Source organism: Dermacentor variabilis, chromosome 7 (assembly GCF_050947875.1).
Source record: "Dermacentor variabilis isolate Ectoservices chromosome 7, ASM5094787v1, whole genome shotgun sequence".
Taxonomy (NCBI): domain Eukaryota; kingdom Metazoa; phylum Arthropoda; class Arachnida; order Ixodida; family Ixodidae; genus Dermacentor; species Dermacentor variabilis.
Window position 1 is genome coordinate 106414208 of NC_134574.1, and position 52170 is coordinate 106466377.

At 46.1% G+C, this 52170-nt stretch overlaps 1 protein-coding gene and 1 long non-coding RNA gene across 3 annotated transcripts; one reads left to right on the forward strand and one right to left on the reverse strand.

The window, feature by feature from the left end:
* Nucleotides 1-6369: 6369 nt before the first annotated feature.
* Nucleotides 6370-19207, forward strand: LOC142587004 (uncharacterized). The gene is made up of 3 exons (XR_012829330.1): nucleotides 6370-6458; nucleotides 6968-7006; nucleotides 18774-19207. It is a non-coding gene; the product is annotated as an uncharacterized LOC142587004 (long non-coding RNA).
* Nucleotides 19208-31408: 12201 nt separating this feature from the next.
* On the reverse strand, nucleotides 31409-45035 carry LOC142587006 (uncharacterized). 2 transcript variants are annotated; one of them, XM_075697874.1, is made up of 6 exons: nucleotides 44885-45035; nucleotides 44653-44747; nucleotides 41276-41320; nucleotides 37679-37765; nucleotides 33310-33414; nucleotides 31409-31609 (listed from the first exon to the last, which is right to left on the reverse strand). In XM_075697874.1, the coding sequence occupies exons 2-6, from the start codon at nucleotides 44711-44713 to the stop codon at nucleotides 31590-31592; spliced, it is 318 nt and encodes a 105-aa protein (XP_075553989.1). In that variant the 5' UTR covers nucleotides 44714-44747; nucleotides 44885-45035; the 3' UTR covers nucleotides 31409-31589. The 2 variants fall into 2 exon arrangements, with proteins under 2 accessions (XP_075553989.1, XP_075553988.1); XM_075697873.1 differs by having other exon boundaries at nucleotides 44653-44790; nucleotides 44885-44986.
* Nucleotides 45036-52170: the final 7135 nt, after the last annotated feature.

Sequence of the window (52170 nt, forward strand, 5' to 3'; positions counted from 1 at the left end):
GGCGCTTTGCGCTAATTTTATCGCTCCTGGGCGATATACTCAGCCTCACGCCGACGCCGACGTGGAAGGCAGAATGCACCTGGAGGGCAATAAAACTTGTCTGCGCGCCTTCCGCCCATGAGTCGCTTCCTGCCCACGGCGTCTGGTAGTGCGAACGTGCAAGTGATGCTGCCGGGACGATCTGCAAATAAGAAGTGCGATAAGAAAGGCAACGAAAAACAAATTAATCTAAAAGTACGCATGGGAAGTCGTATGCCATAATTTGCTTCTAAGGAATAAAGCAATTTCCATTCAATGCTATGCCTATATAAAAATAGTTTCGCACAACTGCGATCAAGAACACCAAGCTTTAAGTGCAGAGTATCCACTGCAAAAAAATTATGCAGAACCTCTGGTGGAGTTGTCTAGGTATGCGTAAGTCTACTCGCAAATTTCAGTTGCCAATGCGCAAATTTCAAGTTGACCCAGCCCCAAATTGCAAGTTGGTCCACCCCCAAAGGTAAGTTGGCCCACACATAAATTTAGATTGGCACCCCCAAATTTAAGTTCGCCCACACCAAAATTTTAAGTTGACCCACCCTAATATTTACGCTGGCCCGGCCCCAAATTTTAAGTTGGCCCACCTCATAATTTCAGTTAGACCACTCGTAAATTTAAAGTTGGAGAATCTTGGAGGACATCGCTGAATATGCGCCGACTCCAGTCCTCCTCGCTATTGAGATCCGAAGCTCTTTGGCTGGGGCACAGCCATAACATATGATCAAATAGACACGGAGTATGTCCACAACTTTTACATTCCTCGGGAAAATCCTGGTCAATTTTCTTAAGCACAAAAGGTGTGGGATAAGATTTAGTTTGAGTCGTTTCTAATGTGACGGCCTGAGCTCGGTTGAGCTTCTGAAGGGGGGGGGGGGGTGTAACCTCCTGCCACCCCTATAGTGTTAGGTGATCTCGTGAAAAGTAGCAAGTGGGTCTTTGTAGGGGCCGCAGTCATCCTGGAGCAGTTCCTGATCTGATGTCCGGCATGTGAGATCTCGCACAGCAGAGTGAGCTGGCTGGTCATGATTGCAGCCATTGGGGCTGACCGAGTGGCCCTGATGAGCCGCAAACCAGACTAGGTGTGAGCTATCCAATTGCTCGTGATTATGAGTACTAGGACTATGTATAACTTGTGTGCTTTCACTGAGACGAAGCCGGCTGAGTAGTTCCTAATAGCTGTATGGTAATCGGAGGAAATCGTGGAGCTTCTCCTCATTGTAATTGCAAGTGCTATGCTTGCTTCTTCGGCGGCATGAATTGAGCTCATTCTTAGTGACGCCCCCAAGCCACTCGAACTATATCACTCATATTAGTAATGATATTTCCGGCTTTGTCTCTTAACGCGTACATCTGATTCTTGCCAATTCCTAGTTTCTTCTTCACTGCTTTTAGTCTTACCCCGTTCCTGAGAGCATGTTCAATTCTATCCATATTATACTTTCTTATGTCAGCTGTCTTACGCTTGTTGATTAACTTCGAAAGTTCTGCCAGTTCTATTCTAGCTGTAGGGTTAGAGGGTTTCATACATTACCGTTTCTTGATCAGATCTTTCGTCTCCTGCGATAGCTTACTGGTATCCTGTCTAACGGAGTTACCAGCGACTTCTATTGCACACTCCTTAATGATACCCACAAGATTGTCGTTCATTGCTTCACCACTAAGGTCCTCTTCCTGAGTTAAGGCCGAATACCTGTTCTGTAGCTTGATCTGGAATTCCTCTATGTTCCCTCCTACCGCTAACTCATTGATCGGCTTCTTATGTACCAGTTTCTTCCGTTCTCTCCTCAGGTCTAGGCTAACCCATCCTATGGTCACTGCAGCGCACCTTGCTGAGCACGTCCACATCTTATTAGTGACGCCGCGCTTATTAATTTACCGTTGGCACTTAATATGCTTCTTTTGTCCTCCTAACTTCACTGAGCCCTATTATATTCCATTAACTGCTCTCTAATTCCTCCAATAGCATTGCTAGATTCGCCTCACTAAATAACGTTCTAGCGTTAAACGCTGTCAGGTTCAGATTCCAATGGCGGCCTGTCCGGACTCAGCGATTCTTAGCGCCCTCTGCTGCGTCACACGTCTGACCGCCGCCGTACTCAGTTGCTTCACAGCTGCTGGGGACTGAGCGCCGAGGTTTGATTCTTGTATTCATATAGGAGGTTGTGGCCAAGTACTGCACCAAGGTGGCTAATCCTGCTCTGGTGAGGGAGTGCGTTACCTGGTCTGGTCACCATGATCAGGCCGCACTCCAGGCCTGTTTATGCAATTTTATCAACACGCGGCATCGCCGTAAGGTTCCGTAAAATGTCCAAGTGTGTTAAAACCGTCGCCGCGCGCTGTATGCTGTGTGTGCAAGTGAAACCGTGCGAGGTTGAGCCGTCGATAGTGGCTCATTCTCGCACACGAAAGGGAGGAAAGCGCGGAAGAAGCGGCCCATCTTACGTAAGGCGCACGGCTCGAGGGGGAAGGGGGGGGGGGCGTGCTGATCCGTGCGGCCGCACCGCACATACCCACCCGGGGCCTTTGCATCTTCAAAGCCATCTGCACCTTAGTGCTAGACTGCGGGATTGTTCAGACTACCGGGGTTTCCTTAGCGTGCAGCCAATGCACAATACACGAGTGTTTTTGCAATTCGGGATTGGCCCAAGTAGCGGCAGTGCTTAACGCCTGCTTCACATCCGCCGCAGGTCCAGTCGGTATTGAACTGTCTTCGGGATCGGTCCACGTATGGGGAGTACTTAACGCCTGCTTAACCTCCGCCGCGGGTAGGCCCGGCATTGCAATATTTTCAGGATCAGCCCGTGTATGGGGAGTCCTTAACGCCTGCTTCGCCTCCACCGCGGATCGGGCCGGCATTGCACTGTTTTCGGAATCGGCCCAAGTATAGGGAGTGCTTAACGCCTACTTCACATCCACCGCCGGAAGACCCGGCATTGCACTATCTCGGGATCGGCTCAAGTATGGGGCGTGCCTAACGCCTGCTTCACCTCCGCCGCGGGTCCGGCCGGTACTGCATTATCTTCAGGATCAGCCCACCTGTGGGGAGTGGTAACGCCTGCTTCACCTCCACTGCGGTTCAGGCCGGTATTGCGCTATCTTCGGGATCAGCCCACGTATGGGGTGTGCGTAACGCCTACTTCATCTCCGCCGCGGGTAGGCCCGGCATAGCACTATTTTCGGGATCGGCCCACGTATGTGCAGTGCTTAACGCCCGCTTCACGTCCACCGTGGGTCAGGCTGGTATTCCGCTCTCTTCGGGATAGGCCCATGTATCATCATCATCATCATCAGCCTGGTTACGCCCACTGCAGGGCAAAGGCCTCTCCCATACTTCTCCAACTACCCCGGTCATGTACTAAGTGTAGCCATGTTGTCCCTGCAAACTTCTTAATCTCATCCGCCTCACCTAACTTTCTTTCGCGCCCTGGTACGCTTCCCTTCCCTTGGAATCCAGTCCGTAATCCTTAATGACCATCGGTTATCTTCCCTCCTCATTACATGTTGCCCATGACCATTTCTTTTTCATGATTTCAACTAAGATGTCATTAACTCGCGTATGTTCCCTTACCCAATCTGCTCTTTTTTTATCCCTTAGCGTTACCCCTATCATTCTTCTTTCCATAGCTCGTTGCGTCATCCTCAATTTAAGTAGAACCCTTTTCGTAAGGCTCCAGGTTCCTGCCCCGTACTGACCCATGTATGGTGAGTGCTTAACGCCTGCTTCAACTCCGCTGCGGGTCACGTAGGTATTGCACTAACTTCTGGATCGGCCCGCTTATGGGGAGTGCTTAACGCCTGCTTTACATCCAACGTGGGTAGACCCGACATTGCACTATCTTCGGTATCGGCCCGCGTAGGGGGAGTGCTTAACGCCTGCTTCACCTCCGCCGCGGGTCAGCCCGGCATTGCAGCATCTCCGGGATCAGTCCACGCCAACGACACGAAAATTTCCTTGGATGGTAGAGGTATACCGCTTCGCTGTGAAAATACAAGAATGGCGCTGATAGACAGGAAAAGGATGGGGAGGACTGGAGACAAATTGGGGATAACCGATATCGTAGTCGACACGAAGAAAAAAATTGGAGCAGGGCATACCTGTAATGGGTAGGCATGTTTGCGATGCTCCATTAAAGTTGTGGAATCGGTACCAAGGTAAACAAAACATCGCCGAGAACAGCAGAGTGGTGTCAGGTGAGAACAGTGGTTTCAGGAAATTAGGACATTTTTGGGCGCCAAGCATGGCAGCATAAACTACTGTCACGATGAAGAACAGGACATGCAGACAAGAGACGATGACGAAGAAGTGTTGTTGTTGCTTGGGCGCTTAGCCACCATGTTCTAGTGTCAGCTGGTGCCTTCAGCATTCGCCTTGCATAAACAATATTCGTGCTTGGCTGCGCCTCGCAATACTACTTTAATGAGCAAAGGTAACGCGCATTTACCTGCTCATTTTGCTGTTTGAAAGTGCGAGACATTACTTTGTAAGATCAAGATACTCGCACGAAGTATGGACACGTTGGTACCTGAGCTGGTAACTCTTTTCATATTAAAATGACAGGCACAAACTGCATGAATGACAGTAGCGTTAATTTTTTTGGCCGCTACTTAAAGTTTACTGTTTGACCATTCATTAGTTAAAGTTTGACAATGTGTGCACTGTTTCACGTGTTGACGTGATTTTTTTTCACGCTACCGCTGCTCACATGCGTATCTGCCATATTCTTTCGACATCATTCTCCGAATAAACAGCTAAAGTTTAATGTCCGCTCTGCTTCCTTTTATTCCATTTGCGTTAACGTCAATTTCCTTGTCGTTGCACTAATATGCATGTCTGAATAAAGTAAGCCTCAGAGGTAAACAGTTAGCTTCATGTTTCCTGTAACAGTTGACATAGTTTCTTCGTTTGGCGGCTTCGCTATGACTGCTCCTCACTACAATTATCGCTCTTTTCGAATTAGCACGACCAACACAAGCGGTGGCAACGTTACGCGCAGTTACAGAGCAAAGTAACAGGTAGTATTTGCCTGTCATGAGTCTCTGATACTACGTGGGACGTTTAAGACCACCAGTCAATTACTTAAGCCATACATTCTCCTGCAATTGTTAGAGAGAACTACGGTGCTGCAATCGTTCAGCCACCGTGAGAATGATAGGTAGTACATGGATTTTTTATCTTCGTGCTTGGGGCTTCAGACATTCTTATGAATTTTTCTAATAGGTTTTATCTGGAACTAAACTGGCCTAAATTTGAAAGCAATTTGTACTTTTCTTTAATGCAGAAGGTAACGTGACTCTTCAAGCACGCATAATCACTGCTAATTCTTGTTGTACCACTTGTCCATGCACTTTTTGCCTTGTGATTTATTTCTCAGGCCTCTGTGCTTCAGGTCCTGTGTGAGAACCTTGTCGTCGGAGAAGGTTAATAATATTAATGTTTATTTAATTATTTCTTACCAAGTACTTTATTAAAAATGATCACTTTGCTATACCACGAAGTCATTTAAAGCCAGAAGGACTAAGTTTAGGCAAATCATTTTCTACTGATCATTTCCTTGCTGGTTGAACTGCCCTGCTTGCACTTCCGTAGACATAAGAGCCATATTTCCCTCTAGTGGCTCTAAGAAAGTCTATGACTGCAGCAGACATTTTGCGTAGGCTACAGCACCAGCCACATTACTGCCATACCGCGTCCCTTCGTCATCCCATCACACCGCCAACCCAGCGGCCAGGCAACTTAAGAATACCGCTTTAACAGGTATCCGACAAGAGGTTCGCCAACAAACAAATCTGACTTACTTGTGTTACAATGCATAGTAGAGTCTATAATTGCTACGAATAGAAATCCAATCATGCCCCCCCCCCCATAGGGGTATGAAGAAAATCTAAAGTTCAATAGACTAGCAGTAGGATGACAAGGGGGGAGGGGGGGGAGTAGGGTTGGAGGAAGCTCAGCCTGAAGCCAACGTTTCGACAAGAAGGCTTGTCTTCGTGAAGCGAAAAGGGAGCACGGCATTTTGCTGAAGCGATGTGCCCTGATTGGAACGTTGTTCCAGGCTGAGGCTTAACTTGTTAGTCTATTGTTGATATACGTGTACTTTTGAATTGCTGCAATGCGGTAGCCTGGGACAGACGAATATCTCATGACCCTAAAATCTCACCGAAGTCATTACCTATATTAGTTACTTATAGCGTTACACATACTAGTGTTGAATAAGCACCTAATCAAAAATAAAATATTCGATGTGCATAACACTGCATGAAGTTTAGCGAAAAGCACTAGTAAGCTATTTCGTGTGACAGGGATGCTAATGCTTTCTGTGCAACTAACACAGGTCAAGAGCCTACGAGCACAGAAGAATTAATATATCAAGGAAAAGACAACCTATGCGGAATATTCGAGCTCCGGAACATAACCAAGGGTATGTCAAGTATTTTCAAATGCATAGTGTTGTGAAAAGTACGTTTCAAATGCCTGAAATATTTCGTAGTTGTGACTTCTTTTGCTTAAGCGGCAAGCACTCTAAATTGACGATGAAGTATTTACACAATTAAGTAAAAATCGCGTGTTGTTATTGGTAGCAATACAGTGTCCGAAATTTCACTGTACAAACAAGCGAAATGACAAATAGACCTAATAAAAGACACTATTCAAGAAGTAAACATCATACCAGAGTGCGGTATTTTGCAATGAGCACCCTATAACAATTTGTATTTTTAACACAGTTCATGGACGCAACTGCAGGTTAGCCCATCATGCCGTTTTTCATTTGGAAAATAATTGGCAATGCGCATGCATGGTTTAGTTATGTTTGAAGGCCTAATTATCTGACAACAATTTATACCAGTCATGAAAGTTATAAAAAGCTAATGTAGCGTAGTGTTTGCACGCGGAGTAGAGCCTACGCTTATTGTACTTTTTCCCTTTCAGTGATAAACGCACCTTGCTATTATTTCGATGGCAGACCATGTGAGTACATAGCAGACTGCGTGCATGTCTTGTATGTGCCACCGACCCTTATTTGTAGGAGGTGCTACCATAACAAATTTCACAGCGACTACGCGGGTACTAGACAGCGACCGTACCAGTCAATATCACTTAACCTACAGTACGCAGCTATTTTAAACGACAGTCACAGCGAATCTGTTTTCGCAGTGTGCATTCTCCGGCAACGGGGAAGAATCTCGAGCAGAAAACAAAATTGCCGTCGTTTGTTTCAAATAGCAACATTATCAAAAGTAGTATTGCCAGAACATAAAATAGCATGACTAAATCTGTGGAGCATAGTTGCATTTGCTTGTCACTTCTCTGCAGCAGGCAGTGATTTTCTCACGCAACATGAAAGCATCTTCGTTGTTAGGAATTCTAAAATGGACATGTTGTTTGTACAGCGAAGGAAAAATGATTTAAGACGCTTGTTGCTCTTGTTGAACGCCTATTACGTTGGCGACATCGTTGACAGCGCCTTGTCCTGTCGCCTTTTCTTGTGTCCGTTGTTTTGCGCTAAACGAAGTATTTATATATATATATATATATATATATATATATATATATATATATTATGGGGTTTAACGTGCCAAAACCACTTTCTGATTATAAGGCCCGCCGTAGTAGAAGACTCCGGAAATGTTGGCCACCTGGGGTTCTTTAACATGCACCTAAATATAAGTACACGGGTGCTTTCGCATTTCGCCCCATCTAAATGTGGCCGCCATGGCCGGCATTCGATCCCGCGATCTCGTGCCCAGCCACCCAACACCATAGCCACTGAGCAACCATATATATATATATATATATATATATATATATATATATATATATATATATATATATATATACATACATATATATATATATATATATATATATATATATATATATATATATATATATATATATATATATATAGATACGGTCCTCGCATGGGCACGGCTCACCAAGCTGAGCTTCTGTGTTAGCCTGACTTCTTCAGAGAAATTAAATGTCAACCAAGCTCTGCAGCACAATAGCTTCACTGTAGACTTTACTATGTTTAATGATTATCAGGTCTCATGTAAGCGTCGTAATTTCCCCCGTTTCGTCTTGGCTTTGTATAATGTCTTCTTTTGTTCATCGAACCTTCATGTGCGTCTGAGACCTGGGCCCACGTCATAACCATCCCAAAATTTTGGCGAGCCATCGTGACGAGACAAGCGTGCAGGAAGGAAAAATCGAGATTGAGAGGCTGCACACCATAATCAAACATTTAGGTCTTTCTGGAATTGAACTAAAGCGTTGGTAGACGCAGAGATTCCGAGAGAAGGAATCGAGTGCGCCAAGATTGGTGAAGACGCGAAAGCAAAGGCAGGACAAGAAAGCCTTAGATTAGAAGGAGAAGAACGCGTGCAAAAGCTGAAGATTATGCTCGAAGAAAATGGCTGCTAGCGTACAAACAACTTCTACTGGTACAATGACGGATCGTACAGCTGATCATGCAGCTGATGTTAGCGTGCAACGCGGCACTGACGCTGGGAAAGGCCGCACTGCGCGGCATAAACTAGTTTGTTTAGCTTAATGGAGAAGAGCGAAACGATAATGCAAAGAGACACCGCGCCATCTATATGTAAGAACAGAAAGTACTGGCAAGCCAAATCCATATGAAATGTCGAGCTAATCCAATGCCGAATCCGTAAGTGTCTCACTAAGTCAAGCGAATCAGCGAAATACAAGCTTTGGTGTCATCTGGATGCGGCTACAAAAAACATGAGCACATATGAGCAAACTCTTAAATTAAGCCTACTGCGCCTCTAATTGAGAACGAATCTCAAAACCAATGCCCATTTGTCACCAGTAAGCCCATATAGAAGCTTTATATCACACACATCTAAAGCGAATACGGGGATTAGTGGAGGACTGAACGAGCCTAAAAGGGCAGGCCGACGGCTCTATATGTCCGAAGCGGGCGGCTCGAAGGGACGCCATGTTTCCCAACGTAAGATTCCTCTTGCGTGCGTTAGCGTTGGACACAAAATCCTGAAAATAGCGCACTGTCCGTAGGAATTGCAGCACCGTTTATGCACAGCACATGCGCAGTGTGGAGCACTGCGTTTGCTGCTACGTGCTACACTAAATCTGTCTAATATTGGCAGCACTTGACCGTCTACGTTGTCCGTTACGTCGAGATATGCCGCGACACCCAGTGAAGCAAGACATCACCAAGAAAGGCAGCAGTATCGCTGCTGCCAATGAACCCTCCTTGCCATCGGTTCCCGCTGATCGCGATGGGCTTATTGAGTCCCATTCCGACGTCAACACCCGCAAACAAATGAATGGCCGTAGCCACTGACTACATTACCCGATACGCCGAAGCAAAAACCCTTCCAAAAGATAGTGCAGCCGAAGTGGCGCAATTCTTCGTCGAGAACATCGAGCTGCCACACGCTGCCGCAGAAGTTATCATTGCCGACAGAGAATCAGCTTGTAAGGCGGAAATACTCAATCCCTCCTGCAATATAGTCAGACACGTCATCGGAGTACAAGGCCTACCACCCGCACACCAATAGTCTAGCGTAACGGCTGAACAAGATGCCCATCGACGTCTTAGCAATATCAGTCGAAGTCGAACGCGAGAAGTGGGATCTCGTTTTTCCGCACGTAAGTTCTCATACAACACAGCAGGCCACAAGACAACACAGATGATGCCGTTGAAGCTGGATTATGTAAAGAACCACGGCCATCACCCTTGACCCTGTGATGCCGCACGCCACAGACGAAGAGGACCTCGACATTGCCGCTTATCTGCAGCGTGCTGAAGAAGCCCAACCACTAACCCGCCTGCGCATCAAGAACCAGCAGATGACCGGCAGCCGACACAATATTATTCGACAATGCTGCGTGAACTACTTTCTCAGTGACGGTGTTCGGGTTCGGACACCAATACAGCCGACACGGGCTCAGTGAAAGGCTACTGCCACGTGATTTCTGACCGTACAAAATTCTTCGCCGTATTGACGCACTTGGCGGTGAAGTCGGACCAGATGGCATTACGATATCACAGCGGTACCGTGCACGACCCGGTTCCGCCCATGTGGTGTGTCTCAAGCCATTATTTGTGCGCTAGCATACTTTGGGACTTTATTAGTTTATTAGTTTTTGTTTCCTTACGATTTTGTTTTTCGCTTTCGTGCTCTCCTCGTAGCATACAGATGATTTTTTTTTGTGAAAGAGGCGCTGGAATGGTATATAGATTGTTTTCGTAACTATCACGGCCCATCTCAGCTGCAATTTCATCGCTCAGCGCAAAACACGCCGTTGTTTATCGGAAGTTACTCAAATGGTATCGCTAGTTCTATCTGTTGTGCATGCGGTCTACAAACAATGCGCAATAAGATTGTATGCACGCCACGAATAGTGTGTACTTTCTGGAAGGTACGCGAGCACTAGCGTTTAGGCTGGAACTTTCGACGAGTCACGTGTAAATGGCCCACGCGCCTGACCAACACCACCTAGGTAGCACAAGGCCTTTTAACTCCGATCCATGATGTCATGCTACCTGGCCCGACTGCCATAAAATCTAATGGGGACGTTCCCGACAAGGCAACAGTGATTTTGACGTCACCGCTTTCATCACGCCAGCCTTGTCAATGGAAATTTGGGGCCAGGTAGCGTGACGTCATGGAACGGAGTAAACAGGCCTTGTGCTATCTAGGTGGTGGTGGCCGGACCCGTACACCAAATTTCGACTATCGACCCACGTTCCCGTAACTATCGTTCTGCCAGAGTGTAGCTAGGTATTGTGGGCACAGGTTCGCCCAGTAAAGGCTTAATCTCATGACTCGTCGTTGTGCCACAGTATAATTATTGACCGTCTCGACAGCTTCATAGTAAGAGTGAAAGAATGGGAGAGAAAAGTTGGCAGAACTGGCACAAAATTATCATGTCGACACGTAGGAATAAATGACCTGTTAGCACTTATCATGTCTACTGCATTTATGTGTCGTCTTCTTTCGAGACATCTTTTACCAAAATGGGCCTGTACTTTCTGGGCCAAGCGAAAGAGAATGCCCTTCATTTATTGAAATGCTCCGAATTCTGCCACTGCATATGGTTTGAATGTATGTCCTCTTCAATGGCTGGAAGGTTAACTGATTGTGTGTCTGGTATGCTAGCTTGCACTGAATGAAGGGGCAAATGGACGAAAAGAAAAAAAACTGAGAAAAGAGTAAACGAGCATCTACGCACGAACAGAAGCTGTTCACAATGTATTGGAATTTACTCCGTATACATCTTGTTCGTCCGCTGTGCCCAATGATTACTGAATCTTGGACCATAACCACACCCGTCACTGGCACAAAAACTGATTCATGCAATAGCACACTAATTGAAGTGCACCCGTTTAAGAGGCCGCTTAAAGTGTCCGTGTGCATCATCCCGCGTGCAGCGATCAAGTGCTCACTCTTTTCCTCTTTCTATTGACCATTTTCCTTTTCCCCAGCGTAGGGTAGCAAATCGGGCGCTCGTCTAGTTGACCTCCCTGCCTTTCCTCTCCTTGCTCTCTCTCGCTCTCTTTCTTGTGTCCAAGTCAACAGGAGCTGTTCGCATTGCAGGAATGTTATATGGCGCAAGAAAGAGTGGAATCCCTACGTGGTAATCTCCGGCGCATATACGTTATGTTACATTCCCACTACGACTCGCATTGCAACGACGCGAGGCGCGCTCTAGATAGCATCCAGAAAAAATCCGGAAGGTTCGCCGTGCGCCAGAGCTATCGGAGGAGGGAAGGGGAAACACGTCCCCGCTCGTCTCTTGCGAATAATGGCGACAGACAAAGAAGGCGCGCCGCCGCCAGAGCACCAACCCACTATACAAATGCGGCCAAGGCATTGCAACGCTGTCAAGAGAAGCTCCTGTAGTAGCCACGTTTGATGTCGAGCTGCAGCGCAGCGCTCTCAAAGAACGTGGCACATGTGTTCCTAGCTCTCAATTTTGGTTAGACGAAAGTTTAAACGCTTCCTTGGGCCGCATGCTAGGAAGTTGCGAGAATGCATGCGTGCACAGCTGCCATACCTCCAAAGTAATGATTCTTCTGTCACTCTAGTATACTCAAGATGGTCTGCCTTTCTCGACGACTAGTACAAGCGTTGGAGCTCGTGGTGTCGTTGACATTGCGCTGTTATCAGATCAATCATCGTCTTTGGCGTCCGCCACCTGCATTATGATTCACCTTCCACTGGCAACAGACATTTACACATGCACTTGTTCATCAATTCGAGCCGATAACGCAAGAATAGCGTAGCAAAGAAATGAATAAATTAAAAAAATAAATTATGGGGTTTTACGTGCGTAAACCACTTTCTGATTATGAGACACGCCGTAGTGGAGGACTCCGGAAATTTTGACCACCTGGGTTTCTTTAACGTGCGCCTAAATGAAGAGGCCGCAGCAAGATGTGAATCAACCGATACAGCCACCTTTTAGCTTCATCATTTAAACGTGACGCAATAAGTAGGATTCTATTTGCATCGAACAAAGCGTCTCCTTAATTACTCACTGCAGAGAAAATAATGCTCAATCGTGTACCCTCGAAGTTGTAATTCCGTTCATATTAGCCGTGTAACACGGTTAGTTTTGTCTAGTTATTACACAATCACACTTAAATGTGCCGGCTTACACCAACGCCACTGTTTACCAAGGCAGTGCCCGCCATGGTTGCTTAGTGACTACGGTGTTAAGCTGCTAATCACGAGGTCGCGGCATCAAATAGCGGCCACGGCCGCCGCATATCGATGGGGGCGAAATGTTAACGCACCCGTCCATTTAGACTTGGTTGTAAGTTAAAGAAGTCCAAGTTGTCAAAGTGATTTCGAAGCACCCCACTATAGCAGTTTGCATAATTAGATAGTGGTTTTGGCATGTCAAACCACATATTTAATTTTAAATGTTAACCAAGCCAGTAAAACTTCTGCGTTTTATCACGCAGTACCAGCAGCAGAGCTTACTTATTCGAACCAGTTTTGCTGAATTTTAGAAATCTGCACAACTAATAAGCAATATTATGGCGCTGAAGTATATTATTCAAAATACGAAATTGTCAATGGTGCCATTTCAAGCCACTCACATGGCTGTTCAAGCAGATCTCACCTTCGCATAAAAGAGGTCAATCTAGCGCGAATGCAGATTCACCTCTTTTATGCGATGTACTTAAGAGGGCCTAGCGAATCACATCTGATGAAAAAATAATAATTTTTCAGTCTATAGAATGAAATATTCCTACATCTCAGGAAAGGAGGCCGCTAATTCTCTGGTGGCGTCAGCGTACCACCTTGATTTCACAGATGACGATTTCTGCAAATACGACGACAATATACAGTATTGCACGTAACTTGAGCCAAAGTTAGAAAATATGCCAATGTCACGTAGCTGGAAGGAACCAAGGTAATGTTGTTTGCCGTCTCTTAGAGATACCCAGATTATTATTGCATTTCGTCTAATTAGATAATACGTCTTAATAATTCCACTTCTCAATTATTATAGTAACATTAAAGGTGTCAATAAGAAAATTGTAGAGCGACATAAAATACCCCCGGTAACGCTTCCTGTTGTTCAACACGTGCTACATGAAAGTGTTTTTCCTAGCGGGAAAGAAGCCTGAGCCTCAGAATTTTACTCAACGTAAAATTGCCGCACGAGGCTGTAAAAGCGATGTCTCGAATTACCACCTGCTTTCACTTCCCTGTGCCACATATAATATTTTTGAGCTTGTTCTTCAGAACATACTGTCTCTTACTGTAAAGAAGTCATTCACTACCAATCATCATAGATTTCTTTCTGGCCCCTCAACTCTCACAAATGTCCGAAGTTTCATGACGCAGACCTCCCCGCAGATACTTCAGGAGGGGCAAGTTCACACCATATACAGTGACCTCAGCAAAGGTTTGGAGTAGGCACACACCGAAAAAAAAAGCCACCCACCGATCAGAAAATTATAAAAATTTATTTTTCCCGCTAGTACATCAACGCATTGCTGCATAACTCCATCAAAACCTCTATGACGCAACAATGCCAAAACCGCGAACATCGGCATGAGTGTCTCCACAGACTTGGCGCTGGTTTGCGATTCCGGCTTCCAATTCCGATGCGGAGAGACCAGGAAACACTCATCCATCGATTGCCACTCAGTGTGGCGTACACTCACGGTACGTTCACAAGATTGGACGAGAACGAAACATTGACTGCAACGTCCGTGACATTCCCGAGAGACAATAGCTCACATACTTTGCGTGTGCCCTCAATATGCGGCTGAGCGAAGGACACTGAAGTCTAGTGTTGACGGCTTTAAATCCCGCCCCTTTTAGGAAGAAAAGATTTCGTGCGCGTGGAAAAGAGCTGACAATCCCTAACGCACTATAAACTCCCTCTAGAACTTTTCATATGATACAGGCTTAGACGGTCTCTATAGCACCTGCGAGACGTGAATGCAGTGCGCAATGTTTTTGCGCAATAACGCTTTGTGTAGACAAGATTATTCCTGTGTGTGTGCATTATGCCTACAGCCTGCACTCTTGTATTGGACAGCGTGTATATAGTAGCTAACTGTACCACAACTTCTTCACCTGCCCTTTACCTATCCTTGTATCTCCCACATCTCCGACTTCCTCTTACACCAGTTAGGAGTGGCAGGCTAAAGACACGCGCCCAATCCCACCTCTCCTTTTTCTTTATTAAAATCTACTCCTCTTCCATCACAGTCAATCACAATCAACTTCTGCTACAAAATTTCCTACTTCAAAACATAGACTTCATTGAATATATTAACCTCCACTCAGCTAATGCATGGGTAATATACTGCGACTCAATAGCAGCTCTTGAATGTCTTGCGTCAGCTCTTCGTCGCGGGTCCTGGGAACGACTGGGGTCATACATCCAAGACACTCGCCACTATGCGATCGCAAAAGGCACGAGGTCATGTTTTAGTCGCTGTCGGGCCATCGTGCTATCTCCGGCAACAACCTCCCAGACAAGCATCTAGTAGCCACATGAAGGCTCTAATATGTTTTTTTTTTATTTTTGTCTGTACTGACGCATCCCAACACCTCAGCAAGCTAGCGCACCTTATGACATCATAGAAGTGGAACAAACTTGAATTCACTCACTATAGGTTGCATTCTCTCGATCCATTTATGCAACTCAGGCTATTACCAGGTTTTCTCCAAAGTTACGAAACAGTGCTGCGTCGCTTACGCCAGGGCATTGTAGTCACCGATGCCTGTTCATTTCTGGTTGGGATGGCCCATGGCTGAGTGCAATGGATGCGGTATTTAGGAGACTATGGAACAATGCCTATGCTACTGCCGTCCTTTCAAACTAAAAGGCATGACATCCGCACATCTTTGAATCACCTAGATGAAAAACCTTCCCCGTTGAGCAAGGTCTTGGGGCCATGACATCCTATATCGCAGCTACGAATGATCACAAAAGTGCTGCTGCGATTTCTGAGGCCTACTGTACTTAATGGACGTCTGTGATCTAGAGCAGGGAACGGTCACTATGTCGGCATATCAACACCGGGCTCTCGCTTCGTATCCTATTAGTTTTATCCCCTTCCTCATTTGCCCTAGTGCAGGGTAGCACGACGGGCTCAGTGCAGGTTAACCTCCCTGCCTTTGATTTATCCGTTTTCATCTCTCTTCTCTCACTCTTTCTCTCTCTCCCTCTCTCCCTCTCTTGCAAATAATTACTGAACTCTTTTTAAGGCGTTATAAGATGTTCTTAATAGTGAGTAAATAGATGTACTGCGCACTTCTTACTAGGTTTTCATATGTCCTCGGTGAAATGAACAGAACGCCTAGTTTATATGTTTTAAATTATGGCCATGTTATGGGCAGTGTGTTTCGGCTGTTCAAAGTTTGTGGACTATTTAGGAACTGACTATTATGCTACGTATGCATGTGATCTGTAGCGTTGTAAGCAAATTTTATAAACAGCGCAGAATTTAGCCCGCTGCCATGATAGAACCAAGAACGCAACCGAGAATAAATATGGCGATTAAGGGGGGAACATTACTTGCAATATGTTCCCGAGAATTAATATTCCTGCCGGTCAAGTACTGGTTTTGTGAAATATTCCTTAATAAGCGCCCTAAAGCACTCAATGAAGGCAAGGTTTCAATTGCGCTAATCATTTGGTGCAACGTCTTAAACTATCTCGAAACTGAAATTCTTATTGTAACTGTTTCAAAGATACGACTTCGCTGCAGCCGTGGTTGCGGCAGATGCATCGGAAGTGCGATGACCGCGGTGGTGCTTGTGTCGGCGTAGTGTGCTGCCATATGAAAAAAATGTACGATTTCATAATGTATACAGCCCATGTATGCAGCCTAAATAGCTTTGCTGGTAATCCGCCTTGGTATTAATGTTGCGGCCCCACGAATTTATACATTACAGAGCTGCCCACTTGAAAAACACAACAGGAAATTTCAGTCTGTCGTATTTCGGGGCGTTGTTTCTGTCGTTCTATTGTCTGACGTTCTGTTGTGTGTAGTGTGACGTCCTGTAGTCGAAAGTTCTGTTGTTCCTAATGCATATTTAATTAAAAATTGACAGAGACCTCGTTAAGGCTATGTAAATTTGTTAGTACATAAACAAAACTAAAAGTAAGAAGCTTCCTCTCCGGGTGATTTGAACTTGGGACGTCAGGATCCCGAGCGCAGCACCTTAACCCTGCGCCACGCCGAACATGTCTGTGTGTGTACATTTTGGCTATATCGACAGTAAGAATCTCTGCCGGCGTTGATGTTTACATTTGCATTTTAAGAACCAAGATGCGTTTTCACTCCAACGCGTCAACTGCCGCATCTCTAGAGGAGCGAAAGTGTTGCTACCATCGACAGGTACATCGTGTAGTGCCAGAACATCTATTTTGCTATACAATATCCATATTAAATAAGAAATTCATAAATAGACAACGGTGACCGGGAACACTGTTAGGGTTGCTACTGCTAATTTCAACAGTTGTCTTTCGCTCTACACACATTTGAGCGCGCTTATAATTCGTGTGTTCAGCGCAAAGAAAGCTACATAAACATTTGTGTATGAGCGTTCCTTCTGACAGCATACTGGCTTCTCACGGCAGTGCTGTACCAGAATAATGAGACCCAAGCGAGCGAGACAGCTTTTCATGCAACTGTGTGGAACAACCCAAAACTTGTTTTTTCGCTTCGCAAAAGCTTATGCAATATTTCTGGGAAATTAACCAATGTGTAAGTGCAACGGCACATGTAAGTCTACACGCACGTGTGCCACATCTTACCAAATAAAACAAAACGGATGCGCAGCCAATCACGCAGATGGTATGAATTTTATCAGCGGACGATTTTCAGGAGGCCGGTAGGGCCTTGCTAGTGCCTCGTCGTCACGGCACAATTATAACCATTGGCCACGTCGACTTTAATACCGGTGTCGGTGCTATCACCATTGCCGGCTTCAGAGAAGCACGACTGAATACCGCGCAAGAGAAAACTACAGTGCACACCATCGATGTGAAACTGACATACAATTTGTAGTCCCGACCGAGAGTTCCTTTTTCGACGTCAGAATCGCTGTTGCGATAGAAAGTTGTTGTTGCGACTTTATAAACACTTGTTGTCGCGACAGAAGGTTTCTGTTGCGACTTGAGAACTTTTCGCCGTCGCGACCAAATGTTTCTGTTGCGACGTCAAAATTGCTGTCGTAACGTCAGAGTCGTTGTCACGACAGAACGTTTCTGTTGCGACTTCAGAACTCTTCGTCGTCGCGACAGAATCTTTCTGTTGGGACGAGAGAATTTCTGTCGTAACGTCAGAATCACTGTAACGATAGAAAGCTGTTGTCATGATTTCAGAACTCTTGTTCTCGCGACAGAAAGTTCCTGTTGCCACTTCAGAACTCTTGGTGTTCACGATAGAATGTTTCTGTTGCAAGATCAGAATTTCTGTCATAACGTCAGAAATGTCTGTCGCAACTAGACACGTCAGGAACCTCTGTCGTACAACAAAAATTTCTGTAGTCGCGACAGAAATTTCTGTAGTACCGACAGGAATTTCTGTTCTCTTTTTCACCTGGGTGCTCTCTAATATCCTAGTTAGCTTTATGATTGTACTGATAATTGTGTTGTGTATCGAGCATTAAATTCCCATTGTGACCATATAACCCGAAATTGGATTGTGACTTTGCAGGATCGCCAAAGTCTACTGTCAGTTTTTGTCTTCCCGCTGGCGTACTGAATTTTCATTTGAAATCTGACAAGCAGTCATGCGTAGACTCTAGTGGGTGACCCACCAGAGTACAGTAGGTGCTCATAAAGTCAAATCTACGTTAAAAAGGTCAAAGGAAGTGCGTGAAATATGAGCCAAAATGTTGGACTTACTCTGTGTCACGGGAAAACCGTACATGCTTCATGAAATTTTAAGTTTACAACACATTGCAAACTATTTGAACAGTGATGGAGTGCGCTTGGTAGACAAGGAGAGAGTGAAAATGTACGAAACATACAGCGCTGCGGCCTCAGTCCGCGTGCCGAACTCAGTCCGTGTTTTCCAGGAGCAGCCTATCACAGTACGAATTGGTAACTCGTCCGAGAAGATCAGCATTCGAACACCATCCTTTATTTTGCGGCGATAATGTTACGGTCTCTACGCTAATCATTATAACCTCTGCTGCCACTTAGGAACGGCAGCGTATTTCATTCTTTTTGATTTTATGATAATCTTCTCGCTTTCCAGGTAAGCAATACCGTGCCTTCGATATAAGGGTGAGGGGCAGCGGCGGCCAAACATCAGCCAAAGAGTGCATGGACTGGTTCAAAAAAGAGTACCCAGCAGAGACCTTCAAACAATATTTGTACAAGAGCAATTGTCAAAATTCTGGTCAATATATTGCTCAACTCCGCGTGAAACAGTGTTAGGCTGAATAATTGATTGACTCAATTTGAAATGATTGGTAATTAATTAAAGAAAAGTACTTACGGAACAGAATTTTCATGCTAGTAATTTTCACTTGTGGCACAGTCTAGGGACCTATGGTGAGCGTTCTCGACTTTTCAGCGAATAAATACATTATTAAAAGCTACATAAATGGTCCAAGCGCGCTAACGTGTCACAGCGCTTCTTTTCTTTATTTCACTGAGGCATAATTCAAAATAAAGTTTTTCGTAATGTTCGCGCTATCTTCTCAGGATTTTTCTTCATCTTTAGTGCGTCTGGAAAATATTTATACAAGATGTGTACTGCAGGAATGCGCCAATTGTTTTTTATTCCGTTTGAGAAATTATTTTTCACATCACTAGCCTATCACGCTTTAAAATTTCTAAACGAGTTTTAAATACAACGGCAGCGCCCTTGTGTAAGAAAAAGTATAAGAAATAAGATGCTCTCATATAGGCTAAACAGGTGTTCGTGTTCCCGAATTATTGGAGTGGAGACGCTAATGCGACTACAGAAGCGCTCTAATATGTTAGACTGCAGCTTTCATGGTTTTCTAAAAAAAAGTACAAATCTCGCGAAGTATATAGTTCTAGAAAATGTGGCAGCAAGAGGAGACTTGAAGGCAGATTTTGAAGTTTGTCGCTCAGTCTTTCTTGAAGTGAAGGTTGCCAAAACCTCATGTTCGGGCAGTTTAGAGGCGTTATATGAAACGCTGCAAAAGTTTATCCGCTTGCCTGAAAGGACCAACATAGCAGATAATAGATATTTTCGAGAAATTGGTGCCACTTTATGAGCGGCACAAGCCGGAAGTTTCGAATGTGTAGGCTATTTATGTGCTTTGAAAATAATTAATAAATACTCGTGCTCACTCGAATTTTCTGCGTTGACAAAGGCATGCAGTTGTTATTGCCTAGTTTCCTCGGTTAACTATGCGAAGCACGGTGCTTGTATTTTGTTAACGTAAGCAACACGTTTTGAGAGACGAACGATGCATTTTTGTTTAATCTGTGTAGTGTTGCGTTTCGCCTGCGACACGTGGTTTTGCCGGCGCGACTGCGGCGGGGCGGCAGACATTTTGGCCCGATCGTCGTCGCCGCAACACTCATCGCCAGGTGTTTCCAGGCGCGACTGCGGCAATGCGACCGCCTAGGGATCATCCTCGCATTCCAGTCATTGTGCCCGAAACAGGCGATGCCAAAGCAGGGATCTCATTCCAGTCATTGGGCCCGAAACAGGCGATGCCAAAGCAGGGATCTCGTTCCAGTCATTGTGCCCGAAACAGGCGATGCCAAAGCAGGGACCATCCTCTCATTACAGTCATTGTGTCCGACCGGCAGCGCCACGACAGGGTGCTACGAGATCGTGCTCGACATGGTGCTACGGCATCGCTACGACAGTGTGCGTCACCATTAGCCCATTGTACATTCACGTGCTCGTCTTTTGAGGGGTTCCTTCTTGCCCTCAACTGCGAGAGTATAAAAACAGCTGCCCCCGGACGCCAAAAGGAGGGCTCCGATTTCTTCTGTTGAGTGAAGTGCTCTCCCGTCTCTCTACTTCGGTCAACCTGACCGCCAACTCTTTGCGATGTTAAAATAAACAAGTTGTTTCGTTGTTACCAGTCGACTCATGCTTTGCCGGGACCTTCGGATGCTTGCAGTTGTACCCCAGGCCGCCAGGCCAACGCTACCCTTGGGGCTTGCGACCCAGGTACAACCACGGGCGTCAGCGCCGAGTTCCCAACAGATCGTACCAGCAGTCCGATCCCAAACATCTGGTTGCCAGCGGTGAGATCGCCTCCGACTTCAAACAACTGTCTGCCAGCGGTGAGATCGCGACAACGGAGGCCAGCAGCGAAGAGATGCAGTTGACGGTATGCTGAGCAGCTCAACGACGATCCGGGAGCAGTGCAACGAGCCCTGTGTGACGACTGGTTGCCTGCAGCGGAACGACTGCGCGGAATTCCTGCCTGCGAGGTTTGGTGAGTGCGGGACTTTCTTCTTCTGAGCTTTGCCAGGCTTTTGTTAGTGTCAGAAACAGAGCTGGTAATTGTGGTTGTCGTTGCTGCCGGGTTAGTTTGCGGCAAGACAATAGTAAGCAGTAGAGAAAGCAGCATTCAGAGCAGCCATGGATTTGAAGTCGTTGCGCAAACCGAAATTGCTGGAGCTTGCAAGAGAGTTGGGTCTGGATGTCTCAGACAAACTAAGAAAACCTGAACTGCTAAAGGCTATTCTTGAGTTAGAGGCTGAGGATGACGAGCTGTCGGAATGCCTTGAGACTATTGAGGAGAGGTCAAAAAGACAGGAGCGCGAACTTAAAGAGCAAAAAGAAAAAGAAGAGCGTGAACTTAAAGAACAGAAAGAAAAAGAAGAGCGTGAACGTAAAGAACAGAAAGAGCGAGAGCAACAAGAGAAAAAAGAAGAGCGCGAACACGCTTTGGAAATGAAGCGTCTCGAGGTAGAGATGGAACGCGCTCGTAATGGAAGTCAGGCACACGGTGCAGGAGAACGAGTATTGTTCAAAATGACTGACCTGATGCGGCCGTTTAAGCTTGGAGAGGACATTGGTTTGTTCCTGGTTAACTTTGAGCGAACGTGCGAGAAGCAGGGGTTCTCTCGAGAAACGTGGCCACAGCGCTTGCTCACTTTGTTACCCGGCGAGGCGGCCGACGTAGTCGCTCGCTTGGATAGAGAGGAAGCAGAGGATTTCGACAAAGTAAAATCGAGTCTGCTAAAAAAGTACCGGCTGTCTGCGGAGGCGTTCCGTCGGAAGTTTCGGGAAAATGAGAAAGGCAGAAGTGAGTCATATACAGAGTTTGCGTATAGGCTTATGTCGAACATGCAGGAGTGGCTCAAAGAAGAGAAAGCGTTTGGTGACCACGATAAAGTTCTGCAGTGTTTCGGGCTAGAACAGTTTTATAGTCGGTTACCGGAGAACGTGCGATACTGGGTCTTGGATAGGCCAGACGTTTGTACGGTGGCTAAAGCCGCTGAGCTAGCCGAGGAGTTTGTGACGCGTCGGGCTCGCGGAGCTAAGGACGGTCAAAAGGGTGAATTTGGCTCGAAGTTTGAGAGGCCGAAGTTCACGCCCATGAGATTAAAGGGGGACACGCGTAGTGCGGATGCGAGTGAAAGCAGTCCGACCAGACGTAAAGAGACGGCGGCAGCCAAACGCAGAAAGCGGTTCGAGATGAGGCGAGCGGGCGTTTGTTATACGTGCCAGAAGCCGGGTCACTTTTCGGCGCAGTGTCCGGAAACAACACCAAAAGTTGTGTTTTTTTCAATAGGCAGCACTGACGAGAACATGAAGCTTCTCGAGCCTTACATGCGAGACCTCCTCGTAAACGGGAAAGAGTGCCGAGTGCTTCGCGATTCCGCAGCTACGATGGATGTAGTTCACCCATCTTACGTAGAACCCCATATGTTCACGGGCGAGTGCGCGTGGATCAAGCAAGCCGTGGAAGCTCATAGCGTGTGTCTGCCAGTAGCAAAGGTGCTTATTGAAGGACCTTTCGGAGCGCTTGAGACGGAGGCGGCAGTGTCATCTATGCTGCCACCCCAGTACCCGTACCTATTTTCAAACAGGTCCGATCACCTCCTGCGCGAGAAGGGGCTTTTGTTTGGTGAAGCTAGTGTTCAGGCCTTAACCAGATCGAAGGTTCGGGAGCTCGCTGCAAAGGCGGTAGTTGCGGGGCCGACGTTATCAAACAACGAAAAAGGGTCAGAGGCGCAGCAAGCTGATATTCCGAGCACGCCCGAACTGAATAAACTTGAGTCTGTAACGTTAAAGGCGCCAGATACTGGAGAGGAAACGCCCGACGCGGGAAAGTTAGAAGAGCTATCTACTGATTTGCTCATCGCGCCTACGTCAGACGGACTTGATAGGTTGCTAAAAGTCAGCCGGACGGCTTTGATAGCCGAGCAAAAAAAGGATGGCAGCCTGGAAAACGTGCGCTGCAATGTCAAAGAAGGTATCGCCAGGAAAACTGCGCGTTTTGTGGAAAGGGGTGGAGTCCTGTACCGGAAGTATCTAGACCGAAGAGGAGTGGAGTTCGATCAGCTGATCGTGCCTCAATGCTATCGTCAGGATCTGTTGCGCTTGTCACACGGGGGTTCGTGGTCCGGACACCTAGAAGTTAAGAAAACTAAGGACCGTCTCTTGCAAGAGTACTATTGGCCAGGGTGTTTTCGGGACGCAGACCATTTCGTGAGGACATGTGACACTTGTCAGCGGGTGGGCAAACCAGGGGACAAATCAAGGGCGCCGTTGAAATTGGTACCTATCATTACGGAGCCTTTTAGACGGCTCGTTATTGATACTGTGGGACCTCTGCCGGTAACAGCCACGGGGTACAGACACATTTTGACTGTGATCTGCCCAGCGACAAAGTTCCCTGAAGCAGTGCCGCTTAAAGAACTCAGCTCAGTTGAGATAGTTAATGCACTACTGTCCATATTTGCGCGAGTTGGTTTCCCTGCGGAAGTCCAATCAGATCAGGGCACAGTGTTTACTAGCGCTTTGACGACAACTTTTCTCGAAAGGTGTGGGGTAAAGCTGTTACACAGCTCAGTGTACCACCCACAGTCGAATTCCGTTGAGAAGCTCCACTCCGTCATGAAGCGCGTGTTGAGAGCCTTGTGTTTTGAACATCAAACTGACTGGGAGCTGTGTCTGCCTGGGGTGATGTTTGCTTTAAGGACCGCGCCGCATGCGGCTACGGGGTTTTCGCCAGCTGAACTGGTGTACGGTCGCTCGCTTCGATCTCCGCTTCGCATGCTACGAGAATCATGGGAAGGTAGGGGCGACGACCCAGTCGTGGTGGAGTACGTACTTAAGCTCCTCGAACGCTTAAGAAGGGCACAGGAGTTGTCAGGTGAAGCAATGACAAAGGCCCAGCAGAGGGCCAAGGTTTATTATGATCGGACAGCCAGGGCCCGTCGTTTTGAGGTTGGCGATGAGGTCATGATATTGCGCACATCGCTAAACAACAAACTAGACGTGCAGTGGGAGGGCCCAGCACGAATTGTTCAGAAACTGTCGGACGTTAACTACGTGGTAAGTCTGCCAGGAAAGCGGAAAGCACAGCAAGTTTACCACTGTAATCTGCTCAAACCTTATAGACAAAGGGAAGCAGTGGTGTGCATGATGGTAAACGTTCCTGAAGAGCTTCCTGTCGAGCTTCCAGGACTAGGCTCAGTGACGAACAGGGAAGACACCGGTCAAGTCATTAGTGACCTTATCAGTAAAGCACCGCTGTCGCCCGAGCAGAAAACCGAACTACACCAGCTATTACAAGAGTTTCAAGGTCTGTTCTCTGAGAGGCCTGGTAGGACTTCTGTACTTACTCATGATATTGAACTTACCTCCCCAGAGCCAGTACGATCCAAGGCGTATCGGGTGTCACCCCGCCAGAGCGATATTATGGAGGCTGAGGTAAAGAAAATGCTACAGCTCGGTGTTATTGAGGCAGGTGAGAGTGATTATACCTCCCCTTTGATTTTAGTTGAGGTACCGGGCAAGGAACCTCGTCCTTGCGTCGACTACCGCAGGCTTAATTCCATCACTAAGGATCAAATTTATCCGATCCCTAACATCGAGGAGCGCCTTGAGAAAGTTAGTAGCGCTCAGTTTATTTCCACCCTAGATCTTGTCAGGGGTTATTGGCAGGTTCCACTTACAGAAGAGGCTAGTAGGTATGCGGCGTTCATTTCACCAATGGGAACATTCCGTCCTAAAGTGTTGAGTTTTGGTTTGAAGAACGCGCCATACTGTTTTTCAAGTCTCATGGATAAAGTGTTGCGGGGACAGCAAGAATTCGCTTTACCGTATCTAGACGACGTAGCGATATTCTCCGCATCCTGGTCTGAGCATATGGCACACTTGCGGGCAGTGCTAACCCGCCTGCGCGAAGCGGGCTTGACAGTCAAGGCTCCTAAGTGCCAGATAGCACAGGCCGAGGTTGTCTACCTCGGTCACGTGATTGGTCAGGGTCGTCGCCGCCCCTCTGAAATAAAAGTGGCCGCTGTGCGAGACTTTCCGCAACCGCGCACCAAGACCGATATTCGGTCGTTCTTGGGTGTCGCCGGCTACTATCAGAGGTACATCCCTAGGTACTCTGATATCGCGGCTCCCCTGACGGATGCTCTAAGAAAGACAGAGCCTCAAACAGTCGTCTGGGACGAGACCAAGGAAAGAGCTTTTAGCGCCCTAAAGAGTGCCCTAACAAGCCAGCCTGTGCTACGATCGCCAGACTATACAAAAGGGTTCATTGTTCAGTGCGATGCTAGTGAGCGAGGCATGGGCGTTGTACTGTGCCAACGGGAAAATGGAGAAGTAGAACACCCCGTCCTGTATGCTAGTCGTAAGCTGACCAGTCGTGAGCAGGCGTATAGCGCCACCGAGAAAGAGTGTGCATGTCTCGTGTGGGCCGTTCAGAAATTGTCATGCTATCTAGCCGGCTCGAGGTTTATCATTGAGACGGATCACTGCCCTCTCCAATGGCTGCAGACCATCTCTCCCAAAAATGGCCGCCTCCTGCGCTGGAGCCTCGCTTTACAACAATATTCCTTTGAGGTGCGTTACAAAAAGGGGAGTCTCAACGGTAACGCCGATGGCTTAAGTCGAAGCCCCTAACGTAGGAATCAGCCTCAAAATTGTTGGTTACTGATGTTTTTCTTCCTGAGGCAGGATTTTTTTTTTAACATATTGCTTTTGTTTAGTGTTTCAAAGTGATGATATGCTTTCTAGTGCAATTTTTCAATTTGTGGACGCGTTCTGAGTGATGCTAGACTACTGTAAGGAACTAGGCAGTGGTATAAAAAGGGGAAAGAGCCTGGCAGGGCTTAGTGAGGGTTGTGCCGTGCTTGCTGACTGAGCGGTTGAGTTTCAGCGTAGTTCTAACGCTTGCCGGGAACGAGAACAAAAATGTGAACTCTCCCGAAGTCACTTTGCAGTGTCCCGTGCGAACCTGAACAAGAGAACGAGGCCTTCTCTGTGCGCTGCGCTCAAGAAACGTCGAGGGACGCCCGACTTCGGTTATGAGCATCATCGAGCGACATCCCTCCGGACAGCGGATGCAGTCCCCTGTCCATCGGGATCTCCTTCCCCCGGCGGGGCGGTCTGTTGCGTTTCGCCTGCGACACGTGGTTTTGCCGGCGCGACTGCGGCGGGGCGGCAGACATTTTGGCCCGATCGTCGTCGCCGCAACACTCATCGCCAGGTGTTTCCAGGCGCGACTGCGGCGATGCGACCGCCTAGGGATCATCCTCGCATTCCAGTCATTGTGCCCGAAACAGGCGATGCCAAAGCAGGGATCTCATTCCAGTCATTGGGCCCGAAACAGGCGATGCCAAAGCAGGGATCTCGTTCCAGTCATTGTGCCCGAAACAGGCGATGCCAAAGCAGGGACCATCCTCTCATTACAGTCATTGTGTCCGACCGGCAGCGCCACGACAGGGTGCTACGAGATCGTGCTCGACATGGTGCTACGGCATCGCTACGACAGTGTGCGTCACCATTAGCCCATTGTACATTCACGTGCTCGTCTTTTGAGGGGTTCCTTCTTGCCCTCAACTGCGAGAGTATAAAAACAGCTGCCCCCGGACGCCAAAAGGAGGGCTCCGATTTCTTCTGTTGAGTGAAGTGCTCTCCCGTCTCTCTACTTCGGTCAACCTGACCGCCAACTCTTTGCGATGTTAAAATAAACAAGTTGTTTCGTTGTTACCAGTCGACTCATGCTTTGCCGGGACCTTCGGATGCTTGCAGTTGTACCCCAGGCCGCCAGGCCAACGCTACCCTTGGGGCTTGCGACCCAGGTACAACCACGGGCGTCAGCGCCGAGTTCCCAACCGATCGCTCCAGTGTCGCGATCCAAACAGTAGGTTATATGCTGTCCCTTTTGATGACGCGCGCGATGTTGTCGAGGTTGTGTCACCGCCGCGGCGTCGTAGAGTATAGTTGCGAGAGCAAGCCACCGAGCTACCTTTGTCCGCCAAGAAGACGATGGCGACGACATGCCGCGTGCATTTGGCGCGAGTGCGCCGAGAATCACACTAAACAATAAACAAAGCAACTTTCAAATCAAAGAAGTCCACGGGTCACTTGAAGCAAGAACAGACGAAGAGAAAAGGAAGACTGGAGACGTCTAATCGTCCTCAGCATCAGCATCTGCATCATCATCATCATCGGTGGTTCAGAAAAGAAAAGGCGGCTGAGGTTCAGCGGTGCGAGTTTGTTCGTCGCTCGGGCCCGAGCTCACGGGGCCTGTGCCCAGCGTTCTCTGCTTTTCCCAATGCTCTGTACCTTGCTGACAACGACGTGGCAGCAAGTTGTCGGGCTACGAAGGCGTGGTCTCGATGGACGACTGGACCAAGGCTCTCAGAGGCGTTCATCTAGAGCGACGTGGCTCGCCCCCCACAAGTGACGTCTGTTGCACTGTGAGAAGAAGCAAGTGGCGTTTCGACAAACCAGACAGCCGCAAGCCACGGCCATCCTTGAGCGTCAGCGAATGTTGCCGGTCTGCTTTCGTCTACCAGACCTCTCAGCAGGAGGAATTTTCACCTGGTTAAATTATTTATTTCCCAGTTTTATTAGCAACCAGAAGGAACCTCCAGTTGCAACTAAAAATGCGTCGACACAGTAGTAAGCCCACGATCGTTTAAGCCGATGCAATTGTGTGCATGTACACTGTTCTTGTATGCTGTTACCCTTTAGTAAATTCATATGAAGTTTGTGAACTTAGCGCAACTTTGCGGCTTGACGCAGTTTGACTTACGTTACGCTAGGTGTGTTTCTGAGTTCGTTGTGAATTGCAACTGGCTTTGTTTCTTTGTAGAACTGAGACAACACCTCGATTGTCAAAATCAAACTTGAACCAAATCTTTACGAGTGGCATCCGCGACAGGACACAGGAAGCTGCAAAGCGAACATTGGCACCAGCGTTATTATGAATGCCATTGAGCTGACCTACATTGGAATCAGGTCGGGATTTACGGAAAAGGAACTGAAATAATGGGTTCAATAGAAGCTCAAAATAGTACTAAAAGAGCTGATAGCTATCCAAGAGGGAAATATTTCACAGGAATCAGTTACGACGAGGATGAAAGAGAGAGAGAGGACAGTGTCACTCAGGTGTGGTAAAGTTGCGTGAAGTTTTGTTTACAAGTGGCACTTGCAAGTTAATACTAGCAACAAAGATCCCTCATTTTCTGAGCGCCCAGAGCGGTTCAAGACGACAAAAATGTCAAATACGTGATAGCTCTACGGGAGCAAGCTGGTGTTAAACAAAATGTTCCATCATTTGTAGCAGCTAGTGGTTTGGACCAAATCCTATAGGGAGCGTATCAGGCGCTCGTAGCGAGCTACGAAATTGCATAAATGACACTTTGACGACGCTGCCCAAACTTTACGCTGATAGCAACTAAAATGTCACCACAGGAAATGTACACACCTTACATATTCCAAAACAGCTGAGAAAGCACTGAAGTGTAATATCCTCATTGCATTAATAAAGGAAAAATCAGACATCAACCCGTTCGTAGCAATTGCTACAAATCCTCATTGCAATAGAGGAAGCATAACTGTCTAGAGGTGGATCGCTGAGCTTTGACAATGTGTGTCGCCAGTGCAGTCTGTCCCAGTGTAAAGTTTGCTTTTGGAAGGAAAATGGATTCAGGATCATATAATGATAAATGACAGCCATACGAGGAAAACTCGACAAGGCATTATGTCAACAGCACACTTGAAATTAACGTGTGCTTTTAGACAGTCTGTTGATCCTCTTCAGGAAAGTTGTCAGGGTATCTGTGCCCAATGTTTTGATCATGTGACGTTGCTATGCCACAGTAGTGTAACCACCATTTCTTGAGCAGAAGAGCCAGACAGAAGGTTTGCTCGTGCTACGTACTGTGTACTGACACAAAAGCCTTTCATTGAAGTTACTATACATCTCTTCCACTCAAGGATCATAAAATTCCACAGACTGCACGTCCCACTTGACTATGGCTAGGTGGCCGTCACGGTCGTCAGGTGCGGAATTTGTATTTGCGGTGCAGAATTTACGTGTGGCGCTTCACTCACTTTATAGGGTTGCTTGAGAAGTTTTGTTTTAAGTTGTTGCATGAAGGTTTCCGCAACGTACTTAGATATGTTCATTGAGTGCATTGTTAATCCTGAGAGGATTTGAGTAACTGCTGTAAGCATAGAAGCTACATTGCATAAATGAATATATATATATTAATTTTGTAATGATTGTGATGAAAGCTTTATGATTACTGGGATATACACTGATGGTTTCGGCTACAACCTTAGGCAGGTTCTTGGCAAAACTTCAATCTATACACTACCGTTGTTGAGTAGCTCAGTATATATATATATATATATAACCTGTATAACCCTGTGTTACGTGCTACAGATTCACTGGGCATCTATATTCAAAGAGTTGGATGGCTCCTCAATTTTTTTCTGCTTTCAGTTTCTTTTATCCTTTTGCCGCATTAAATTCCTGCTAGCGTGGCTAGGAATCGACCCCGCAACCTCGCTAAAGAAAATAATTTCAGCACTTGAACGTGGGAAGAAATAAAATGTAAAATTGAGGCACGCACTCTCCCATTATACTGAAGAAGGACATACGTCAAAATGGAATAGAGCCACATTACAATCTACCTGCAATGAGTGAGTGGAGGGCGTCATGGTTGGAGCGTGAAGTCAGGAAAGTTGAAAATGCGGTGACGAAACACTGCGGAACCACGGTAGCTCCAAACGCCCTCGAGTCGCCGACAAGAAAGACGATGCTGGTGGGCGATAACATGAGCTGTTTGACCACGGAGAAAGAACGTCAGCAAATCAGAGTTTCGAACAAAGCCAGGTGTACGAAGCGCGAGCTGAGAGGGGAGGTCGCTCGGAGATCCTTCCGGAGATTCGGCTTAAGGGTCACGGGTACCGAGATCGGTGTCGTCAGGGTCCAGACCCGAACCTGACAGCCTCGACTGAACCAGGACAACCCCGGCTGTCCCTGGAGAGATCAGCCGAGCGTAAGGCTCGGCTATTCCTGCTGCGCCTGCTCTTGTTTCTGCTCATGGTCCTTATCCCCAGCCGCCATGCGGAGAGCAGAAGTCGCCTGGGGTTGGCCAGAGGCCTGGAGCGACGCGGGTGAGAGGCACCAGGCAGAACCGTGAGCCAAGGAAGCCGCTCAGCTGTAGCAGTCGCAGCCTCGTACAGCCTTGGACTTGCACTTGGGCCTTCTACACCGACGTCCGGGGTCGGCGCTACCGTGCGTCCGCGTCCCTCGTCTGCCACTTCCCGCCATGCCACTGCCACCGTCAAAGCAGGTGCCATTGCTGTCAAAGCACCACCAACCGAGCAACTGAGACTTCCGATTGGGGAAGTTAGCGGATTCAAACCACCGCAGTCCGCACGAGAGCTGTGTGTTTTCCTTGAATTCTGCACCTATTTCCGCTGATTTGTTCCGAGATTCGCTAACATCGTGGATCGATCGATTGACGCGTCTGTCGCAAACAGATGTACCCTTCCATTGAACACCAGAGTATAAGTGGTCGTTCTGCCAAGTTCATGTCGGACCCTTTGCTACGTCACTTCGACCCTTTTTCACCCGCCAAAATTCATACTGCCGTCAGTGGGATAGGCGTCGGAGCAGTACTCGCAAAAGAATGCAATGGCTCATAAGAAGTTGTTGCTTATGCTAGCCGTGCTCTTTGCAATTCTGAGCGAAATAACACTGCCACGGAGCAAGTAACTAAGTGACTGAAGTACGTCCATCTGGGCCACGGTGTACAAAACATTCTCCTGTTAAAAGCACGTCATCATGCCATCAAACCCATATCGACTTATTTGATAAAGTATATTACCCGCGCAAGATCAGTAATAGAAACCGCGGTGCAAAATAGCGTAGTATGCACGTATGCATGTCATCCTACACGCACAGGTTTGGTATGTATACAGTCACCTATAGCGCCTAAAAACGTATACTCATCCCAGCTTGCAGTTGTCAAAAATATTGTAAATTCGGAACAAGAACACAGGACTTCGTAACAAGCTGAGTTGAAGATTTCATTCTTCTTTGATAGCTTTACGGGCTTAGTGCTGTGCCATTCTTCCTCCACATTTATTTTGTATTCTCCGTAGCACCCAGATATATCGATGTATGTGTAACTGCACGATTGAATCACGGCCACTTCAGGCACTCACTTTTTAAGGGGATATTTAGTTTATCCTGTCAAGCTGATTGGTGCATTAGCGTTCCGTTAGTTCATGTAATCACGAACAAGGCGAAAGCAGTACGCTTCTTGTTTGTCGATGCATACACGTTAGTGTTGTTTTGTTCTCCACTGGCTTCTGCTTATGGATGTCGCGATCCAAGCCCCTGTTATACTGCACATGTTTCTCTTTCCCCAGTCCGGAATCGTAAAAATGCTCAATTTCTTCCGTTTACTGAACACATGACAATTAATCCCCTATGCTAAAGACTAAGAAAAGAAACATTTAAATACGCATCCTGCTCGAAGACATTGTCTGTTTTTTTTTTTTTGCTCAATCTTTGTGTAAATCATCTTCGTATGCTAAACGCAGCGTTGCCAATCAGTACCGCCATTCAGTCGTATTTCATCCTGAGTATTTAGGATCTGTAAAGCAAACAGAATAGCGCTTTATCAGATAACTATAAAGAACAAAAACAAGTTGCTCTTTCTGCAACGTTCAGAACATATACACTAAGCAGCATTTGCAGTGGGCCAATATGAGCAGAAAGAATATTCGCGCTCGATAACTGTTATTTCCGTCAATGTTATCCAGAAATCGCCAACTATGCACAAGAGAGTACATACTGTGTAATACGAAATGGGCATCCGGCCGTGATTCTGACTCACTCCTTGTACATCCAAGGTAGAAAAGCTGCGAGATTTTAGCTCGATAAAGAAAATGCGACTAGGAAGCTCTCTGAGGGCACTGAAGAAGCCTCGACCTCGTGTAATAAAAGGTCATCGTAGTGACGTTGTTATCGGTAAAAAGCAGACCCTCCTCAGCCGGCCTCTGAAACATTGCCGTAATACCTTCTGTAGCTGGGTAATTGTTCTGACAGTAAGGATTTTTCTTTGGGAAACCAGTAGAAGGCCTCACTGCAATAAACACTGGGTAAGCTGTATGACAAACGCAGCCGCATTGGGGCACTTGATAAGTCTCTCCCGTGCGTAGGACGGTGTATGGACACTGGGGTACAGCAATGACGTTGACAACTACGCAAGTTACATTTATTCGCGCATTGCAAATTTTACCTGCCCGCCTAACCTATGTTACAGGTGCTGGCGGGTTTTACAGCCTAATTTGGCAAGCGTGCTCGCTCTCTATGCGTAGTGGGTCCGTTTGTTTTACAGATGGGATTTAGCCACTGTAGGTTAAAGAAATCACCCCCCTATATACTGGGGGCGCCCTACACTGTCCTGCACCACTCTAGGTAGCCGCACCCGTTGATGATGTGGCGCTCCTGCGTTTATGCCCCCTATTCAGAGGGACATGTTCTGACATTGGCAAAGGGGTTGATATTCCTTTGTCTTGCTACCCTAGTCTATCCACGCCATTTCTGGACCGTTATTGGCGAACGCAGGGGGGCAATTTGTTGCAAATTCTGCAACAAGTCTCCGAAACAAGCTCTCGGAAACGCGACCACTCACGCTCGGATCAACAAAGGTGTTGCCGGGCTAAGTCTCTCTGAATGACCAGTGAGCGGCTATATTTTGCTGCGATTGCGTCATCCGTGACGCAACAACAGCGCCATCTAAGGACGCGGCGCATGCACGATCAAGTTATGTCTTCTTTCGCCTACGCAACAATACTTAAGTATAAGGCGCTTGCGTACGACGGTTGCATGGATATAAGTGATATGCTGCAACATCTTATGGTTTACATGCAGTTTTAGCAACCGACCACCTTTGGCCAAACTTAAAGACGTTTGTCGTCCAAAACGCTCTGCCGTACCAGCTAAAACGATAACAGGATACATTTTTCTTACACGGCCAGAATTTTGTCAATGACCAAAAGAAAGCAGTGTGGGATAACCGCGATGCAGCAAAAGCAGGCAAACGTTTAATTAGCTGCAGGGCCACAGTGCCAGACAAATCCACAGGACGTGGAAAGAACGCTGTTGTCTCGTTAAACGATTCGTGAGCGGGCATTTATGTATATTAGAAACTCTAGGTACCTACGTGACAGGCAAAACGTGCCATGATTGCGCTGGAACGGACACACAGCGCCAAAGGAAGCGGTGATCCAAACACTAAAACTAAAACAAAATAGCCGCCTTTAAATTTAAAAAAACTGTAACACTTACCGCAATGACAAATGCATCTGTTGGCTGCACTACAACAGTGGAGGGTGTAGTAAAGGCCATTGCACACGCTTTGCCATGCTACGTGGCAAGCCTGGAGATGAAACACTGTAAATCCAAAGTGAAAGGCAGTAAAGGAAGTGCTCCTTTCGAAATGTTTAATTGATCTTTTTTTATATTTTTAGTGGTGAAACGGGCTAAGTTTATCAAATGGTATTTCCACATTATACCACCTTTGTAAATTTGTTTGCTCACCCTAAATATTTCAAAATTACATTTTTTTTATTTCTACAACATTATTCAAATAAAGCTAGCTGGTAAGCTTGGCTGGTACGTGGTGAATTTCTTTTTACTCGAAGGAATAAATATATCACTGTGAATGTTCAAAAACTTAGCGTGTGTTTCAGCATGAAATAAAATGTATATTCAGTATACACTGCAAAAATAATAAGAATTGAAAGCAAACTCTTGCCTCATGACAGCAGTCAAAAGTAATTCATTGTAAAGAGCCCATTTCCCCTCATAGCAGTTAGAGACGGAAGGGAGAATAGCAGGCAGTGTATGAGCATTATGGTACAGAAATAACGTAGCCAAATACACAAGTCACGTCTAAACAGGCATTGGAAAGCTTACATGTCTGAGGTATGAGCAACACCGGAACAAGGGAGCCAACGTATCAACCAGTGGACTTGAATAGGCCTTGAAAAATACAAGTCCACTTGTCGAAACCTTGGCTCCCGCTTTTGCCTTGTCCTCGTTTTGCTCATCGTCTTGAATTTCCATCTCCCAATTTCCAAATACGTAACGTATGTTACAGTTAGTAGAGGTCTTAATATCTAATTTAGCAATCGCACTCGCTCCGTATTCGTAGTAGTCCCTTTTTTTTTTTGCAGAGATTGCTTGGCCACAATAGCATAGAGAAATGACCCCACTACTGGTGGCGCCTGCCCCGCGCCGCTCACGCTAGAAGTCGTCGTACTTCGTTGGGGCTGCTGGGCCCGTCTCAATCTCCTGCGCTTGCGTTCTCCATTGAGAAACAAACAAGTTTCGAAGTGGCCAAAGAGTTTGGCTATCCCTCTGTATTGAGGCCCGGGTCTCCTTACACCATTTCTGGGCCCTACGTGTTAAAAGCTAAGTATTATTGCACGTATAGCCCAGCATGGGGGGAGTGAAATTTCTGCAACAAATCGCGCACCTGTAGGCCTTGTTACTGACGAGCCCAGGTTTGTGTTTGATGAAACGTAGCTACTGTGGCAAACTGAGCTCTCTCTCAAACGCGGCCACTCGCGCTCTCGCATGGACAAACGTACTGCCGAGCTATGTCCCTCTGAATGCCGAGGGAGAGGCTCAATTTAGTTCATATTGCGTCATGCGTGGCACAACAATGGCACTATCTCTACACGCGATATATGCATCACCGAGTAATGATTTGTCTCATCTACACAATCATTCCAGAGGGAATCGTGAGTCAAGCGGTTCCAAAGATATAAGCAACAATGCTATAACACGTTTTCGTTACATGCGGTGTTAGCAGGTGACCTTCCTCTCCTGCCCTTCTCCCTCTGACCAATTTTAAAGGCCTTTCACGTCAAAGCACGAGGGCCTTTATGCTTGAGCTGCTGCTTACTAGGTTATTTTCGCGGGCTTCGTTAAGGTTAAACCACGACATTTACGCTCCAGACATGACGTCGCGTACGGCATGCCGGCTGGAATGAAGAAGACAACTCGTAATACGTAAAAAAGGTTTCCTTCGCTGTTGAATGCACCATGGCGCAAGGGAATATTTAGTAAACACTTGTCTTTGAACATGTTATCGTCAATGAACATATCCAGAAATATTAGACATCCACCCCCCCCCCCCTGGCAGCCATATATCGAGCTGATATGAAAAAAATGACGTTTCAAAAGGTAGCCCGTCTTTCGAGACCCTCCTTATTGCATGCCTATTTAAGGCAATTATTCGTGACTTTCCCGTTGCGTTACAACAATATTTTATTCCAGACCAAAATTCTACTATAACGCAGCAACGACGCCATGAGTAAGTGAGATAAATATCCATGTTAATAAAAAGGACCACCCTATCATTAATGCTAATTGAAATTTGATGAAGTCTGGGCGAGGTAATTTAAATAATAACGTCTCACTGTCGTCATGCAGTCGTTATTATCCGCCTTCGACATTCCATCGATAACATTCTTTGTTCATTCCGTCGTTCCTGCATCTGCGCCGTACAGTCGTCTTCACGCCGCTATGGCATGGATGGCACTCGCGAACAAGTGGAACGATATCGTAGTACGTGGTATATAGTCGAAGCAACGAAATTCTCATAATTCCAACTATACGCGTTAAAATAATTGTGACTTCAGAAATATGATCTGTTGCTGCATGGCTCCACTGCTATTGGCATTACCATCGACAGTCAGTGTAAAATTAGTACCACTGTTTTTTTCTTGTCTTTCTTTTGAAAATTTTGCTCATTGGAATTACGCTGGTACACTGCGGTGAGCTCGAGAGGAAGTCGAATGAGCAATGTTCGAAATTCATGGGAATGTTGCAACAAATGAAAGCTATGACAACAATAAAGGACGTCTTGCATCTCCTTTCGCAGCAGTGAAACAGAGGCTCTTTAGAGCTCTATACGAGTGTTTGGATCAAGTTGCACTCGTTGTATATGGTGTTTTTTCAACTTCACTAATAGCTTTAAGATTACCTGAGGCATAAAGCACATTTCTAACCCTCAGGCTAAATTACTCGATGAAGCAGGCATCAGTGCTGTAGTGCAAGATAAATGGGAAAAGGTAGTCAGGTTGCCTTAGTGCGCTTCAATTTTCACAGCCGAATGTCATGCCATTTCGGTGGCTGTATCAAAAATAGTCGAGATGAACATTCAAAACAGCATTATCTACACGGACTCGCTTAGTGCAATCACAGCACTGAAAGCCAGAAACGCAAGGGAACCTTTAATAGGAAATGTAATCCATAACTTAATAACCGCTCAAACACAAGGACATGAAATTAAGCTTTGTTGGATACCAAGCCATCAAGGAATTAGAGGCAACGAGAGAGCTGACGCGTGCGCCGCTCAAGCCTGCCATAAGGATATCAGTACTGTAAATATACCCTATGCAGATTGCATGAAGTTAGTAAAAAACAAGCTTAAAGAAAAATGGCAGCGTACATGGAATAACGAAGAAAATAACAAACAACATTTAGTAAAACCTATTCTAGGAGAATGAAGATCATGCAGGCATCAGGAACGTTTTATAGAAGTAATTTTATGCCGCCTGCGCATCGGACACACACACCTAACACATAACTTTCTACTGACAAAACAAGACAAACCCTTATGTGAGAAATGTGGAGATGAACTCACTGTAAATCACATTTTATTCTCGTGCACACAAATCGAATGGCTAAGGAAAAAACATTTTACTGTATTTTACAATGAACGCATCCCCTTCCATCCCAGTCTGCTTTTAGGAGATAACCCACTAGTAGAAACTTCATCTGTCTTTAGTTTTTTGAAAGACGCAGCGATCCTAATCGAAATATAACGTATCACAGAACTACTAATTTTAAAAATTATTACCCGGTTTTTTCACGCATCTTATGATGCACCTCACCCGTTTTCTCAGTTCTCAGAAGAAGGCTGAGGTCTTAATTTGGTTTGTTGGGCTCCTCAGAGGCCTTGTCCGGACAAGGACCTCGCTGAGGATACCCAATTTTTGAAATAAGTTATACCATGTGTTTGGCGCATGATAGCCTAAGTCGCTTATGCGCCATAAAACCCAATACAATACAATACAATATCCATGAGCAATCAATCAAGTGCGCAATTAGCTGCTTAACAAAGTTTCACTACCTTAATTTTTTTGACTGATGATTAAATCACAGCGGCTATGGAAGTTTACGAATTGTAGCTATATTGCAAGGTATATCGACTTGCAATGAATTCTGAGCGGGCGCTCGTTTCCAGATATGCACCGTGATACTTGCGGGAAAAATGCACCGTTGTTCCACTTACATTTTTTAGGAAAATACTGTTTTATGCATTAAAGCACAAAAGCGACTGGAACGCCAATTCATTTCGTCAGGCAATTTGAAAATAATTATCTCTGAGAGTTCGTTCTGTGTGGATACGCCTACAATTCGAAAAATTCAATATCCGCAGTAAAGTAAATATTTAAAGAAGTTAATTAGCGCAATCATGTTCAATATTTAGATAATTATTTGCACTCGCGTAGAAGTAATGCCCATCCGATTTAGTAATTTAGTTCAAGGGCGAGAATTCTGCCATCTGTCAAAGGCCATTTCGAAAATTTTGGTACAGCTAAAACAAAGGCACCTGTATTAGGGGCCTCAGAATACTTACCACATTGCTTGTAGCTGTGAGCAGCCTTTATGAGGCAGTTGTATTTTTTCCCAATGGGGCAGTTCATTGGCTCACAAAAAGCGGCGCCTAATCAGAAAGGGAAGTGTATTACTGAATAGCTGCAGTACCACAATCAATCAGTACAGTCTCATGACGTTGGTTTATGCCTTCAGCAGTTTAGGTTTCTATAAGCAGCTTCGTGTTCACTCGCTGTGCATGCACCTTTCGTGGCAATAATGTCAGTCACACGCACAGCTTCCCCTTTGTGAATGCAACAAGAAATCTCAGGCGATACGTCACATTCGTGAGCAACTCGAACCAGCGGGACTAGTCGGCTGTTAATGGCGTACGTGATGCTTCTTACGAAACAGCCGAAGAATGAAGTTAAATTCTCCTTAAGAAAAGTAAGAGCAGTGAGACATTGCAAAGCGGAAAAAATAGATACAGTAAGCGGGAAAGCAAACTGACTCGACATCCCGTCCCTTCGAAAGTCGATGGCCAGCGAAGCTGTTAGGAAACAACTAAAATATAATAATATTTGGGGTTTTACGTTCCAAAACCACTTTCTGATTATGAGGCACGCCGTAGTGGAGGACTCGGGAAATTTTGACCACCTGGGGTTCTTTAACGTGCACCTAAATGTAAGCACACGGGTGTTTTCGCATTTCGCCGCCATCGAAACGCGGCCGCCGTGGCCGAGATTCGATCCCGCGACCTCGTGCTCAGCAGCCCAACACCATAGCCACTGAGCAACCACGGCGGGTACAACTAAAATGCCATCGATGGGGATATGAAATGTTTTATTGTTCTGCCTATAGTCTTTGCACGACACCGTTGTTGAGCACTACGATTTTGCACTCTTCGACGTGTATCGTATTCACGTTGCTCTTCGGTAACCTTAACTTTGCATAGCATACCCATAGCGGTCTTGTAATGAACTGACTGAATTGCTAGGCATGTCTCCCTTATATATACAATATATGAAGTTTGCTGACGTCACTCACTGATTCATATGCGGCTCTTGCCCCTTTCCCACCAGACCAGCTTGCGCAACAGTAATCTTTACAGGGAAAGACAGGCGGAGAGAAGGAACGAGCCTCGCATTGTTCTCAGGCAACTTACCATCCATCATGCGGTTTTGACGCGTGTTTTGTGCTTTTCTTTATTAAAATGAATACTTAGCTGTGTGTTGTACGCCTGATTCCGAAGGAGATAAGCACTCCGTTTTGATTCTTTTCTTTCTGACGGGCACGAACAATACAGACCAACTAGAAGCTAGCAGCTTCGCGGTAATATTCAAATATCTAATAAAAGTCAAGGGCACTTAGGTATCCCTACGTGGGTGAATGCGACAGCATTGCGACGGCTTCTCGCCGGCGACTCGTTTGAAGAAACCTAATGGCATTGTTTTCACGATGCCTCGTATAATTTCTCGAATCACGTGTCTCGGCCTCGTTCGCTTACTTGCGTTGCCGCCCAAAGGAGTCGAGCGCAGCTTAACTAACTCAGAAGTAGAAGATTCCTACGTAGGAGCGCACGACAGAACTCACGGAAATCACCGCACCGACTTGCTGCGCCGCGACGCGCGGTGAAATCACCACAGCGACGGTTAGTGGGCCATTGCCTTCAGCGCCTTCGCAGATAGAGGGGCAGTATGGGAGCGCTGGCATGATGAGCGGCGTCGGAGACAACTGTGGAAGAAGACGACGACGAGCGCGCGAGCAGTGGCATGAGCGCGTCCCTACGACCACGTGCCTCCTTGCATCATCTCCGGCGACGCCGCCATTCCACCCTGTGAAGGTGATTGACCAGCGAACCTACTATGGTGGTATAAATTATGTTGGTAGAGTTGTTTTTTTTTATGTAACTATACATATAATTATGTATGTGTCACTCGTGGCAAATACGAAGAAATATCAGGAGCGCACTACGCCATACGTACGCAGAACTACCGCATCAGGGCTTTTACGACGCCGCTCTAAAGACGCAGGTGTTGTCGACGCAGGTGCGACGGAGCGCCGTTTAGACGCAGGTGGCCGTTGAACCGAGCCTCGACGCGAGCGAGGATACGCGTTGACCGGGGCGCAGTCCAAAGGAGTACACGAAACAAAACACGTTTGTTTGTATTTTTGCGACTGAGTATACTTCCCAGTTAATTAGCTAAATGGAACTTGGAAGGACTAGCGTTTTATTCGAGAGGACAAATATGGGGTTGTCCGTTTTCCCTCCCGTAGGAGCCCACGTATTCGGAGCAGAGAGGCTTCCACAATATTTATAGCTTTACCGTGACCTAGGTAATTATAAAAAGTAAATGAAATTCGGCATAGTGCAAGACTTGTCTTAGCGGCTAATTGTCATATAAATGGTTTCGGCGTAGTTTCGACAAAATGAGAGTTACTGCCGTATTCTGTAGCTTTGCTCCCTCCATACACACCCATGTATTGACAGAAGCCGGGAATTCTGTAACATTTACAACTTCATTGTGAACTAATTATGACAAGTAAATAAAACTCGGCGTAATAACGGAGTCGTCTTAGCGACCAATTTAAGTATGATTTTTTTTTCAAGATACCTACACTGGAATGAGAGCTACAGAGAATTCGTGAGATAGATGGCTTTGCCGCGAGGCATTTTCTCTTTGCCGCCCCGATGTTTCCGGAGGGTAGCCGTAAACAGTTTCGCTGTAAAAAAAAAGTGGCATCCAAAACGGTGTGATCCACCGCGGCGCCACCAGTCGCACCTAATGCCTCACAGCGTCAGCATGTGGTGCGCCACCAGTCCTGGAATGGTGGCGCACCAGCTGCTGACGCTTTAAGGCACGAAGAGTAATTTCTTAATGTTTTACTTAAATATGCTACATTGTTTTATGTTTCTCAAGCTACTGCCACAACAACAGCTAAGCGGAATTCGATTGGAGCTACATTCCTCATATGAACCAGCAAGTGATGAAAGCGCAGGCTTTTTAAACGCCATTATCCTCGACGGAATTGCTTCTTTGTTCTGCTCAAATACTCCGTCAAGCACTAATGATACGACGACTTATGGGAGCTCCAATACTGTAGCGGCAGTCTCGCAAAACACGCGACAGCAGCCGGTGCTACAAACGTGCGACATCAACCGTGGAGTTCGTTGCCAAATGTAATTAGCGTTCCTCAACGTCCCACCAACGGATGCCCTTTAGGACATCCCCCGGCCGCGTGGTCGCCATTGTCTACGGCCAACGAAATGTCACCCATATATTCGTCACGAATACACTCGCTCCTCTTCTCCACCAACCAAAGCACGTTACATTATACAAGTGCATTATACTACACATATCAATGCCGAACAAAAAACAGCGCTGCACGTAAACTACGAAGAAATCAGGTGACGGCTAGAAATGTGCTGTTCGCAAGGTACAAGTTTTTCCCTGGCGGGGTGCATGCTCAAATAAAACCTCGGCGTAGGCTGCTTGTCCGCGCCCCTAGACATAAAATTCGATTATATTAGATTTATTTCACCGACACAGGCGCAGAAGACACCTACGTGTCTTGTTGAGTATAATCTCCACACCCACACACCGTAGGTCGTCCCAAAGTGTTCTTAACCACAGCTTACCTCGTCCATGTGCGTGCGCCGCACTACTGCCTCTGAGCGTCCGTCCTGTTGCGAAGGAAGAAGCAAGATTAAAGCAGTATTTTTCAGTCAGATGTTCCCCTCAGATCATTTCTTCTTTCGAAATTTGTCATTTCTTGAAGCTACTACTACAGCAAGCACGTTTAGGTGAGACCCCTGCACTTCCTTTATTTTTTTACGGTGTCAGCGCTACACTTTAGAAAGAGGTGAGCAGAATAGCCGAATGTAGGCGGACCCGTCACGCATAATGACATGGATGTGAAGCGTAGTTTTCGTGAAGCGAGCAAATATATGTTATAAAACGGGTTCTCCGGCACCGCGTTTTCCAGAAAAAGAAGCGCTTACGTATTTGGCCGACAACGTGGCAAAACGCAGCGACCGCACCCGCGACCAACATGGCTCACGCTTGCGCGGATTTCACTATATCCGGAATGTGGCCCACTTTTTGTTTCCCAAACTCCACAATCCGTCCACCTTCCTCGAAACGAAACGGAGCGAGCAGTCACGCCAGACCTCATGGATAAAGGCACAGAAAGCATCGCTTCAATAAGACGACTGTGCGCTTCAAGGCGTACAACTGCGGCATTTAAAATAATTACGGGCTGTTCGTTGTTTTACCACGCATTTCTGTGGACCAACGACGGCACATCTGGGTGGGAAGGGGGGGGAGGGGGTAGTACAGATAGCCATACATAAGCGAATTCATTATGTGAGCGCATTATGAAATGCCATATTCTGTATGTAAGTGCTTTGGAAAGACAGCAACACCACCTAGCAGCCATGGTTACCAAAGCCTAGGAGGATTCGCTAACATTTGCTGAATACTCAATAACATCTGGCAGGTAAGATAGATAGATAGATAGATAGATAGATAGATAGATAGATAGATAGATAGATAGATAGATAGATAGATAGATAGATAGATAGATAGATAGATAGATAGATAGATAGATAGATAGATAGATAGATAGATAGATAGATAGATAGATAGATAGATAGATAGATAGATAGATAGATAGATAGATAGATAGATAGATAGATAGATAGATAGATAGATAGATAGATAGATAGATAGATAGATAGATAGATAGATAGATAGATAGATAGATAGATAGATAGATAGATAGATAGATAGATAGATAGATAGATAGATAGATAGATAGATCTGAAAACAGTTCAAGTAGGCAAAGAATGTTAATCGCATTACAGGTACGACGCTTATATATAGTGTAGCTAGTCAAAGATGCAATCTGCAAATGGCGATTGCCAGCACAACGTGATGACACTCGAGTAAGCATGTAAATTTTACACGCATGGTATGACAAGGATAAATTCATCTCTAGAAACTTCAGCAGCCTCTCGGACGCATTTCAGCCTGTTAAATCCCTCTTCATGGCCATTACCAAAAGATAACAGCGTTTTTCGTAGCAATATAGAAGGACAGTAAGAGATAAGGTCATGTACACCCTTTAGAGTTTCGCACAGCTATACGCCTTGGCAGTTAATGCACATGGCAAGGGTGGTCAAACTGTTCATTCATACATACTACGAACGCGCACAACATACACAAGCACACGCAGCGACAGGCAGCTATAGTGTGTTGTTCTGGAGGAAAACAAGTAGCTTCATTAGGCGCGAAGCACTAACAGCGTTGCTCAATGACGTAATGCCCCGGTAAATTAATTACACCTTTGAGAATGTCACATGTGATGGTAAAGCTCGTTCAATGGAGCAAAACAATATATTAGTCATTGCACGCATTGCGCAAACGACACAGCTGCGATCACTTGTAATTTCTTCAAGCATATCATGTACACGACGTTTACCCGAATATGTTGTAAACCCGATCGGCCACGCCTAGTAAGACCACTCGACGCACCGAGACAATCCAAGGAATTTCCCAAGATTGAAGTGTGAAGTAGCAATAATTATTTGATGAAATGTGCGCCGGCTCAGTGAGACGACTGTGTAGAAGTCGATCAACATCTCCTTATTAATATCTCAATGTATTCGTAGAGCAGAGAAGGGTTTTGGTGGCTTCCTTTTCCCCCTCACAGGTTTCATGACCACGTCTCTTCTAAAAAGCTTGTTCCCAGTTGGTTGCACATTTTTCACGTTACTAGATAACCATGATTGACTGAGACCTCTGAAAGCGCAATAGTGGTGCTATGAACAAAACTTGATGATGCCTAATTAGACAACTAACCCTTAGATAACTCCTGAATAGTTCATAGATAGCTAGGTCTTTGGGGTCCATGAAGTACCATAAAAAATATAAAAAATTACTAAGGCTCAGGCCGTCTCCAGATTTTTCAGATCTGCTTTTTCGAAAGAGCAAGCACGCCTTCAATTTCTCATAGTAAATCTTTATATGCACATTAAGGTGGCATAGACGAGGCTCCTTAAGTCTATCTTTACTGCAGCTTACATAAGAGGTACGATATTCTCCCCTCTTCTGAAGGAAACAGCGTTTCCTTGTTATTTATATTTTATATTGGCATCTTGGCTTCTAGGCTTGAAAGCGGTATCCCTTGCATTCATGAAATTTATCACTAATGTCTTCTAACGGTCGGTTCCTACAGCTCAGTTATCAAAACCCATGGGCGCAGACATCTAACCGTCCATTCTCTACTCGTGAAACGTGCATTTCTATCGCTATGTCACTGAACCCACTAACATCCACTGATATGTTCCATAGTGTGGATGAGAAGGTCTTCAATTTGCTACTGTAGCCTAGATACATAACTTTCTACCAGAAGAATTATAATCCTTCTTCCATATAGTATTTCCACCGTTCACTAACAGTTTCTGCTTTTCGTGTCTTATTCTCACATGGCCTTCTGAGATATCCAATGTTTGTAAGCGTCATAGGGTTTGCTTTCGCGCTGTGGGACCTGTGTCCAGAGCATTAAAATACAGATAATTATATGAACCAGAAGAAAGAGGATTAACCGAGTGGCCCAATTTTCATTAATCATATCATGAGAAGCCAACTCATCAGAAGCCAACTTGGCTAGTCATGATAAGATAATTGAGATAAGATAATATGATTTTGCGAAACCAAAAACCAAAGGAAATCTTTACAATGGGCTTATTTGCTTGAGATAGGGTTGTGCCTAAACATTTATTTTTTTCATCATTGTCGCGCACAACCCAGAGTAAGCTTTACCTTGCCCTTTCATCTGTTTAGATTTTAAATAATTCGTTCTTGTCAATAATTCCTCGAACTTCAAATGCGAAACGTGCGAAAATCTTCGTGCGCCGACTGATCTACATCAGTTACAGCCGGAGTCAACTTCAGCTCATTAACAAAATTTTGAGGTTGAATGTGTTCGCTTGCAGACAACATTCGTACTTGCCTGAAATCCTTGTGGCATATACGCCCAGAAGCAGGATTGTGAAAATACTTTTCCACCGCATGGTTCCTATAACATAGCCACACCGAGTGCCACTCCTAGAACAGAAATAGACGTTCGTTGTAACGAGCTCCATACTGCCTATAGAGAAGGTAAACAATTTCTTCAGTAGATTGTTGATTTAATAACAGTTATAAATCGTGATTCACTGAAGTAGTCTCTCCCTCCATCTTACCTTTAGCTTTTACCTTTCCATGATAAACCATGTAGCTGTGCCAACCAAGCTATAACGATATTCCAATGGAAAAGAACTCATACAGTGCCGAACAATTTCTTCTCTGAAGAAATATTCAGCTTCCAATGATGCATTTTGTATGAAATAATAGCTATTGTTCCCATCAACGAAAACCTCACTAGCACGCCTGCCAAAACCACTGCTGTCTCGTTCACTTTGCTCTGAGGCCTCCACAAAGACCATTTGCTATTATGCGTAGAGGTTTGTACTCTGCAAGCAGAGGGAAAGTAAAGTTCCAGACACATACACGTAATTTCAAGACCTGTCTTTTTATTATTTTCCTGCGTTAAAGACTGAAGTTGTCTTCGTTGCAAGTGTAATAATATTGAAGCTTATTAGAGCTTTTATTTTTCATAAGCAGCTTTCTGATTTACAACAGTATAGTGCCCGGGACAAAGCAGAAATCATAAAACTATCGGACTTCTTGATGGGCATTACTATAATCTGAATGGCTACCGCAGATTGTTAATGAATGTTAGCCGGGAGTTAACGTTAAAACTATGACAAAAATTTAAGTAACGTAAGTTATTTGGCTGCAATATTTTTTTACATACAATATGAGTGAACGAGCAGCGCACATGCTGCAGGCATCGACGTGCTGCGCGATATACATTCCAAGTAACGCTATGCAGAGATTAAAGCATTGATAACTAGATTAAAATTATCTTCTCGATCAAAATATATTATTCGGCCGGTAAGACTTACAAAATAACAATATAAGTGTGTTCTGCTAAACTAACCTTAACTGCGTTCTTTACTTAAGTCAATTCAATTTAATTATGCACCGAAATGAACGTTTTACAACCAGACTTCTTTTCTTTCAGCAAAGGTTATGATTATCTCTTGGCTCAAAAAAAAAATTCTGCAGGTATACATAACAGGAAGCTTTAGCTCCGGTGCTCCTATATGAATACATGTAAGAGGAGAATTCGTTTTTCTCGGCAACCACTGTACCAAATTTGACGAGGTTTGTTATATATAAAACAAAAACTGGAAATTTGTGACTGTTGGTATTGAGGTTCTTATTTAGGTTGTAACTTTGTTGTTAAATATTGCTAAAAATAAAAAATTTTCAATACATGAAACTATCAAGTTTACAACTCCGTCACTCAGCAACGGAAATAGATAATACAATTCTGTGAATTGCATCTAATAGTACATCTGAAGCGGACAAAATTGATATGTCACACATGAATCTAAAAAAAAAGTTTAGTAACATGGAAATGCAGCTTTTGCCGAACCCTTGTAGACAACGTAATAAATTCACATAAGATGTAAAATGACATGTCGAATTTGTCTGCTTTCAATTATCTAATGGGTACCGTTCACAGAACCGCGATATCTGTTCTTAATGCAGAGCTATGAATTTCTAAACTCCGTGCTTCTATTTTTTTTTCAAAGTTTTAAATTATTTAAAACTTTTTTTTTAGAACTCAGGCCCTAAATCGAAATTCCGCTTGCAACAGTCACTAGAATTTAACTTTCTCTCTCAAATGCAACGAATTTCATTAAAATCGGTCTAGGGGTTTTTTCAGAGAAACGTTTTTGCGTTTCCCATGTATTTCAATAGGCCGCGTCGAAGTTGGACCCGAGGAAAAGCTTCCTCTTAACAGGAAGCTTTAGCTCGGGTGCCTCTATCTAAACACACGTAAAAGGGGAATCCGTTTTTTTTTGGCAACCACTGCACCAAATTTGACAAGAGTTCTTGCACTTAAAAGAAAAACTTGAAATCTAGGGACCGTTGGTTTCGAATTTTCGATTTAGGTCGTCAATATTTATTAAAAATTGGCAAGAATCTAAAATTTTCAAAAAACGAAACTATCAAATTTACAACTCTATAACTCAGCAACAAAAATTGATAATACAATTCTGTGATTTGTATATAATAGTACATCTAAAGCGGAGAAAATTGATATGTCACACATGAATCTCAAAAAATTTTGTAATATGGAAATATAGCTTTTGCAGAACCCTTGTAAACAACGTAACAAATTCACGTAAGATATAAAATGACGAATCGAATTTGTCCGCTTTCAATTACCTAATCGATCCCGCCTACATAACCGAGATATCTGTTTTTTATGCAGCGCTATGAATCTGTAAACTTCGTGCTTCTATTTTTTTTTCAATCTCTCGAATTTTTGAAAATCTTTTTAACAAAACTCAGAACCTAAATAGAAATTCCGCGACCAGCAGTCACTAGAATTTAACTTGCTCTCCCAAATGCAACAAATTTCGTTAAAATCGGTCCGGAGTTTATCTCAGAAAAACGTTTTTGTGTTTTTACATGTATTTTAATAGGCCGCGTCGGAGTTGGGTCCGAGCTAAAGTTTCCTCTTAAGACATCGTACGTGTGGGAATGCGAAAGCGTTATAGTCGATTTGGTTAAATGTCCGCGCAAGCTCCCATCTATGTTTCAACCGCGCCTCGACAATGCTTCGTTTAGAAGATGCCTGCTGCGTGAGCTAAGAAGCAGATTCCGGTCCCTCTCATCTTTCCTACTCTGCACCATGGTTGGCTGCGAGCGCTACTTTCGGCGGCTGCTCCAAACTGGAATCACGTTTCTTCGCCTCCAAGATTTTAGCGGCATCTGTAGCGATCCCGGAGGCAGGGCCCGCGGTCTCTCGTCAAGCCATTCGTCGAGCGCTCGCCAGCCTAGTAATCGCCACTTCCTCCGCAACAGGAAGTAGTGTCGGCAGCGAGCGCCATCTCTATGCGATTACCCTCAACTGCAGGAACCTCCGCTCCAATGGGAAAACTAGCGACGCGGCAGGCACACAGTAAAGGAGGCATTCGCGTCGGTAAAGCCAAATGAAAACGCGCCATGCGTCTGAAAGCGCTCGCTTGCCCGCGAAGAGTCCATAATTCGAAAGATCGCTCAGGGGCATTCAACGCGTACTTGTTTTATGCGCTGAATTTATACACTCATGACGTGGCACCACTTGCTACCCATTGGCTGCGCCGTCACGTGCCCAACGACGCACGTGCTTAGTCAGCCAGATGGCTGCGACGTGACGAGTGCAATGACGCACGCACAATGCACAATTTAGTCAACCAGAACCGTGGAGTCACAGTGACGTCGCTGAAGCGTGCTCGTCTCATACCCCGGAGGCCCGCGTTCGATCCCCACCCAGACAGAAATTTACCTGATGTCCTTGTCAAAAGTGTGGATTCATTTTGCCTACAGGAACCTCCCGGAGAACTTGACGTCGATTCGAGTATTTTTTTTTATGTGTTAGTACTCGTGGACACATCGCCCGGTTCTACCTGAGGTGATATCGCCGACGGGCTTTTTCTGAGCGATCTGCGGCATTCCCACGGAGAAGCCAATGACTCGATTGCACCTACTGGCCTTCGAATCCAACTGCCCAGCAGCCCGTGTACCGAATGAACGTCCATACTGACTCCCCCGCCTCTGTGCGAAGCCTGATACCGCCTACTACACACCAGCGACGGTCACCATCTCGCCGGCCCCAGCCACGGCTTTCGTCTCTGCCAGCGGGAAACTAGCCTGCTTGGCCGATGGAGGTGAGGTCGGTAGACGTACCGCATTGTACATAAATATACCTCCACCAGTTTCGATGCTTCAGGCCAAGGTTCATGTGCTTGTTAACGATGTTCTCACAACAACTTCGATAGACACCGGAGCAACTGTTTCTGCGAGGAGTTTAGTTTTCAAGGAAAGTCTTCGCCGTAAAGATACGTTTTATTGGGACAAACCTACTACCTTTCGGGCAGTGAGTGGCGCGTCTTTGTTTCCAGTCGGTGTATATGCCGTGTCTCTTTGTGTTGCTGGCAAGGCCATCAAGGCATAATTTGCCGTACTTGCTCATTCTACGCACGGCGTTATCCTCGGCGTCGCAAAGTGTCGTGCGACTGTGGACTGCGGAGGCGGCGACGTTCCGTAGTCCGCTCTCGCTCAGCAGCCTCCCTGTCGAAGCTACCACCTCGTTGAAGTAAACGATTCTGTTCTTCCGGCTTGCTCCATGTCCAGCGTGCTAGTTAATTCTACGATAACCCACCCGAATACAGGTTGGTTTGACATTGTGAATGAGCCGCTGCCCTTTGCCTAGTGTGAAGAAAAACATGTTTGTGCCTCGCTGCCTAGTATCGCTTACTGGCGGAAAAGCACAGTTAGGGGTGTTAACTGTACAGCCGAGTCAGTTATGCTCGCGGAGGACATGCGCCTTGCCCTGTTTGAATATGAGTGTGGCATCTGCATTGGAGCCCTAATTGATTGTGCTAAGCCTAACCTTGTCGATGTTTCTGTTATAGAATGGCAGTGTTTAAAAATGATCAGCAAGTCTCTTCCCTCGCAGAAGCGCAGAGGCTTAGCTACATTGTTGGCCAGACACAATAAAGTATTTGACTTTGCATAGAAGGCGCACGGAAATCACGTACCAAGCTCACGTACTCGTCACGAGATTGACACCAGATTTGCGCATTTTCTCTGACCTTACGGAGTATACACGTTGGAGCGCAAAGTTATTGCAGAGCAAGTCCACGAGATGCTAACCAACGGCGTTATTCAAGAATCGTCGAGTGCCTGGGCTGCGCCTGTTATCTTGGTGAAGAAAAGGACTGGTCATGGAGGTTCGGTGTTGACTATCGACGTCGCAACTCCATAACCAAGAAGGCGGTCTACCCACTTCCTCGCAACGATGACGTCATCAATTGCTTACATTCGGCGTCTTATTTTTCCACGCTAGACTTGCGATCTGGGTATTGGCAAATTCCTATGGATCTGAGTGGCAACGAAAAGACAGCTTTTGCACCGCAAGGCGGTTTGTTTGAATTTATTGTTATGCCGCTAAGGTTGGGTAATGCCCTCGCAACCTTTGAAAGATATATGGACACAATTTTACGGGGCCTCAAAATGAGAAATCTTTTTATGTTACCTGCACGATGTGGTGATCTTTGACCGAACGTTTGAGTAACATAATCATCGCCTTGATCTTGTCATAACCTGTCTGGAGAACGCTGCACTGACATAGAACTCCTAAAAATGTCGTTTTGGAGAGCACGAAGTACTACCTTATATCACTTGAGATTACAACACCGCCAGGCACGAGACCACAGGGTACGCCCCCAGCCGTGTCGACAGGATTCTTCCTTTTACGCTAGACGCGGAAATTTCTGTCGTAGAGACATTGTGCCGAGCATAAGAAGCCCGTCCAATCGCACGCCTCCGAACTCTGGCAACTCAACAGCGTTCAAAGATCCATTACGACGCCCACCATCAGTCCCTGTCTTGTACTAATGGTAACATTGCGTGGGTGTAGACACTGGTCCGCAAAAGTGGTCTGTGTCGGAAGTTCTTGGCCTGCTACTGTAGTCCATTCGTCATTGTCGACGGCCTCAGTGACGTTACGTATTCAACCTCCGGCGTCAACAGCGAGGGTTGCCGCTCTAGAAAGGCACAGCTGACGCTAGTCGCGCGCCTTGACGCATCCTACAGTCGATCTTCCGAGTGAGTCGCCCAGCGGGCATCGTCTGCGAACGGGCAAGTGAAACGCGCAAGCAGAGTTTGGATGAAGAGGAGAACGAAGCTGGGCTAGCTCACGTGCGGCGCCGTGAGCTGCGTTCGCTTAGCGATAGCTTTACATACTTCATCTTGTAAATCAACACGATCCATCGTCACAGTCAAGGAGGATATATACAATTTGCTGGAGTGGAAGCCGCCTATACGCGCCTATTGGGGACAGTGAAGCCGCGCTGAGTGCGCGGCAGCCACATTCATGCTTCTTCGCGCTGCCGATGAAGTTGCTCGCGTTTACAAAGCAATGGAAACACGCACTTCTGGCCGTAATCGTTTATTTTACACCTGTCAGCTGCCAATTGGCGTGCAGAAAGCAATTCACCTTCACGATTCACCTGCAGACGTCGGACCAGGGGTACAGCTCTACTCGAGCATGTCCGCAATAACCACATTGAGGCAAGCTTCGTGGATGCCGCGGCATATGTCCAATAAGAGGCATTCACCGTCTCCATCGTCGACTCCAATTCCAGGCTCACATGCTGCGCTACGGTACGCACTTCGAGGCCCGTGGTAGTCGAACAGGTTGCAATCGCTCTGGCTGTGCTCGATCATCGCAGAAAAGCAATATATAGCGATTCCAAGGCTGCCATTAAGGCCTACCAAACCGCGATGGTCTCCCCCCAGGCCCTCCGCATTCTCCAAAGCGCCAAAAGTATCCCTCCGCATTCTATCACTTGGTTTCCCGCTCACTTGGGGTCGACTGAGGGCTCTCCCCCTAACCCTAACGAGGGCGCGCACGAGGCCGCGCGAGGACTCACTGACCGCGCCGCCTTAGCAGTCCCCCTGCCCCGCCAGGAACCCTTGCTCACGTTCAATGAGGTTACCAAACATCAACTGTCAAGGCGGGTATTCCCCCTCCCGCACACCGCCTTATTCAGGGCGCGGGCGGTGACGATTTTCACAAGCCCGTGCCTATCCTAACCTTGCAGTTCTTCATGTCATATATCCTGAAAGGTATCCCAGTGCGGACTGCCCTGCCTGTGGACTAAGGGCAACATTGGATCATGTGTTGTCGGAGTGTGAAGCCATCGGCTCCTCCTTCAGCGAGGATAGGTGGGCTGCGCTCTTGGGCAGCCCTGAACTCAACGACCACACCTTGGCCGTCCAGAGTGCCCGTGATCGGGCCGTCAACCTCGGCTTGGCGGTCCCTACGTGGGTCTAGCAGGGTGGCGTGGGGTCTCCCCTGCGTCTTCTTTAGACCAAAATAAAGTTATTTCACTCACTCACTCCCTCACGCAATTCTGGTCGTAAACGTTTATTTTACATCTGTCAGCTGCCAATGGGCGTGTAGAAAGCAATTCACCTGCACGAATATTAGGGAAAGAAGCTTATTCAAGCACATAAACATGGTGACAGGTACCCTACTGGTGACTGAAGGTAATCGCCCTTGACAGAAGTGACCTCACTTTATTCTTGATCAGTTCTCGGTTTCATCCCTTCGTCATGTTGTGTATCCTCACTTTTATGTATTCTTCTGTGAGTTTTCTGCACAAATTGTAAATGCAATTATCAAGCGGATCCAAGTCAAGGGTGTGCTGGTCCAATTTCTGGAACCGATTTTTCTCTCAGGAAGAACCCAGGACTTCGAAGATGAGATGCTTTGCTCTTGACTTCACCGTTGCAATGGTATCACATTCAGCCTGTAGCCGTCCCAGTCCCTTCTCAACTGCTTCACACAGGCCAATGA

Excerpts from the sequence above, each read along its gene's own strand:
- LOC142587006 (XM_075697873.1), bottom strand. The coding sequence starts at position 44,915 with ATGGTTTATCATGGAAAGGTAAAAGCTAAAG. Across the intron at positions 37,766-41,275 it reads GGCGCACGCACATGGACGAG|GCGCCGCTTTTTGTGAGCCA; the intron begins GTAAGCTGTGGT and ends CTTTCTGATTAG. Across the intron at positions 31,610-33,309 it reads CAGATGCATTTGTCATTGCG|ATCCTAAATACTCAGGATGA; the intron begins GTAAGTGTTACA and ends TTTGCTTTACAG.